The sequence below is a fragment of the Ornithorhynchus anatinus genome, chromosome 1 (genome assembly GCF_004115215.2).
Source record: "Ornithorhynchus anatinus isolate Pmale09 chromosome 1, mOrnAna1.pri.v4, whole genome shotgun sequence".
In the NCBI taxonomy this organism is placed as follows: Eukaryota; Metazoa; Chordata; class Mammalia; order Monotremata; family Ornithorhynchidae; genus Ornithorhynchus; species Ornithorhynchus anatinus.
The window spans coordinates 62,862,423-62,934,242 of NC_041728.1; the positions used below are offsets into that span (position 1 = coordinate 62,862,423).

Consider the following 71,820-nt stretch of genomic DNA (forward strand, 5'->3'; position numbering starts at 1 on the left):
TTATCTTGAACCTACCCCAGCTCTTCGAACAGTGCTTGACACATAGCAAGTCTTTAACAAATAGCACAGTTATTATTACCCCACCTACCCTACCCGTTGCCCTGAAGCCACCTCCAAAGGAAAGCCCCTTTCTTTCTGACCTCCTTCCAACCTCGCAGTGAGCTCTTCAGCCACTTACTCAGGGAAAGTTCCCATCTCCAACAAGAAGTCCAGACTGCTGACTTCATTTTTTTCTTCCCTCTCTAAGGTCGAGAGTGGAGTCAAGTCAAGGAGGGCCACAGTTGCGGGTGAGAAGCCCGATGGTGGAGGAGCTCAGCAAACAACCTCAAACAATGTTGACAGATTAGAACAGGGGCCTCCTATCCAAGGTTTGACAATGTGTGGACCTTCGCTCCCCCCTAGCCTGGAGAATCTGCTTGATCCTGGAACCAGATTCTTTCCATCCATCTCCATAACCTTTTCATCCCAGAATCCCCCTCCTCCTTGGGTCGCTGCCAAGGGTTTGGGAGTTTCCTCTTCTCTCTGGCTATATTGAATATTTTTAAATGGTATTTGTTAAACACTTAATATATGCCAGACATTGTAATAGCGCTGGGGTAGATGTGAGCTAATCAGACAGTGACCCATGAGGGGCTCACAGTCTTAATCCCCATTTTACAGATGTGGTAACTGAGACAAAGAGAAGTGACCTGCCCAAGGTCACACAACAGACAAGTGGCAGAGCCGAGATTACAACCTATGACCTTCTGACACCCAGGCCCGTACTCTATCTACTATGCCATGCTTCCCATTTTACAGATGGGCAAACTGAGGGCCAGAGACGTTAAGTGACCTCCCCAAACTGTCCTGAAATCTGCTCCCAGCTCACCAGCTGCCATACACCTCACCCCAGCCGGCTCTCAGCCCCAAGAACTGGGTCTGAGAATGCAGCTTAGATGACTCCCAACTGCAGCATCCCCAGCTCCCCCGTCTCCTTCCACCCCCAAACTCTAACTCAACCCAACCTCTCTCCCGCAACACAGTCCACCCAACCCACAGCCAACATGTCCACAAGAGCTTGTGTCTGTGGTTCTGTGGATGGCCTGGGATCATCATCATCATCATCAGTGGTATTTATTGAGGATTTACCGTGTGTAGGACACTGTAGTAGGCACTTGCGAGAGTATAATACAACAGAATTGGTCGTCAAGTTCCAAGCCCACAGTGAGTTCAAAATCTAGAGGGGAGATATTATTGTAAATAAAGAATTAATCATGTTTAATTTATAAATACGTGCATAGTGCTGTGAAGCAAATACCAAATCCCCAGAGGTCACAGATCCAAGTGCACAGATGATTCAGAAGGAAGAGAGAGCTGGGAAAAATCCCCTCCTTTCATTCATTCACTCAATCATAATTGTTGCACACTTATCGTGTGCAGAGCACTGTACTAAGTGCTTGGGAGAGTACAAAATAATAAGCAGAGACATTCCCTGCCCACAACGAGCTTATAGTCTAAAGGGAGAGACAGACATTAATATGAATAAATAAATAAATTACAAATACATACATAAATGCTTTGGGGCTGGGATAGGAGATGTATAAAGGGAACAGTCAGGGTGATGCAGAGGGGAATGGGAGAAGAGGAAAGGAGGGCCTAGTCAGGGAAAGCCTCTTCGAGAGATGTGACTTCAATAAGGCTTTGAAGGAGGGGAGAGTAATTGTCTCTAAGATATGAGGTGAGAGAGTGTTCCAGGCCAGAGGCAGGACATGAGTGAGAGGTCGGCGGCGAGAGAGAAGAGACAGAGATACAGTGAGAAGTTTATTCATTCATTCATTCTATCAATCGTATTTACTGAGTGCTTACTTCGTCCAGAGCACTGTACTAAGCACTTGGAATGTACAATTCGGCAACAAATAGAGAAAATCCCTGCTCAACAACAGGCTCACAGTCTAAAAGGGGGATAAAACAAGTAGTCAGGCATCAATACCATCAAGATAAATTGAATCATTAGATATATACACATCATTAATAAGAGTAATAATTAATGTATATAAATATACACAAGTGCTGTTGGGAGAGGAAGGGGGTTGAACAGAGGGAGGGAGTAGGGGTGATGGGGAGGGAGGAGGGGCAGAGGGAATGGGAGGGCTCAGTCTGGGAAGGCCTCCTGGTGGAGGGGAGCTCTCATTGGGCTTTGAAGAGGGGAAAAGAGTTAGTTTGGCAGAGGTGAGGAGGAAGGGCATTACAGGTCAGTGGTAGGACATGGGCCAGGGGTCAATGGCAGGTCAGGTGAGAATGAGGCCTTGTGAGGAGGTGAGCGGCAGAGGAGCGGAGTGTGTGGGCTGGGCTGTAGAAGGAGAGAAGGGAGGTGAGGTAGGAGGGGGCAAGGGGATGGAGAGCTTTGAAGCCAAGAGTGAGGAGTTTCTGTTTCATATGAAGGTTGATAGGTGACCACTGGAGGTTTTTGAGGAGGGTAGTGACATCCCCACAGCGTTTCTGCAGGAAGATAAACCAGGCAGCAGAGTGAAGCATAGACTGAAGTGGGGAGAGACAGGAGGAAGGGAGATCAGAGAGGAGTCTCACACAATAATCCAGTCAGGATATTATGAGAGCTTGTACCAACAAGGTAAAAGTTTGGATGGAGAGGAAAGGGCAGATCTTGGTGATGTTGCGAAGGTGAGAACGGCAGGTTTTGGAGATGGATTGGATGTGTGGGGTGAATGAGAGAGCAGAGTCAAGGATGACACCAAGGTTTGTGGGCTTGTGAGACTGGAAGGATGGTAATGCCGTCCACAGTGACAGGGATCAGTAAGGGGACAGTGTTTGGGAGGAAAGATGAGGAGCTCAGACTTGGACATGTTGAGTTTTAGGTGGCAGGCGGACATCATTAGAGGAGCTAAGTGTGTGGGCTGGTTTGTAGTAGGAGAGAAGTGAGGTGAGATAGGAAGGGGCAAGGTGATTGAATGTTTTAAAGCCAAAGAGGAGTTTTTGTTTGATGTAGAAGTGGTTGGGCAACCACTGGAGTTTCTTGAGGAGTGGGAAACGTGATCTGAACAATTTTTTAGGAAAATGATCCAGGCAGCAGGGTGACGTATGGGCTGGAGTGGGGAGAGACAGGAGGCTGGGAGGTCAGTAAGGAAGCTGCTGATACAGTAATCAAGACAGGATAGGATAAGTGATTGGATTAACATTAGCAATTTGGAAGGAGAAGAAAGGGCAGATTTTAGTGATGTTGAGAAGAACAAACAGACAGGATTTAGTGATGGATTGAATATGTGGGTTGAATGAGAGAGAGGAGTCAAGGAAAACGTGAAGGTTACGGGTTTGTGAGACAGGAAGGATGGTGTAGTCTACAGTGATGGGAAAGTGATGGGGAAGAAAGCTTTTGGGTGGGAAGATGAGAAGTTCTGTTTTTGACATGTTAAGTTTAAGATGACAGGAGGACAACCAGGTAGAGATGTCTTGAAGGTAGGAGGAAATGCGAGACTGCAGAGGGGGAGATCAGGGCTGGAGATTTGAGTATCATCTGCATAGAAGCCATGGAAGAGAATGAGTTCTCCAAGGGAGTGGGTGTAGAGGGAGAATAGAAAGGGACCCAAAACTGAACCTTGAGGGACACTCATAGTTAGGGGGTGGGAGTCAGCAGAGGAGCCCACGAAAGAGACTGAGAAGGAGTGGCCAGAGAGATAGGGGGAGAACCAGGAGAGGACAGTGTCAGTGAAGCCGAGGTTGGATAATGTTTCCAGGAGAAGGGAATGGTCGACAGTGTGGAAGGCAGCTGAGAGGTTGAGGAGGATTAGGATGGAATAGAGGCCATTAGATTTGACAAGAAGGAGATCATTGGTGAACTTAGAGAGGGTGGTTTTTGTGGAGTGAAGAGGATGGAAGCAGCTTTGGAAGGGGTCAAAGAGAGAATTGGAGGAGAGGAACTTGAGACAACAACAACGAGCTTACAGTGAGAAGGGGAGACAGACATTAATATAAAGAATTTATAATGTTTAATTTGTCTATATGTATGTAAGTTCTGTGAAGCAAATATTAAATCCCCACAGATCTAAGTGCACAGATGATATCGAAGGAAGAGAGAACTGGGGAAAGTAGGGCTAAATCAGGGAAGGTCTCCTGGAGGAGATGGGACCTTATTAAGGTTTTGAAAGTGGTGAGAGTGGTGATCTGGCATATGTGGAGAGGGAGGGAGCTCTAGGCTAGGGGAAGGGTGAGGGAAAGGGGTCTGCCACCCACAAGATAGACAAGATCAGGACAAATAGTCAAGATTGGGACAAGCACCATGGCCTATTGGGAAGAGCACTGATCTGGGAGTCAGAGGACCTGGGTTCTGATCCTAGATCTGCCATTTGCCAACTGTGCGATTCAGGAGAGTCACTTAACATAACTTCTCTGGGACTCAGCTTCCTCAGCTGTAAAATGGGGATTAAATACCAGTTCTCCCTCTTACTTAGAGTGTGATCCCCATGTGGGACAGGGATTGTGTCAGACCTGATTAACTTGTACCTATCTCAGTGCTTAGAACAGTGCTTTTTTATTTTATGGTATTTTGTTAAGTGTTTACTATGTGCCAGGCAGTGTACTAAACACTGGGGTACTAAGCACAAGCTAATCAGGTTGGACACAGTCCCTGTCCCACATAGGGCTCACATTCTTAATCCCCATTTTATAGATGAGATAACTGAGACACAGAGAAGTGAAGTGACTTGCCCAAGGTCACTCAGCAGACAAGCGGTGGAGCGGAGATTAGAATCCAGGTCCTTCTGACTCTTAGACCCTTGCTCTATCCACTTGGCCACGCTGCTTCTACTCGACGCATAGCGCTTAATGAATACCAAATTAAGAATAATAGTGACGGTAATGGGCAGAAAGAAGGAACCGGTCTTTGGGAGGTGGAGGAGGATCTGGAATCCTGCGTGGTGAAAACCGGAGTCGAAAACTGGAGCCAAAGAGCCGGTCGGTCCCAGTCAGCTGAGTTGGAAAAAGCTCAGGCCTAACAGATTCCCAACTCCTCCCCCTACCCTTCCCTCCTCTCTCACCCAGAGGCCGAAGGGAAGCAGAGGAGAGGCCCACTGTGGGGTCAGTCTGCCTGTCTCTGATAAAAAATCCGCTGAGCTGGGCCGGCAGTGGATCTCTCTCGCTGCCCCTTTTAGCCGGAAACGGTGCCGATGCTGGTGAGGTTTCATCCCTGTGTGTGGGAGAAGCTGACAGGATCGGCTCTCCCACGCTGCACACCTCGACCAGCCCCCTGCCCTGGCGGGGGGTGGGAGGGCAGTGTGTACCAAGCGACTGTGCTGCGACCTCTGGGGACGGCTGACACTTTGGCAACCGAGAGTCCACTTTGGCTGCTTATGTGGGACTTTAGGAGCTGGGATTCAGAGGGTGGAAAGAGCACAGGCCTGGGAGTCAGGGGACCTGAGTTCTAATCCCGGCTCTGCCACTAACCTGCTGGATAACCTTGGACAAGTCACTTAACTGCTCTGTGCCTCAGTTTTCCTCACTGGAACAATGGGGATCTTAAATACCTGTTCTCCCTTCCCTTTAGACTACACACCACAGGAATAACAGGGACCATGTCTGTTCTTGTTCCCAGGAAGCCTGCGTCCTCGTGAACTCACCCAGGACCATCCTAGCAGTGGCACCCCTCTGCCCACCCCAAGCCCCAGTGCAGACCCCTGCCTCCTCCACTACTCTAGGGGCTGTGTGGGCCCAGGCAGGGTTTTCTGGGCTGGGTAAGTTCCATGGGGCCCAGCTTGGCCAAGGAGATTTCTGTGCCCTGGACATCAATCAATCAGTCAATCAATAAAGTCTGCAACGGGCAAATGGCCGGCAGTGTAGTGAATGACCTGTCCGCCTGGCAGCGGGTTTTGCCGGGACTTGCCTCGGGGGCCTGGACTTGTCTTTGCCAGGCCTCTTGGTTCTGAGGAATCCAAGGAGGAATGAGGGGGAGTGGAGGCTGAGGGAGAGGGAATAGAGTGGGGGAGGGGAAGGAGTGGGGAAAGGGGAGGAGCAGGAAAAGCAGGAAGGAAGCGTGGCTATGTCTAAGAAAGTTGGGAGAAGGACAAGAAAAGAGGAAGAGTAAAGGTCGGGAGGTTGGCACTGGACAGAGCCAGAATGAAAGCAAGAGTTTCAGTGAGCCCTTCCCTTATCCATGTCCCCATGTCCCCCTTATTTTTTTCTTTATTATGCTATTTGGAAAGGACTGTTTGTCAAGCACCATTCTAAGCCCTGGGATAGATGCAAGAGAATTAGGTTGGACACAGTCCCGGTCCCACATAGGGCTCACAGTCTAAAAAGGAGGGAGAACAAGAGAACTGAGGCACTGGGAAGTGAAGGGATTTGACTAAGTTCACACTGCAAGCAATTGGCAAAACCGGAATAAGAACCCAGGTCCTCTGACTCCCAGGCCCATGCTCTTTCTCCTAGGCCAAGGTGCTATTCTAGAAGGGCCAGGATTTCTCTGAGTTAGCGAATTGAGGTGTGGGGACCTTTTAGGCACTTTCATTTTCAAGCCACCCTCACAGCACTTCTCTCTCTATATATCCATCTAATAATAGTAATGTTAATAATTGTGGTATTGTTATGCACTTGGTATGTACCAGGCACCGTACTAGGTGCTGGGGTGGATACAAGCAAATAAGGTTGGACATAGTTCCTGCCCCACATGGGGCTGACAGTCTTAATCTCCCTTTTACAGATGAGGGAACTGAGGCACAAAGAAGTTAAGTAAATTGCCCAAGGCCCCACAGCAGACAAGTGGCAGAGCTGGGATGAGAACTGAAGTGTGTGTTTTATCCACTAGTCTACATTGCTTCTCTGTGATTCATTTTAATGTCTTCCTCCCCGTCTTTTCTGTAGACATGGATCATGCCTACCTACTCCATGCTCTTAGTAGGATGTTCTGCATGCATCAAGAGCTCAAGAAACAATACTAATAATAATGATGGTATTTGTTAAGCGCTTACTATGTGCCAAGCACTGTTCTAAGTGCTGGGGTAGATACAAGGTAATCAGATTGTCCCACGTGGGATTCACAGTCAATCCCCATTTTACAGATGGGGTAACTGAGGCACAGAGAAGTTAAGTGACTTGCCCAAAGTCACAGAGCTGGTAAGTGGTGGAGCCAGAAATCGAACCCATGACCCCTGATTTCCAACCTTAATGGGGATTAAGACCATGAGCCCCAATGGGGATAGGGACCGCATCAGACTTTAATATCTTGTGTCTTCCCCAGGGCTTAGAACAGAGCTTGGCATACAATAAGCGCTTAACGAATTCATTCATTCATTCAGTCGTATTTATTGAGTGCTTACAATACAGCAATAATAATAATGTTGGTATTTGTTAAGCACTTACTATGTGCAGAGCACTGTTCTAAGCTCTGAGGTAGATACAGGGTAATCAGGTTATCCCACATGAGGCTCACAGTTAATCCCCATTTTACAGATGAGGTAACTGAGGCACAGAGAAGTTAAGTGACTTGCCCACAGTCACACAGCTGACAAGTGGCAGAGCCGGGATTAGAACCCTCGACCTCTGACTCCCATACCCGGGTTCTTTCCACTGAGCCACGAGCAATAAAGAGAGGCACTCTCTGCTCACAACGAGCTCACAGGCTAGAGGGGGGAGACAGATATTGATACAAATAAACATTATAAATAAATAAAATTACAGTCATATATATAAGTGCTGTGGGGCGGGAAGCGGGGGAAGAGCAAAGGGAGCGAGTCAGGGTGACGCAGAAGGGAGTGGGAGATGAGAAAAAGGGGCTTAGTCTGGGAAGGCCTCTTGGAGGAGATGTGCCTTCAGAAAGTCTTTGAAGGTGGGGGAGAGGGATTGTCTGTGGGATTTAAGGAGAGAGGGCACTCCAGACCACAGGCAGGATGTGGAGCAGGGGTTGTTGAGCTGGAGGCCCAGTGAGAAGGTTATTCATTCATTCAATTGTATTTATTTAGCGCTTACTGTGTGCAGACCACTCTACTAAGCGCTCGGAATGTACAACTGGGCAACAGATAGAGACAATCCCTGCCCAACAACGTAAGGTGAGCACCACAGGAGCCAAAGGTGCGGGCTGGGTTGTAGAAAGAGAGAAGTTGCCACGATTATGATGATGATGACGATCCCCGGGCTGAGGCCCGGTGCCAGTTTGGCTCCTGTGGGTCGGAGGGGGTGCGGGTGGGAGGAGAGGGAAGTTAGGCTAGAGATAGCAGCCAGATCCCCTGCCCCCACAGCCCAACCCCCGCCCCCCTACAGCCCGCCCCCCGGGAGGGACCATCCAGGAAACGCTCCTCCCAGAGAGGCCTGAGCCTCCCCTCTATAAATGGGGTTTCCTGTCCCCCCCCCCCACCGGCCCTCCGCATCGGCCGCCTCCTGGAGCTGCGGCTGGGGGTCCTTCCGCAGGAGCCCCCTCCCCTCCTCCACCCCCACCATGGCCCGACGCCTGTCCTCTGGACTCCTCCTCAGGGTAAGCAGACGCCCCCTCAGATGTGCCCCCAAATGTCCTTGAGCCCGGGCAAATCCAGTCCTCCTTTCCAGGCTTCCACGAGCCCCTGTGAGCTGGTCTGGTTACTCATTCATTCTGTCGTATTTATTGAGCGCTTATTGGGTGCAGAACACGGTACTAAGCGCTTGGGAATGTAAAATGCAGCTGGGCAGAGAGATTATCCCTCAATCTAAAGGGAGAGGGGATTGGGGATTGTTTATTTGTATTGATATCAGTCCACTCCTGCTCCTCTAGACTGTGAACCCGTTGTAGGCAGGGATTGTCACTTTTTATTGCTATATTGTACTTTCCCCAGCGCTTGGTACAGTGCCTTGCACTCAGTAAGTGCTCAATAAACACGACTGACCGAATGAATAAATGAATGTGGGCAAGGGGACGTGTCGACCAGTTCTGCACACAGTAAGAACTTGAGAACAATAATAATGATAGTGCTTGCTAAGCGCTTACTATGTGCCAAGCTCTGTTCTAAGCACGGGAGTAGATACAAGGTAATAGGATTGTCCCATGTGAGGCTCACAGTCTTAATCCCCATTTTGTAGATGAGGCACAGAGAAGTTAAGTGGCTTCCCAAGGTCACACAGCAGACAAGCGGCAGAGTGGGGATTAGAACCCACATCCTCTGACTCCCAAGCCCAGGATCTTGCCACTAAGGCATGCTGCTTCTCTAGTAAATGCTATCGATCTATTTATTGATATCCAGACCCCCTCCTGTCTCCCCAGCGCGCGCAAACACACACACACACACACACACACACACACACACATCTCCTGTCTGCCCCCCTCGACCAAAACCCACCAGCACCTGGGACAGCGAGATCCCTTGGAAGCCGAGATGGCTCCTTCAGCTACAAAAAGCAAGTTTTGAAAAACTCTTCCGGCTTTTTTTATCTTTCCCTTCTGGGGTTCCTTGACTCCCTTCCTCGACGGCGGCCCCCGTGGAGTGAGAAGGGGAAGAGATGACAAAGAGAGAGGGTGACCGGGATCTAACAGGCGACACAGCAGAACAATAACAATATCACTGATAAAATAATAATATCTAACAGGCGACACAACGGAACAACAGCAACAATACTACTACTAAAATAATAATAATTTGTGGTATTATAGGACTGCAAGCTAGCCCTTTAGACTCGTTGTGGGCAAGGAATGTGTCTACAGACTTTGTTAATTTGTACTCTCCCAAGTGCTTAGTACAGTTCTCTACATACATTAAGCGCTCAATAAACACCAATATTGACTGATTGATTTGTTAAGCGCTTAATCGTGAGCCAAGCACTATAAGAGACGGTGTCTGTCTCACACGGAGCTCACAGTCTAATAGGGAGAGAGAGCAGATGCTCCCCATTTTTATTGATGAAAAAACTGAGGCACAGAGCAGTTAAGTGCTCCAGGAGAAGCAGCGTGGCTCAGTGGAAAGAACCCGGGCTGGGGAGTCAGAGGTCGTGGGTTCTAATCCCGCCTCTGCCGCCTGTCAACTGTGTGACTGTGAGCGAGTCACTTCACTTCTCTGGGCCTCAGTTCCCTCATCTGGAAAATGGGGATGAAGACTGTGAGCCCCACGTGGGACAACCTGATGACCTTGTACCTACCCCAGTGCTTGGAACAGTGCTTGGCACATAGTAAGCGCTTAACAAATACCAACATTATTATTAAGTGTCCTGCCCAAAGTCACACAGACGAAGTAAGGGGGCAGAGATGAAACAAGCTCAGGGACGAGGCTGATTTGGGGATGGATGAGAAGAGTTCCAGTATAAAAAGAGATGGAAAGACTCAGGATTTTGCAGTGGGAGCAGATAAAGGCTGATCTGGGACAAACTTGGAATTTTGCAAAAATTGTTATTCCCTAAATCTCACCCTAACAGGGCAAAGGAACCCACGGGAACTGGAGAAGGGCAGGTCCAAACCTAATACAAAGAAACCCTTCTTAGAGAAGCAGCGTGGCTCAGTGGAAAGAGCACGGACTTGGGAGTCAGAGGTCATGAGTTCGAATTTCACCTCTGCCACTTGTCAGCTGTGTGACTGTGGGCAAGTCACTTAACTTCTCTGTGCCTCAGTTCCCTCATCTGTAAAAGGGGGATTAACTGTGAGCCTCTCGTGGGACAACCTGATTACCCTGTATCTACCCCAGTGCTTAGAACAGTGCTCTGCACATAGTAAGCGCTTAACAAATACCAATATTATTATTATTCTTCCCCAACAGCACCCGAATCTCTTCTCATCGGGAGCAGTGCCAGCAGGACCCAGAGACGTGGGTCCTTGGACAAGCAGTCTGTGTTGGGTCCCTGGAGGGAGAGTCAGGGATGGAGAGGGGAGAGTTAGGGGTGTGGGATGGTCCGTGCTGGGCCAGTGGAGGGGGAGCCAAGGGTAGAGAGGGAAAAGTTAGGGGTGTTGGATGGTCTGTTCTGGGTCACTGGAGGGGGAGCCAAGGGTAGAGAGGGAAAAGTTAGGGGTGCTGGATGGTCCATCCTTAATTATGAGGCCAGGTGTCCAGGAGGGTGACCAGCACATGGCTCCTTCCAAGTGTCCTGGTGCCTCTGGTGGAGAGAGTCCTGGACTGGGTAGACTGTGTCACTGCCCCAAGGGGAATCAGTCACTCAGGGCCTGAGATGCTGTTGACCACTCCAGCCCGTGGACCTCTGGAAAAAAGATGAGGGTCCCTCCAAGCTCTTTCCAGTCTCCCCCATGTTCTCCTCTGGAATCACCTGACTATTTTTCTTACTGTGAGTGACCTCCCTGAGGTGAAAGTGCTCTGGGGAACTGAAAGCACTTAACGGGTCTGAGGAAATGTTGTAATAAACGGACACACCGGGGAAGGTGGAGGCAACACTTTTTGGCTGGTGCCCGACCAGTGGCATGCCAGTGGCATGGCTAGAGCACAGGCCTGGGACTCGGAAGGTCATGCGTTCTAATGCCGGCTCTGCCACTTGTCTGCTGTGTGACCTGGAGCAAGTCTCTTCACTTATCTGTGCCTCAGTTACTTCATCTGTAAAATGGGAATTAAGGCTGTGAGCTCTATGTGGGACAGGGACTGTGTACAACCCAATTACCTTGTATAATAATAATACTAATGATGATGGTGTTTGTTGAGTGCTTACTATGTGCCAAGCACTGTTCTAAGTGCTGGGGTAGACACAAGGTAACCAGGTTGTCCCACGTGGGGCTCCCAGTCTTAATCCCCATTTTACAGATGAGGGGACTGAGGCCTAGAGAAGTGAAGTCTCTTGCCCAAAGTCACACAGCTGATAAATGGCAGAGCCCGGATTAGAACCCACGACCTCTGACTCGCAAGCCCGTGCTCTTTCCACTCGCCATGCTGCTTATCTTATCTCTTATATCTACCCCAGCGCTTAGAACAGTGGTTGGCCCGTAGCAAAGTGCTTAACAAGTATAATTATTATTATCTCAGAGGGCCTTCTGTTCATCGTGTTCCCATCCCATCTCCGGCCCTCGCAGGCGATCAGGAGCAGTTTGGACAAGAAGGACGGGCAACCCAAGTCACTCGCGTCGCCCACCTCCCCCACCTCCCCCACCATGAGCGTCGGGGGCTCCAACATGGACTCTGGCCCCCTGGATGACCCGAGGAGCCCCCAGGAGAAAGATGAGGAGAACCTACCTGTCCTGGGGATGCTGAGGGGGACCCTGAGGAGGACGCTCACCAGGATCAGCAAGCGAGATTTGGCCCAGGGGGAAGGGCGCAAAGTCAGAAAGACCAAGTCTCCCTCACGGCAGGTGCTCAAGAAGAACAGAGAGGACCCCGGCCATCCTCCAAGTGTTTTGGACAGTTCCCAGGGGACCCAGTGCTCAGTAGAGGAGAGCTCAGGTAAGCGAGGAATCATCTTGTCTATCCCCCTACCTCCACATGTGCCCTCCCCCAATCCGCCCCTGTGAGCAGAGCACAGCATGGTCACTGAATGCAGAGCACTGTACTGCATGGCTACTGTGTGCAGGACACTGTACTGAACACTCAGTGCAGAACACTCTATTACCTATTGGTTGCAGAGAACTCTAATGATAATGATGGTGTTTGTTAAGTGCTTCCTATGTGCCAAGCACTGTCCTAAATGCTGCGGTAGATTCAAGGTAATCAGGTTGTCCCACGCGGGGCTCACAGTCTTAATCCCCATTGTACAGGTGAGGTAACTGAGGCAACCAGAAGTGAAGTGACTGGACCAAAGTCACACAGCTGACAAGTGGCAGAGCCGGGAATAGAACCCCCAACCTCTGACCTCCAAGCCTGTGCTCTTTCCACTAAGCCAGGCTCACTGTATTATATTAGAGAAGCAACGTGGCTCAGTGGAAAGAGCCCGGGCTTGGGAGTCAGAGGTCATGGCTTCTAATCCCGACTCTGCCATTTATCAGCTGTGTGACCTTGGGCAAGTCACTTAACTTCTCTCTGCCTCGGTTACCTCATCTGTAAAATGGGGATTAAGACTGTGGGCCCACGTGGGACAACCTGATTACCTTGTACCCCCCCCAGCGCTTAGAACAGTGCTTGGCACATAGTAAGCACTTAACAAATGCCATTATTATAAAATTATTATTATTACAATTATATGACTTTTCTGTGCAGAGTACAGAGAATAGTGCTGAGGGCCTATTCTATAAAGAGAATTTTTTATGGTATTTGTTAAGCACTTACTACGTGACAGGCACCATTTGAAGTGCTGGGGCAGATACAAGCTAATCAGGCTGGACACAGTCCCTGTCCCACATGGGGCTCACAGTCTTAATCCCCATTTTACAGATGAGGGAACTGAGGCAAAGAGAAGTTAAGTGACTTGTCCAAGGTCACTCAACAGACAAGTGGCAGAGCTCGAATTAGAATCCATATCCTCTGACTCCCAGACCTCTTTACTATCTATTGTTTGCAGAGCTCTGGACTGAGTGCCTACTCTCTGCAGAGCTCTATACTGTTAATTGTGCTCAGAGCACTGAAATAATAATAATAGTAATAAGGGTATTTTTAAGTGCTTACTATTTGTCAGGCACTAAGTGCTGGGTTAGATCCAAGCTGATCAGATTGGACATAGTCCATGTCCCATATGGGGCTCACATTAACCCCTATTTTACAGATAAGGGAATGGAGGCAAAAGGAAGTGAAGTTGGTATTTGTTAAGCGCTTACTATGTGCCGAGCACTGTTCTAAGCACTGGGGTAGACACAGGGGAATCAGGTTGTCCCACATGGGGCTCACAGTCTTAATCCCCATTTTACAGATGAGGGAACTGAGGCACAGAGAAGTTAAGTGACTTGCCCAAAGTCACACAGCTGACAAGTGGCAGAGCTGGGATTCGAACTCATGAGCCCTGACTCCAAAGCCCGTGCTCTTTCCACTGAGCCATGCTGCTTCTCTGTACTGGGTCCCTATTGTGTGCAGAACACTGTACTAAACACAAGGAACCACAGGTAACAAAAACGTATGAGTTTCCTCTGGTTCAGGGTTACCGAAAAGAGGTCAAGTAATAGATCCGGTAGGGTAAGTGATAGTGAATCAGTCGGCAGATGGCCAAAGAAGAGATGACACACCCGAAAGGTGGGGAGATGGATCAGGTCCTCCAGAAATAGCTCAAATCTCCTTTGCATTCTGTTTCCACCAGAGGAAAAGTCCATCTCCGAGCTGATCGAAGCCAGAAGGCTCCTGGAGGCCTTCGAGGATCTGGAGAGGCTGGAGAAGCAGCTCGGGGAAGACAAACAAGCCGGACGGTTCGCTAGCCGGCCCACGGAATTCGCCCGCCGGGCCATGGACCTCTGCCTGCACTACGACCTGCTCTGGGAGGAGATGAAGGAGGTGGTGCGGAGCACGCTGGGCCCGGCCCCGGCCACCCAGGAACAGCTCCGGGACGTGGCCGAGCTCATCGGGCGGGAGGAGCGGGCCCACCCGCCGGGGGCCGAGGCCGAGGCCGACTTCCTGAGCGCTCCCCGCAACTGGAGGGGGCGGTGGCGGGAGGAGGTCGGTGAGAGCGTGAAGGAGCGAGTGCGAGGCGTGCCAGTGCCCCCCAAGGAGGAGAGTCTGACCTGGCTGGCCGAGCACCTCCGGGACCTGGGCAAGGGGATCCGGGGGGATCTGACCCACATCCGACGGTCAGTGCAGGGGTGCTACTCCACGGACTTCGCCGTGTGGGACGTCTACCTGGTTGCCTTTCACGAGGCCGTCTCCGCTCACCTGCAGGGACTCCTGGGTGAGGTGTTGGAACAGAAGCTGGAGCGGGTTGGGTCCCAGGACTGTGAGAAGGTGTACGTGGTGATGGACTGGGCGGCCAACGTGTACTGCAGGTAATCTGCCCATCAGCCGGAAGAGTTCGCAACGGTAGCTGGGCTAAGCGCTCACTGGGTGCTGAGCACTGTACAAAACGCTGGGATAGGTACGAGATCATCAGGTCCGGACACAGTCCCTGTCCCACGTGGTGCTTGTAGTTAAAACAGGAGGAAGTGTAGGTATTGAATCCCCATTCTATCAACGAGGAAACCAAGGCTCAGAGAAGTTAAGTTGAGAGGCAGCATGGCCTAATGGATAGAGCGCAGGCATGGGAGTCAGAAGGACCTGAGTTCTAATCCCGGCTCCACCACTTGTCTGCTGCGTGACCTTGGGTAAGTCACGTCACTTCTCTGTGCCTCAGTTACCTCATCTGTAAAACAAGGATTAAGACCGTGAGCCTCATGTGGGACGTGGACTATGCCCCACCTTGTTTCCTTGTATCTACCCCCAGCACTTAGTAATTGCTTAGCAGCCTGCCCAAAGTCATACAGCAAACAGGTGGCAGAGTGGGGATTAGAACCCAGGTCCTCTGACTCTCAGGTTTGTACTCTTCCCATGAGACCATGCGATTTTCATACCTCCAGTGATGCCGGGGAACCTGACTTGGCCAACTTTCAGATGGGCTCTTCTCCTGCCTTGTGTAGTTTATCCGTCCTGACACAGAGTGGCCCAGGGGTGGGCTGGAATTGTGCCGCAGCCTACTAGACTGTAGTGGGCACCCCCTCTCTTCCTCTCCATCCTCTAGACTGTAAACGTGTTATGGGCAGGGAACGTGTCCCTGATTCTGTTTTACTGTACTCGCCCAAGTGCTTGGTACAATGCTCTGCACGTGCTCAATAAATACCACTGACTGACTTATTGATTGATCGACCCTCAAAGCATTCACGTCGCTGGTGTCGTATTAGCTTCACAACCCGAGAAAGGTCACGGTTGTATTTACTGAACGCTTACTGTGACCAGAGCACTGAATGGTGTGCTTGGGAGAAGGCAATATAATAGAGCTGGTATGTAACATATACATATGTTATAGTTATTTATTTATACTTAGTCACATTTATTTTATTCAATTGTATTTACTGAGTGGTTACTGGGTGCGTAGTGCTGTACTAAGAGCTAATCAGTATTAATTAATTAATATTAATGTCTGTCTCTCCCTCTTGATTGTAAGCTCATTGGGCAGGGAACGTACCTACCAATTCTGTGGTATCGTACTCTCCCAACGCTTAATACAGTGGTCCTCACACAGCAAGCGCTCAATAAATACCATCGACTGATTGATTGATTAATAACAGATACAGGATGGGAGATCAAGCGCTTAGTACAGTGTGTTGCACCCAATGGACCTTCAATTAAATCTGTAACTACTAGGTCAGACGTGCCACCACCTCCGTTTGCCAGAAATGGAAACTGAGTCCCAGAGAGGTTGAGTGGCATGCCCAGGTTTATGACTCACCAGGCCAGCGGCAGAAGTAGTGAAGCACGGACTGAACGTTTTTGTAGAAAAATGACGCGGGCAGCAGAGCGACACAATCCCTGACCCACATGGGCTCAGAGTCTAATTAGGAGGAAGGGAGTTTTGTCTCTGATCCCCATCATCTCTCTCTGTCTCTCGCTCTGTCACTGGCCTTCCCTCTGGGGCTTTCTGCTTCTCTGTGTTGCCTGTCTTTTCATCCTGGGCCCCCGGGCCCCATCTCCCGTCCTGCCCCGAATTCTGTCATCCGGAGATGGGTGCTGCCTACAGAGCCTGACGTGCCATCAGGTCCCAGGACAAGGGTCACACTCCGCTCCTGGCCCTGCACTGAGGAGATCTCTGGCCACAGCCGAATCTGCCTGTTGGGCAAAGCCACTCTGCCTGTGACGGGGCCAAATTGCAATTGATATTGGTACTAACCACCTCCCACTAGACTTGGGATCTTGACGTGAACCTGTTGGAGGGATAAAAGTGTCATTATAATAATTATGGTATTTGTTAAGTGCTTAACTATGTGCCGGGCACTGTACTAAGCACTGGGGTGGGTACAGCAGATCGGGTTGGACACAGTCCCTGCCCCACGTGAGGCTCACAGTCTCAATCTCCATTTTACAGATGAGGTAGCTGAGGCCCAGAGAAGTTAAGCGACTTGCCCAAAGTCACGCAGCTGACAAGTGGCGGAGTTGGGATTAGAACCCATGACCTCTGACTCCCATTATCACAAAAGACAGTGCAGTTTAATGGCTGAGCTGTGCACTGGCTGTCAACAGGCCCAAGTACTCAATCTGGCCCTTGGCCAGATGTGCTATGTGACCCTGGTTTATTAATCCCCCTCATTGAGAACTGTATTGTGCTTCTGCTATAGGCTGAGCACAGTATGCTTAGAGAACTAACAGAAGTGAAGGGGAAGCGGAGAGGACTTGTGAGAAGAGAATCACTTCGGAGAACCTGGGTTTTACTTCTGGCTCTACCACTAAGTGTGGAAGTCACTTAACTTATCTGTGCTTCAGTTTATGCATCTGTAAATTAAATACTGGTTTTCCCCCTCATTTTGATTGTGAGCTCCAAGTGAAAAAGGGACTGTATTATAATAATAATGATATTTATTAAGCAATTACTATGTGCCAGGCACCGTTCCAAGCGCTGGGATGGATACAAGCAAATCAGGTTGGACACAGTCCCTGTCCCACGTGGGGCTCACAGTCTCCATTTCCATTTTACAAATGAGGTAACGGAGGCACCGAGAGGTGAAGTGATCTGCCCAAGGTCACATAGCAGACAAGTGGCGGAGGTGGGATTAGAACCCCTGACCTTCTGACCACCAGGCCTACTACGCTCTATCCACTACGCCATGCTGCTTCTAGCAGCATGTAGCAGATGGTGTCTAACCTGATTATCCTGCATCTACCCCAGTGCTTAGTATTATTATTAAAAGATACAATCTTTCCCCTTGAGGAGTTTTCATCGATGGGGGAGATAAGTTGACATAAATGGATTAATAAATCATGAGACCATTAGAGTGTTAAGAGTACCATTTATCAATGGATAGATAGATACATGGACCTAAGAAATTAACAGACACTGCTGAGGTGAGGGAAGGGACTGGCTTGATTGGGACAGTGGGGTGATTAATCAGGGAAGGCTTCCTGGAAGAGATATAAGATATTTGGGGGGCAGCATGGCATAGTGGAGAGATCACGGGCCTGGGAGTCAGAAGATCATGGGTTCTAATCCTGCCTCCACCACTTGTCTGCTATGTGACCTTGGGCAAGTCACTTCATTTCTCTGTGCCTCAGTTACCTCATATGTAAAATGGGGATGAAGAGTGTGAGCTCCACGTGGGACAGGGACTTTGTCCAACCTGATCTGCTCGTCTTCATCCCAGCACTTAGTACAGTGCCCAGCACATAGTAAGCACTTAACATAGACCGTAATTATTATTATTGATTATTATTATTAGGCAGCCTCTAAAGGAAGAGAGGGACATGGATTGGTGATGCTGGGAAGAGAAGATATTTCAGGCTTGTGATAGGATCCCACCTCCTGGGGCTAATAATAATAATGATGTTGGTATTTGTTAAGTGCTTACTATGTGCAGAGCACTGTTCTAAGTGCTGGGGTAGATACAGAGTAATCAGGTTGTCCCACATGAGGCTCACAGTCTTCACCCCCATTTTACAGATGAGGTCACTGAGACACAGAGAAGTGAAGTGACTTGCCCACAGTCACACAGCTGACAAGAGGCAGAGCTTGGATTCGAACCCATGACCTCGGACTCCCAAGCCCGGGTTCTTTCTACTGAGCCACGCTGCTCTAGTCATTCATTCATTCCCGTATGTTTATTTAGTGCTTACTAAATACAGAGCCTTGTAGTAAGTGCCGCTCAAAGATACAAGGATGGTGTTTCAGACAGTCTCTGAGCCATAGGGGGTTTAGTCTACTAATGAGGGGGAATGAGAAGTGGAGGAGACACGGTGACAAACTAGAAAACACCACCAATGACAATAAAAACTGTAAGAAATTAGAGGTCGCCAGAGGCACCTAACGGGTTCATTGGAATCTTTATCCAGCGAGGACTTTCTGGGCCACCAGGAGTTGAAGATGGACATGAGAAACTTGCCTCCTCTCCTGGAGCCCCAAATCTGGAAGAAGTTGGAATGTGCCTACACCTACTTCCTAAAGGTGAGATGGTGGTGGGCCCGGAGGAGGGTCTGGAGGCAGGCCTAGTCATCTCCAAAGACGGAGACGACTCAAGAAGCAGTGTGGTCTATTGGATAGAGCACAGACCCGAGAGTCAAGAGGACCTGGGTTCTAATACCGGCTCCATCCCTTGTCTGCTGTGTGGCTTTGGGCGAATCATTTCACCTCTCTGTTCCTCAATTACTTCATCTGTAAAATGAGGAGTGGGATTGTGAGCCCCATGTGGGATAGGGACTGTGTCCAACCTGAGTAGCTTGTATCTACCCCAGGGCTTAGTATTGTACCTGGCACAGAGTAGGCGTTTCACAAATACCAGTTGAAAAAAAATGGTGAAATTCCATGGGAGTGGAAAAGAGGAGTGAGCCCCTCTACCTTACCAGGGTCCCTAAAGCCCAGAAGGTTCTCAGCACTTAAGCTCTGCTCCCCTCGATCCTGCTCTACCGGGTGGAGCCCATGAGGAGAATGGGTGACAGCAGGAGACCCAAAGAGATGCAGAGGAAATGATTTAAGGATGTAGTACAGCACAGGCTCTGGACGTTGAGGTGTCACGGCCGGAAGCTGGGATTCGGCTGGGAGACTATGAGCCAGGACCACTGATTCATGAAGGGGAGGCTCTCTGGGAGTGGAAGCTCTGAGGGGATTGTGAGATAAAGCGGCAAAAGTGAAAACAGGGCCAGAAAACACAAGAGCTCAACAGGAGGCAGAGTGTGGGTAGGGGTGTGAGTGTGTGTGTGCGTATTTAATACAGGGCTATGAATCACAGGACAGCCCGCCCTGTGCTCCAGGATCTGGGAGACCTCCAAAAATAATAAAAATCATAATGATGGTATTTGTTAAGTGCTTACGATGTGTCAAGCTCTGTTCTTAGAGAGCTGGCTTAGATACAAGTTAATCAGGTTAGATACAGTCCCTGTCCCACATGGGCTCACGATCTTAATGCCTCCTTTACAGTTGAAGTAAGGGCTTAGTACAGTGCTCTGCACACAGTAAGCGCTCAGTAAATACAACTGAATGAACCTGCTCCTCACTTTAGCTCCCTGAGGCTGCTGGAAGGTCGGCAGACCAGGCCAGGGCAAAGATTCAGAGATGTTCATGGGCTCTGGAGAGGCCATCCCATTGTGAGGGGGATGGACAGAGAGGGGAGGGAGTTTTCCATTCAGTTGTCTCAGTGGCCCATGTGTCCTATCTTTCCTTTTCAGGGCTAACTGAGTGGCATTTGTCTTCTTTTCTGAGTAGGAAAAGATTCAAGCTTGTTTTGAAAACATTCAGCGACTGGAGATGGAGAAGTGGACGACTCAGGAGCAGCCCAGCACCTTGCAGGGCGTGTACTACTCACCCCTTTCCGTTGACATCCACATGGTAGGGAAATGGACATCATGGGCCCGCCCTGTGGCACTGAGCCATCCCAGAAAAAAACTGAATGGGACAGAAAATACCACCCTTTTCCTCCTTTCCTCCCTCCATCCCAAGGCAGCCTTTGTGACTTGTAAGATATTGCTTGTGTTGCTTCAGGCACACAGTATAGCACGTTGGAAGCTCTCCTGTGTCTTTCAGATCCTCGAAACTAAAGTTTTTTTCTTGGGGGGATGACCCCTGACCCACTCCCTGGTTCAAAGCCATCATGCTCTCCACACAGGTCCCTCTTACACAGGCGCCCCTCCAGACTCAAACCGAGGGATGCCGGGAGTTTCTTCGCTCAATCATGTTTATTGAGTGCTTATTATGTGCGGAGCACTAAACCAAGTGCTTGGGAGAGTACAATTCGTTCAATCTGCTTGGGAGTCAGAGGACATGGGTTCTAATCCCGGCTCTGCCACTTGGCTGCTCTGTGTCCTCGGGCAAGTCATTTAACTTCTCTGTGCCTCAGTTCCCTCATCTGCAAAATGGGAATTAAGACAGTGAGCGCCACATGGGACAACCTGATTACCCTGGATCTATCCTAGTGCTTAGAACAGTGCTTAGCACATAGTAAGTGCTTAACAAACACCTTAATTAATTAATTTGTTGAGTGCTTACTATGTACAAAACATTGTACTCACCTGGAGCCTCAAAGTCTACTTCAGGTGCGACGCGTAGTAAAACTCATCTGGGGCAGTTCTTGTCAGAGCTTATAATTTACAGATCCTTAAAATTCCGAGCAAATGTCAAATCGTGCCAATGAGATTTGAATTGTACACTGATCCGTTGATGGTGTTAACGTACGGCCCCTCTGGGCAGAAGACTCTACTCAGTGCTTTGGAAAATACAATAGAAGACCCGATCCTTGCCCACAGGGAGCTTACGATCAGCACTTGAGATTTTTTCCCAAAGCACTTTCACATCAGTTACCTCATTGCATCCTCACAGCATCCCTCAGGGAGAGGCGGAGATCAGTGACCGTATTTTATAAATCAGCATGGCTCAGTGGAAAGAGCCCGGGCTTGGGAGTCGGAGGTCATGGGTTCAAATCGCGGCTCTGCCACTTGTCAGCTGTGTGACCGTGGGCGAATCACTTGACTTCTCTGTGCCTCAGTTACCTCATTTGTAAAATGGGGATTAAGACTGTGAGCCTCTTGTGAGACAATCTGATTACCCTGTATCTCCCCCAGCGCTTAGAACAGTGCTCTGCACATAGTAAGCGCTTAACAAATACCATCATTATTATTATCATTTGGGAGAGTACAGTACAACAACAGACATTCCCTGCCCACAATGAGCTCACAGTCTAGAGGGGGAGACAGACATTAATATACATAAATAAACAGATATATACATGTATGTGCTGAGCACAGTGCAACAGAATTAGCAGATACGTTCCCTGCCTATAACGAGCTTACAGTCTAGAAGGGGAGATGGACATTAATATGAATAAATTTCAATTACTGCCAATCTGAGGCCTCCCTTTCCGTGGGTACACCCTAAAGTGGCTACCTCACTTGGCTACCATCGGAAGCAGGCCCTGGCCCCACTGCCCCACCCTTCACTTCCAAGTTAGCCGGGAAAGGGTCGAGTGAAGCAGAGAACAGGGGGAAGTGGGGAGACACTCATTCTATTGTGGGATTTGAGTGATCTGCTTCCCTCCGGAATAGGCATCTGATACCTCTGTCTCCCTGGGCCTCTGACATTCCTTTTGTGCCTCTCTCTCTCTTTCATTCATTCATCCATTCATTCATTTAATTGTGTTTCTTGAGCACTTACTGTGTGCAGAGCACTGTACTAAGCGCTAGGGAGAGTACAATATTACAATAGACACATTCCCTGCCTGTCCCTGTCTCTGTATTGATGTCTCTATTTTTCTGTCTATATGTCCACTAAACTATAAACTCTCTGTGGACAGGGATCATCTTTACCTACTCTTTTGTACTGTACTCTCCCAAGTGCTTAAGCACAGTGCACTGCACAGAGTAGGTGCAAAATAAATACCAATGATTGATTGATTGATTGTCCATGCCTCTCTCTGTCTCTACCTCTCTCCACTTTGTGCCCGTGTCTCTCTCTCTCTGTCTCAGTCTCTCTGATCTTGTGTCTCAGTCACTCTCTGTGTCTCTGACTCATTCATTCAATCAATCATATTTATTGAGTGCTTACTGTGTGCAGAGCACTGTACTAAGCGCCTGGGACAGTACAATACAATAATAGACACTCCCCATGTGAGGCTAAGCAGTGGCAGTGGCAGGAAAAGAGAAAGCAAGAAATAATAGCCGTCAAGCACAGCCCCTGCTCTTCGCTCCCAGTATTCCCTGTGGGGGCTGGAGCTAGAGACAGCTCCACTCTGGGACCCTGAGGGAAGGACGGAGGAAGGGAGTAGGAGACGGGAGTCGGAACCCCGAGGCTGCTGGTGACCCCCACTGCTGCTTGGACTCACTTCCTCCCGTTGCTGCTTTTGTTTGGCCCTGAGCTTCCCTACTCTCCTGAGTTCTTCCTGCCCTTAGCCATCGTGGTCAAGAGGAAGGATCCGCGCCTGACCCACAGTCTCCTGGGAGGGAAGCGGGGAATATGGGGTGCCAGGCAGGATGTCCCAGCTGAGGAGAAGCAAACGGGCCTCCAGCCTCCTCCAAGACTGACTTCCGGTCTCCTTTCCAGATGCTCAGTCAGCACGCTAACACCGCCCGCGCCATCTCCGGGAGCTTGGAAACCACCACGCTGCAGATCTGTGTCCAGGGACTGAAAGACTTCATACCCAGGTAGGGGATGCTGCCTGAGGGAGGAGCAGCCTGCAGAGTTCTGTATCAGGCCCGCCACGTTCTGCCGAGATAGGAGAACCACCAGGCCACAACCTTTGCAGGGGCTTAGCAAACTTAAACAGCAGGCAGCTTCTTTTCTTCAAAGGAAGCAGTCTGGCCTATTGGAAGGAGCACAGGCCTGGCAGTCAAGAGGGCCTGGGGTACTAATCCCGACTCCACCACTTAATAAAGATAATAATAATAATAATGGCATTTGTTAAGCACTTACTATGTGCAAAGCACTGTTCTAAGCGTTGGGGAGGATACAAGGTGATCAGGTTGTCCCACGTAGGGCTCACAGTCTTAAAACCCATTTTACAGATGAGGTGACTGAGGCACAGAGAAGTGAAGTGACTTGCCCAAAGTCACACAGTTGACAAGCAGCGGAGGTGGGATTTGAACCCATGATCTCTGACTCCCCAGCCCGTGCTCTTCCCTCTGAGCCACGCTGCTTCACTTGTTTGCTGTCACAAGTGAAGTGGGCAAGTCACTTCACTTCTCTGGGCCTTAATTACCTCCTCTTTAAAATGGGGATTAGACTGTGAGCCTCTTGTGTGACAGGGACTGTGTCCAACCACCTTATTTTATATCTAATCCCTGTTCTTAGTACAGTGTCTGGCACTTAACAAATACCAAAAAAAAAAAAAAAAGGAACCAAACACTGTCCAAGCAAACAAGGGAACAAAGAGATTCCCTTCATCATCTCTTTGGAAAGCAATTGACCCAGTGATTCAATTTTAAGGCTTGGAATGAGTCCCATTGGCAGGGCTGGGGTGGCCCACTGTCTGACAGGTGCTGCTTTTTAAAGGGGGCGGAATCCTGCAGAGAGGGAAGACGGTCCCCCAAACAACGAACATCTTCCCCATTGATTTGTAATAAGTCTTTGGACCAATCCTACAATCTCTGAGGATTGGTCCAAATGAATGGGAAGATTTCCCATGTTGTCAGGTCACTATTCAACCATCCTGAAGTTGGACTGCTGGTGATTGGTGACATCATTATTACTATTACTACTCTTGTTAAGTGCTTACTATGTGCCAACCACTGTTCTAAGCACTGAGGCAGATACAAACTAATCAGGTTGGACACCGTCTCTATCTCCATGGGGCTCACTGTCTCAATCTCCATTTCACAGATGATGTAACTGAGGCCCAGGGTGGCAGGTCACACAGCAGACATATGGTGGGAGGGGGATTAGAACCCAGGTCCTTCTGACTCCCAGGCCCATGCTCTATCCACTAAGTCACGCTGCTTCTCTGTGTTTTAAGACAGTGACATCCTGCATTATATCACTAGGAGGCAGGACTAGTCCATCAGTCAGTCAGTCAGTTACATTTATTGAACACTTACTGTGTGCAGAGCACTGTACTAAACACTTGGGAGAATACACTATAACAATATGACAGACATATTCCATGAAGAGATAAACCCCACTCTTAATACTTAATTTGTAAAGCCCAGCAATTAAATCTCTCCCATATGCAGTTGCCCCCTCTGACAAACTCCTTAAAACTCATGGCTGTCAGAGGTTATGACTTCAAATCGCAGCTCTGCCACTTGTCAGCTGTGTGACTTTGGGCAAGTCACTTAACTTCTCTGTGCCTCAGTTACCTCATCTGTAAAATGGGGATTAACTGTGAGCCCTACGTGGGACAACCTGATGACCCTGTATCTACCCGAGCACTTAGAACAGTGCTCTGCACATAGTAAGCACTTAACAAATACCAACATTATTGTTATTATTAAAATTTCTCAGCCTAATCTTATTTTAGTTTACGCCTAATAGCCTTTTTAAGAATAAGAAGAAAACTCCAGACTCAATTATCATTCCAAACTTTCCCCTTCCAATCTTAGTACTATCTTTACCCCAAACCTCTCTTTACACAAAATTTCAATATTCCAATTTATCCAAAATTGTACAAAAAAGGAACATATTCCTTCCTTACATTTTTTTCTCCACACATTTAGTTAGTTCCACAGGGAACATATTAAGACAAGTTTCCTGGTCTAAACCATCATGTTTATACTGACCAGGAAGCCAGCTGCAGACCACTACATGGAAAGCCAAGTAATTGCCCCAGTAATGTATGGGTAAGCTAATAATAGTAATGTATGTGTATACATATATATATTTATATGTGTGTGTGTATAATGGTATTTGTTGAGCGCTTACTGTGTGCCCGGCACTGTACTAAGCACTGAGGTAGATACGAACAAATCAGGATGGACACATTCCCTGTCCCACATGGGACTCATGTAATAATAAAAGTTGCAGTATTTGTTAATTTCTCTGTGCCAAGCACTGTTCTGAGCACTGAGGTGGCTACAATATAAGCAATCAATTAATCACACTTATTGAGCACTTACAGTGTACAGAGCACTGTAGTAAGTGCTTGGGAGAGTACAATACAACAGAGTTGAGAGACATTTTTCCCTGTGAACAGGGAACTTTTGGTCTAGAGGGAGACAGGCAATAAAATAAATTACAGGTGTGTATTTAAGTGCTGTGGGGCTGAGGCGGGGGTGAATAAAGGGATCAAGAACTTGGGAGTCAGAGGACTTGATCTCTAATCCCAATTCTGCCACCCCAATTCTGCCACTCGTCTGCTGTGTGACCTTGGGCAGGTCACTTCACTTCTCTGTGCCCCAGTTACTTCATCTGTAAAATGGGGATTAAGACTGCGAGGCCCATGTGGGTAATCGGTCATGTCCACCCTGATTATCCTGTATCTACCCCAGGACTTAGTACAGTGCTTGGCACATAGTAAGCGATTAACAAATACTATTAAAAAGTTCATAAGCAACGCAGAAAGAAGATGGAATAGAGGGAATGAGGGCTTAGTTGGGCTTAGTTAGAGAAGGGTACGTAGGGCTCACAGTCCAAATAGGATGGAGCCCTACTTCTCTAGGTGTGCAGGAGGGGAGAACTAATGTGCATTCTTTCGGGGCTCTATCCCTGGAGCAAACATTAACTCTGGAATCTGGGTGGCAGGTTTGGAGAAGACTTCCTGAATTCCAGTGTCATGAATGATGACTCCCTGGGGGTGCCCTACTTGATCACCTATATGAACACGATGCACGAGTTAAAGTAAGGATTCACTTTCCTTGTGGGGCTTGGGGGCATGATGGGGGGCAGGATGTCTCTGCAGATGAGGGCCAAAATTGCCTTTCCCCTAACAAACCTTAATCAATCAATAGATAGTATTTCCTGAACACTTGGGGAGGAAACCAGGAGGAAGAAGAACATGGGAACTGGGGAGAATTAGGGCTGAGTTTAAACCCCGCCACTGGCATTCATTCATTCATTCATTCAATAGTATTTATTGAGCGCTTACTATGTGCAGAGCACTGTACTAAGCGCTTGGAATGTACAGTTCGGTAGGGCCAGATTAACCCAGAGGCTCATGGGACCCTGGGAACTCAGAAGTCTCCCCACATCCCAGTACTTCATTCAATCGTAATTATTGAGCACTTACTGTGTGCAAAGCACTTTACTAAGCGCTTGGGAGAGTATAATATAACAACAAACAGACACATTCCTGCCCAAAACGAGCTCACAGTCTAGAGGGGGAGACAGGCATTAATATAAATTAAGAAATAGATAAATAAATTACAGATATATACAGATATATACATATGTACTGTGGGGATGGGAGGGATGATGAATGAAGGAGAAGTAAGAGTGATGGGCAGAAGGGAATGGGAAAAAAGAAGAGAGGAGGTCTTAGTCAGGAAAGCCGTCTTGGAGGAGATGTGCCTTCAGTAAGGCTTTGAAGTAGGGGAGAGCAACCATCTGACTAATTGCATTAAGAACGTGTGTTAACAGACTAAACTTAACTAAACAGACTTAAAGGGACTAAACAGACACATTCCCTGCCCACATCGAGCCTACAGTCTAGACGGAGGAGACAGACATTAATACAAATAAATAAAATTACAGGTAGTTACGCAAGTGCTGTGGGGCTGAAGGGAGAGCCGTGAATGCAGGGGGCAAGTTAAGTACTTTAAGACAGTCCCAAGAAAGCTCTGCCATGGGCAATTCCACTACCACACAGGCTTCTGCCATCAGTATCTTCCTCCTCTTCTTTCCACCCACCACCACGGCATCCCCGGGGATACCTCCCAGCTTCCCGCCTCTGCCTTGGAGATCCAAACCACTGCTGCCAAGGCCACAGCCACGAGGCTGTGCTGGGGTCGGCACAGGAGCGTTAGGGAATCTATGGCCACGGTCACAGCCATGGGGACTCGAGCTGCCCCCTGTGCCTCTGCCACTGCCAGCCAGGACCTCCCATCACTCTGCGGCTTGCAGCATCCCAAAGATTTTCCCCCACCCCCAGTTACTGGTGCCACCCTAAAGTCGCTGGAGTCACACAAGGAGGTGTACGTGTGAGCTTGTGTGTGCGGGCATGGATGTGCATATGTGAGTGATTTCCTTAAATTTTCCTGAAGGGTTTTGAAGCTGGCTGGGGGACTGTGGTTTGGGAGATTTGAAGGGCGAAGGAGTTCCAGACTGAGTGGAGAGGTAGACTGCAGGATGATGACTCATTCATGCTGTGCCCTGTGTGATGGCATCATGGAATAGTATGTGTGATGTCGTCCATATTAGGGTCACATCAGAGATCCACAGAGCCCTCAAATCCTGGGGCAAATCATTCCTGGATCCCTGGTGGGAAGGGACAGGGTTGTTGGGGGCGGTTGGGAGGGGCTGAAGTCCCTGAAAGAGCACAACAGGGCTCAGCCGGGGACTCTTTGGGCCACAAAAGGAAGTTTGCCGGATCCCCTCCAGGGGACCCGGAAGTTGAAATTGGCTCAAACCAGTGGCTAGCATGATTACTCTATTATCTGTTAAGTGCTTACTATGCACCAAAGCACTGTGCTCAGTGATGTGGCAGACATAAGATCAGGAGAAATGAAGTCCCTAACCACAAGGAACTCCCAGTCTAAGGAAGGAGGGAGAACAGGTGCTTCATCACCATTAAAAGGAGAGGAAACTGAAGCCCACAGACGTTAAGCCCAAGTTCACAAAGCAGGCAAGTGACAGAGAAGGGATTAGAACTCAGGACTCCTGACTTCCAGTCCTGTGTTCTTTCCAGTAAGTCACATGGTTCTTGGACAAGGCAGATAAGGATGAATGGTGAGAATGTTTTTGACAGGGAAGGCTTGGCTTAGCAGCTGGGAAGACTTGGAAGTGAAAAACAAGAGTTAGCTAAATTCTCCTAGCGTAACATGGTGCGAACCTGGACATATCCCAAGGTCAAGTCACTGGGGAGAAGGGAAGGGAGACAGCCATCATGAAGCTGTCTAGGAAGTTGCACAGACAGGGCTTTCCTCCTCCTAAACCTGGTATCAGTGAAAAATGTGATTTCCAGCCCACAGAACCTTGCATATTAGAGAAATCTGCTTATTCACTCAATTGTATTTATTGAGCGCTTACTATGTACAGAGCACTGCACTAAGACCTTGGGAGTACACTGTGACAGTGTACTCATTCCCTACACACATCGAGTTTATAGTCTAGGGGGAGGAGACAGACATTAATATAGATAAATAAAACTACAGATAGTTACACAAGTGCTTTGGGGCTGGGTGGGGGAGGTGAATACAGGGAACAAGTCAGGATGACACAGAAGGGAGTGGGAGAAAAGGGAAAGGTGGGTTCAGGGAAGACCTCTTGGAGGAGATGTGCCTTCGATAAGGCTTTGAATAGGGGCAGAGGAATTGTCTGTTGGATTTGAGGAGAGAGGGAATTCCAGGCCAGAGGCAGAACGTGAGTGAAGTGACATCGCTGAGTAGGGCAGCTTAAAGAGCTGAGGGGCACTGGGTACAAGTAGGTTTTGTGAGTGCGCCTCGGCTGGAGCAGCTCCTGACATAGCTGATGGTCTATGCCAGACCTCAGGAGACCACAGTTGTGCCCCTCTTCCTGCCCTCCCCCATACTTCAAAGTCCAGCTGGAGTCAAGCAGCAGGAGCAAGGAGAGCCCACCTGAGCCTGACCAAGGCAGGCTCTAGGTTGGCTCTGAAGACTCTGGTTCCACAGCCAAGAGCCTCCAGACCTTCATCTCTCCATCTCCTTATCCTGACCAACTCCTGAAGGGGAAGAAAGATCCCAGTGCCCCTGGGATGGTGCAGGCAAAGGCTGTACCTTAGCCTGGCTTAGCCAGTGTCACTGGGATTTATTAATATAATAAATGGCATTTGTTAAACACTTATTATGTGTCAAGCACTGTTCTAAGCACTGGAGTAGATAAAAACTAATCAGGTTGGACACAGTCCCCGTCCCACATGGGAATCACAGTCTTAATCCCCATTTTACAGATGAGGTAACTGATGCCCAGAGAAATCACATGATTGTCTTTGTCAAATGGAAGCATAATGGCTTAGTGACAAGAGCACGGGCTTGGGAGTCAGAGGACAAGGGTTCTAGTCCCAGCTCTACAACTTGTCTGCTGTGTGACCTTGGGCAAGCCGCTTAACTTCTCTGTGCCTCAGTGACCTCATCTGCAAATGGGGATTAAGACTGTGAGTCCTATATGGGACAACCTGATTGCCTTGTATCTACCCCTGTGCTTAGAACAGTGCTTGGCACATATTAAGCACTTCACAAATACCATAATAATAATAATTTGTCCAAGGTCACACAGCAGACAAATGCCAGAAACTGGATCATTATTATTATTATTAATAATTATAATAATATTTGTTAAGCACTTACTACTTGCCAAGCACAGTTCTAAATGCTGGAGTAGATATAAGGCCATCAGATTGTCCAGGTGAGGCTCACAGTCTATTTTACGATGAGGTAACTGAGGCACAGAGAAGTTAAGTGTCTTGCCCAAGGTCACGCAGCAGACAAGTGGCGGGATTAGGACTCAGAAGCTTCTCCTCTCTCCCCACCCCCTCACTACCGGCCCTCTCTGTGAACTCGCCTGGTGCTAAATCTTACATGGTGAAAGGCCGGATTAGCAGAACCATTTATCGATCAGCCATCTACTAGACAAGTTGAGAATGAACCTCCTGGCCCAGGAGTGACTGTTGGGAGGCTTGCTCAATCCCAGGATCCTAAAGGCCTAGGCCTAAACTGGATAGAGCCAGAGAGAACATCCAGCCCATTCTCCTGCCTCTTGTTAGTACGAGTTAGTGGGGCATCCTGTAGGACAATATTGCATCTTTTCCGGTTCCCTGTCACTGAGGTGAGAATTGCTCAGTGAGGGTGAAGGTATATCCTACCAACTACGGTACATACACTTGAGTGGTTTTTGCAGTAGTGGTGATGGTTTGCACTGAGCCATTCTCACTCTCTCACCCACTCCTCCTATGCCCTACTGGTGCACACACTGATCGGTGGCTGGTTCGGAGACCAGATGCAGAGAAGTTCAGAATGAAACGCGCAAGCCAGGAATGGCTGTCAGGAAGAGGCTCAAACAAACCCAGAGTCCCAGATTCCCAGGGTTTTCGGGGTGGATGGGGTCATCTAGACAGGTCATCCCCCAGGAGAGATGGTTTCCTCACAATCACTGTTGGAGATCACCAAGACTCTCACATCTTATGAGCTTGTCTTTGCCTAAATCAGACTCCAGCTTCCACACGAATCCTCTGATCAGGAGTTTCCTGAAGAAGGTCTCGAGGTGCTGCCTTTTGATACTATTGCGGAGCCAACTGCTGACGGGAAACTTCCTCCTCTCCTCTTCTTCCCGACACACATGACCCCAACTCTTGTAATCAGGGGCAGTCCAGCCGCTGGAAAGTTTTGGGAAATTGGTCCGATGAGGCAAGTCTTGCAGGGCTCGGGGGAGTCCACCTGCAGGAGGGAGGGGCACGGATGGGGGAAGGGAGGACCGGAGACTTGCCTTTCAAGTCTGCGGAGGGAAAGTTGCATGAGAATTGGGACAATGGGGCTGAGGCTAGAGGGATGGGCTTGAATTACAGCAGGAGACAGCTAGGTCAAATTTGAGCTAGAACTTTCTGACTCCGGGGACTGGGAGACCCTAAAATGCAAGACTGCTGGTTTTTTGTACAGCAGAGCTGAACATAGTGAAATCTTTGAGTAGTTGCTGTACAAAGAACCAAATATTCCACTGAAATGCACATAAATGTAGCTTGATCTTTGTCCTTTAGTTAGAATGTTAGAAGTGGTGTGGCCTAGAGGATCCAGCACTTAGTGCTGGAGTAGAGAAGCAGTGTGGTGTAGTGGAAAGAGTTTGGGCTTGGGAGACAGAGGATGAGGGTTCTAATCCCGGTTCTGCCACTTGTCTGCTATATGAACCTTGGTCAAACCACTTAACTTGTCTGTGCCTCAGTTACCTCATCTGTAAAATGAGGTTTAAGACTGTGAGTCTCACGTGGAACAACCTGGTAACCTTGTATTTACCCCAATGCTTAGAAAAGTGCTTGGCATATAGCATGTCCTTAATAAATATCATAAGTATTATTATTACAGTGCCTGGAGCATAGTAAGCACTTAACACATACCATCATCATTATTATTATTATTAGAACACGGGCCTGGGAGTCAGAGGACCTGAGTTCTAATCCTGGTTCCACCACTGGTCTGCTGCATGACCTTGGGCAAGTCAATTAACTTCTCTGTGCCTCAGTTACCTCGTCTGTAAAATGGTGATGAAGACTGTGCCCCACATAGGACGTGGACGTCCAAACCTGATTAGCCTGTATCTACCCCAGCACTTAGTACAGTGCCTGGCACATAGCAAGCACTTAATAAATACTGTTTAAAAAAATAGAAGATAAACCCTGTCAATAGTGAGATGGTGTTCATGAATGTGCATATTTCTTCAAGACCCTCTTATACACTTTGCCCATGTTAGTACAATATTGCACCTTTTCCGGTTCATTATCATTGAGGTGAGAATTGCTCAGACATCAGTGAGGGTGAAGGTATATCCTATCAGCAACAGGACATATACTTGACTGATTTTTGCATTAGTGGTGATGGTTTGCGCTGAACCATCCACCCTTATTCACACGATCCCGCTGTGCCCAGCAGCGCACACTGCATTGTGGCTGGTAAGGAGAGTTGATAGATAGCCTTTGTCACAGAACAGAATATCTCTGGGACCGCAACAGCAGTGGATACCACTGGCCCCCAAGCCCTCATTGAGTGGTATGTAGATTGGCTTAGGGTTGGGAAGGTCTTTTCCAATTAATTGCTAAAGTTAAAGGAAAAGCCAAAAACAATGACAAAAATCCACCAAGAACAACCACAGCAACAACAAAAATATCCAGTTGTCCTTTGCACAAGTAGACCGACCAGAGCTGGAAGACAGCAGAAGTGTTGGAATCAGGCGGATGGGCAGTGGTGGTCTTTTCGGCTTCTCCAGGCTTCTATCTCCAGGCTGATTTAAGGGCCTGATGCTAGCAGTTGTCTGACTGTGCAAACAACACCCTGTTGGCTCCCAAATCAATGACAGCCAATCAGAAACAAGGTCCTCCAGCTCCCATCTCCATGAACTAGACTTCATCAGGCTAATAATAATAATTTTGTTAAGCGCTTACTATGTGCCAAGCACTGTTCTAAGCCCTGGGGTAGATGCAAGGTAATCAGGTGGTCCCATGTGGGGCTCACAGTCTTAATCCCCATTTTACAGATGAGATCACTGAAGCACAGAGAAGTTAAGTGACTTGCCCAAAGTCACACAGCTGACAAGTGGCAGAGCAAGGATTAGAACCCGCTTCCTCTGACTCCCAAACCCGGGCTGCTTCCCCACAGACTCTGTTAGGACTGGGGTAGCAACAGGGAATGTTTCTGTTATATTGTTCTATTGTACTCTCCCAAACACTTAGTACAATGCTCTGCACACAGTAAGTGTTGAATAAATAAAATTGACTGACTCACTCACTCCACTCACTCCACTCCTGGAGGTCCATAAGATGTAAGTGACACCATCCTTTCTGAGCGATGTATTCTTGTGGTCATGTACTGTCCCAGACAGGCAGAGTTCATTTTGTAGGCAGGGAAGGAGGAAAGTGGAAAAAATGCAGACTCACACTCTGAACCAAACCAGCCAGAGAGCCAGGAGCAGGAGTGCTCAGATTCTCCAGGGCACCATTTTCGGTCGGCCCAGTGGAAGGATATGTAGAAAGAGAGGTGGCCTACCACTCTCCTGTTGCATGGATCCAGCATGAGTGGATTGCTGAGTGAGATTTTCATTTCCAATGTACAAAATATAGGCAACAACAAAGGGTTTGGTGAGGTGTCATTTGCAGGCGGGGAAGCTTAGGAAAGGGGAAAAAGAGGAATTCCAGATATATGGAGATCCACACATTTGCTCCACATGAACCAGGAGGCATGGGTCAGGGGAACCTCAATTCCCTAGAATCCCTTTTCCCACCACCATTTCTGGGGTCAACCCCCTCCCCACCAACCCCGTTCCCTCCCTCGGTTCTCCAGCCCCTTAAAGATGAAGGCCTAGAGCTGTGAACAGAGAGCGGTCAGAAGCCCATTTGAACTTTGAGCTCATCCGATGACAGAAGAGAAATCTCTCTCCATGGCTCTTTGAGCCTGTTAACAGTGGGCCCGTGAGGACAGGGGTTCAGGGAGGGGTGTCCACTTTCTACAGGGGCAACCCTGAGGGTTAGAGGCCGGATGCTGGAACCAGGCAGGGATGGAGCTTTGACCCATATTTGTGGCGTCTTCCACTAACAAGGTCTGAGAAGGTCTGGGCTATGGAGCATAGGTCGCAGCCCCATCCCCTACCCCACACCATCCCTGCTACAAGGTTGCGATAAGTGGTGTGGCTTCTGGATCTATTTGGAATGTTGGGGCTGGGCATTTCTTTTTTTTTTAATGATATTTATTAAGTGCTTACTATGTGCCAGGCACTGTACTAACTGCTGGGGTATTTACAGCTAATCAGGTTGTATACAGTCCAGGTTCCACTTGGGGCTCACAGTCTTAATCCCCATTTTACAGATGAGGGAATGAGAAATGAAGTGATCTGCCCAAGGCCACCCAGCTGACAAGTGGTGAAGCAGGGATTGGAAACCAGGTCCTTCTGACTCCCAGGCCCGTGCTTTATCCACTAGGCCACGTTCCTTCTCTTCTTTTGGGTCAGGCCTGGGTGACCCCTAGATGAGACCAGCCCAGGTGTGACTGACCAAATGAAAGGGTAGAATGGGGGGGCTGAGCTGGGCACAAATGCCCCTCTTGCCTCCGTGCCCAGAAGCCCAGGACAGTTGATGATTGATTGATTGCCTGTGCATGCTGAGGCCTGGCCCTGTCCCTGGAGGCCAGATCCCAGGACAGATGATGATTGATTGAATGATTGATTGATTGCCTGTGTATGCTGAGGCCCGGTCCTGTCCCTGGAGGCCAAATCCCTTTAAAGGGTCTCCCTTGAGCCCAGGCCCAACAGAGATGCTGTGATCCTGGGACTCAGCTTGGTAGGGACTGCAAGCAGGGCTGACTGGGTTACATCTGGTGGCCACTTCTATTTTCTCATTGCATTATCGAGGGTGACCTCAGGGTGTCAGAGCATTACCAGGAATCCACGAATTCATAAGCACATCAGCCCAGGACTCTGTCTCTAACAGAGACTGGATGCTTGGAGGACCAATATATTATTATTGTTGTGGTATTTGTTAAGCACTTACTATGTGCCAGCCACTGTACTAAGCACTAGGGTGGATACAAACAAATTGGATTGGACACAGTCCCGGTCCCATGTGGGGCTCACAGTCTCAATCCCCATTTTACATTTGAGGTAACTGAGGTGCAGAAAAGTGAAGTAACCTCTAGTTGTCCTCCTAGACACCCTCCTTCACGGTTAGGGATGGACCTTCCAACCCTCTTAATTTTGCCCCCTCCATTCCTGACTTCCTGCATGATTCCAGCATGGACCATATATTATAATTTTATCATCATCATCATTATTGTTGTTGTTACATTTGTTCAGCACTTATCTGTCAAGCATTATTCTAAGCACTGTGGTAGATGCAAGTTTACTCATTCAATCGTATTTTTGAGCACTTAGTCTGTGCAGAGCACTGTACTAAGTGCTTGGAAAGTACAATTCGGCAACAGAGACAATCCCTACCCCACAATGGGCTCACAGTTACCTCATTTTTAAAATGGGGATTAAAACTGTGAGTCCCATGCGGGACAGGGTACTATGTCTGACCTGATTAACTTTATCTACCCCAGTGCTTAGAACAGTTCCTGGCACATCGTACTTAACAAATAACATTTTAAAAAATGGTCAGACACAGTCCCTGTGCCAGGCACTGTACTAAGTGTTGGAGTGGATACAAGGAAATAAGGTTGGACAAAGGCCCTGTCCCACATGGGGCTCATGGTCTTAATCCCCATTTTACAGATGAGGGAACTGAGGCCCAGATAAGTAAAGTGACTTGCCCAAGGCCACAGAGCAGACAGGTGGCAGAGCCAGGATTACAGCCCATGACTTTCCGACTCCTGAGCTCTATCCACTTATGCCATGCTGCTTCTCCTGATGTAGTGAAGGGCATTTGGGGATCAACAGTTTCACGTTCTGCTGCATCCTATTCTGTTCTGTCAATTCCAACCTCGTCCCTTCTCAACCTGTGTCTCTCAAGGCTGAAGAGTCCTGGCCCTCTCTCTCCCAGTGGATCTGTTGCTTCACAGTGAACACATCACCCTCTCCCAGGGCTTCCTGCTCATCAATCCCATGGGAACAACAAGGTTGGTTGTTTCAGGTCATGGAGAGAAGCAGTATGGTCTAGTAGATAGAGCACAGCCCTGTGAGTCAGTAGAGAAGCAACGTGGCTTAGTAGAAAGAGTCTGGACTTGGGAGTCAGAGGTCGTGGGTTCCAATCCCCGCTCCGCCACTCGTCATCTGTGTGACTTTGGGCAAATCACTTAACTTCTCGGTGCCTCAGATACCTCATCTGTAAAATGGGGATTAAGTCTGTGAGCCCCACGTGGGACAACCTGATGACCCTGTATCTATTCCAGCACTTAGAACAGTGCTCAGAAAATAGTAAGCGCTTAACAAATACCAACATTATTATTATTATTAACCTGGGTTCTAATCCCCACTCCACCACTTGTCTGCCGTGTGATCTTGGGTAGGTCACTTAACTTCTCTGTGCCTCATTCTCTCATCTGTAGGTACAGATGAGTACAGTGGTTTTAGTCAAGGGCTTTGCCCACACTTAAGCGCTCAGTAAATACGGTTGAATAAAATGGGGATTAAGACTGTGAGCCCCAAGTGGGACAAGGACTGGGTCCAACCTGATTTGCTTATACCCACCACAGTGCCTGGCACAAAGTAAGTGCTTAACAAATACTACGATTATTATTATTCTCCACTCCAGGGGGTATGGAGTGATGCTGGTAGTACCTGAAGTTCTGGTTTTGGGTTTAACAGCATGTGCAGTAGGAGATGGATAGCACTTACAGAGCATCCTCAAAGTTCCATACAACAAGGCCCAGAAATCTTCCCCCACTCTCACATCCATAGAACCAGGGCCATGGGGCCTACTTATTCCTGCAGAATTTGGAGGGATCATCTTTGACTACCACCTCTATTCCATCGGGCTCTAGACTGGTGGCTGCAGTAGAGTGATTCCGCAGACAAGGCCCTGGCCCCGGGCCCCGTCAGAACTGAAGGCGGACACCCGCTCTTCCTGCAGATGAGATCCCAGATTCCTCCTGGCTTCGCTATTCCTCCTTCACCTTTCCTCACCTGCCCCCAGATGCCACACGAATCTCATCAACATGATACCATGGCCCTTTCCTTCTGAAGAGCTTCACAACCCTTCGATTTGACTCTCCTTTTTTCCTCACCCCATTCTGTGAGGAAGGGAGAGGCAGCGATTAATCTGCCCATTTTACAGAGGAAGATCTGCCCAATAATTCACAGCACAAAATGAGAACCGGGGTTAGAACCGTGGGCTCCTGACCCCCAGCCTGGTGATGTATCCACAAAATCTCCCAGCAGCAGCTGAACACCTCACAAGCATCGCTAACGAGAGCCCTTCTCCCCTCCACCCCCCATTTCTCTCATTGAATAAGTGTCCTTGTGACTCTTTAGTGCCCATTTTAGAAGCCTGGAGACTTCCTGATAAGAAACAAAGTTCGCCCCTGCTGAGTGAAAGTCTCTCACATTCACCTTCAAATTGGACTTGTGCAATTCAGGAAGCAGAAAAAGAGACTGAAGTCCTAGGCATGTTGCCAGGCGTTGGTGATTGTGGCAGAAATTTCCAGTGGTGTTCTCTTCCTTTCCTGAACAAATTCCCTCTCATTCCTGTCTTGCAAGGAAGAATTAAGAGGATTAAGCCAGACGTGCAGAGGCTTCTGTACTAGGAGCTGAGCTACAGCTCCTCCTCCTCCTCCTTCTCATGTTTGTTCTTTTGAGATGTTTGCTGGGGAATCATTTCTGACAATGGGAAAGAGAATAGTGGGAGGAAAGGGGGAATTTCCGGTGGGTCTCTGTTCTGGCATAACACTCCTCACACGTGTACCAGAATCCCTAACCTTGCCCCGGGCCCTCACTTAACTTCTCTAGGCCTCAGTTCCCTCATCTGTAAAATGGGGATTAAGAGTGTGAGCCCCGTGTGGGACAGGGACCGTGTCCAACCTGATTAGCTTGTATCTACTCCAGAGCTTAGAGCAATGCTTGGCATATAGTAAGCACTTAACAAGTACTTTAATGACTCCTACTCTATCCTAATCCTCCTCAACCTCTCCTCTGCCTTTGACACTGTTGACCATCCCCTCCTCCTCAGCACATTATCCAACCTCGGCTTCACAGACTCCATCCTCTCCTGGTTCTCCTCTTATCTTTCTGGCCGTTCATTCTCGGTCTCCTTCGAGGGCTCCCTCACCCCCTCCCATCCCCTAACTGTAGGGGTTTCTCAAAGGTCAGTTCTTGGTGCCCTTCTGTTCTCCATCTATACTCACTCCCTTGGGGAACTGATTCGCTCCCACGGTTTCACCTATCATCTCTACACAGATGACACCCAAATCTACATCTCCTCCCTTGTTCTCTCTCCCTCCCTCCAGGCTCCTCCTGTCTTCAGGACATCTCCACCTGGACTAAAATCTAAAACCTAAACTCAACATGTCCAAGACTGAGCTCCTTATCTTCCCTCCCAAACCCTCCTCTCCCTGACTTTCCTATCAGTGTGGACCGCACTACCATAGAGAAGCAGCGTGGCTCAGGGGAAAGACCACGGGCTTTGGAGTCAGAGGTCATGGGTTCAAATCCTGGCTCTGCCACTTGTCAGCTGTGTGACTTTGGGCAAGTCACTTAACTTCTCGGTGCCTCAGTTACCTCATCTGTAAAATGGGGATTAAGACTGTGAGCCCCACGTGGGACAACCTGATGCCCTTGTGTCTACCCCAGCGCTTAGAACAGTGTTCGGCACATAGTAAGCGCTTAACAAATACCAACATTATTATTATTATTATCCTTCCCATCTCACAGACCCACAACCTCGATGTCACCCTTGACTCTGCTCTCTCATTCACCCCACACATCCAATCCATCCCCAAAACCTGCCGGTCTCACCTTCACAACGTCACCAAGATCCGCCCTTTCCTCTCCATCCAAACTTTTACCTTGCTGGTACAAGCTCTCATAATATCCCGACTGGATTATTGTGTCATGCTCCTCTCTGATCTCCCTTCTTCCTGTCTCTCCCCACTTCAGTCTATGCTTCACTCTGCTGCCTGGTTTATCTTCCTGCAGAAACGCTCTGGGCATGTCACTCCCGTCCTCAAAAATCTCCAGTGGTTGCCTACTAACCTTCATTGGAAGCAAAAACTCCTCTCTCTTGGCTTCAAAGCTCTCCATCACCTTGCCCCCTCCTACATCGCCTCCCTTCTCTCCTCCTACAGCCCAGCCTGTACACTCCACTCCTCTGCCGCTCACCTCCTCACTGTCCCCCGTTCACGCCTATCCTGCCGTCAACCTCTGGCCTACGCCCTACCACTGTCCTGGAATGCCCTTCCTCCTCACATCTGCCAAACTAGCTCTCTTCCCCCCTTCAAAGCCCTACTGAGAGCTCCCCTCCTCCAGGAGGCCTTCCCAGACTGAGCCCTCCCTTTTCCTCTGCCCCTCCTCCCCTCCCCATTGCTCCAACTCCTTCTGCTCTACCCCCTTCCCTTCCCCATAGCACTTGTATATATTTGTACATATTTATTGTTCTATTTATTTTATTAATGATGCGCATTTATCTATGGTTCTTTTTAATCTATTTTGTTGGTATAGATGCCTGTCTACTTGTTTTGTTTTGTTGTTTGTCTCCCCCTTCTAGACTGTGAGCCTGTTGTTGGGTAGGGATTGTCTCTATCTGTTGCCAAATTGTTCTTTCCAAGCACTTAGTACAGTGCTCTGCACACAGTAAGTGCTCAATAAATACGATTGAATAAATGAATGAATGAATTATTACTATTACTACCTGTAACTCTTGTCTCTGGTCTTTGCCCTCTAACCCTATCCCTTGGCCCTCACTCCTGAAACTGATCCCCCAAACCCTCACCCCCGGCCCTTGCTCCTGAGCCTTGTCCCGAGCCCTCCCTCCCAGTTCTCACCCCTGACCCTGGCTCCTAGCCCTCATCTCTGGCCCTCATCTCCTACTATTGCCCCCTGACACTCACCACCTGACTCTTGCCCCCGACCCTCTGACCTTCATCCCTGGCTGTCACCCCCTGAACCTCACCCCCCAGCCCTCATCCCTGGCCCTCTCCTTCTGAGCCTCACCCCTGATTCTTGCCCCCGACACTCACTCTTGGTCCTCATCCCCAACCCATGGCCACCTGATGTTCCTCTAGTGCCAACCTCCTCAATGTACCTCGAGTTTCCGTTAACCTCTCACCTATGACCTGCTTCTGGCCTGGAACATCCTCCCTCTTCATAGCCAACTAACGATTTTTCTCCCCATCTTCAAAGGCTTATTGAAGGCCCATCTCCTCCAAGAGGCCTTCCCTGCCTAAGCCCTCATTTCTTCTTCTTCCACTCCCTTCTGCGTCACCCTTCCACTTGTATGTGCACCCTTTATTCACCCCTCCCTCATCCCCACAGCACTTACTTGCTTATCCCTAATTTATTTATTTTCATAAATGTCTGCCTCCCCCTCTAAACTGTAAGTTCACTTTGGGCAGAGAACATGTCTACCAACTCTGTTGTATTGTACTCTCCTAAACATTGAGTAAAGTGCTCTGCCCACAGTAAGCTCTCAATAAATACAATTGATTGCTTGATTGCTTGATTGTTTGATTGATTGATAGCTGCTCTCTCCCCAGGACCAGTTTGCCCACCAGGTTCCAGGTCAGTTTTGAGGAGGTGGCCCAGGCCCAGGCGGAGGTTATGGGACATTTCAGGAAGCACTTGATGACTCACCTGGAGCTGGAGATTCAGGTAAGAAGGGGAGCCCCACGGCCCCTTGGCTGCCGGCCTGAAGCGCGGTTGCCACAGCAATCAATCAATCAATCAATCAATCATATTTATGGAGTGCTTACTGAGTGCAGAGCAGTGCTCTAAGCACTTGGGAGAATACAATATAACACTATCATGGAACCATTTCCTGTTCACAACAAGCTTACAGTCTAGAGGGCAGAGTTGGTGGACATGTTCTCTACCCACAACAAGGTTACAGTCTAGAGGGCAGAGTCGGTGGACACATTCTCTGCCCACAACGAGCTTACAGTCTAGAGGATAGCAGAGCTGTGTGCCAGGCCAGAGGTGGCATCAGAGTGTGGGGACCAGACATAATAATAATAGTAATAATGTTGGTATTTGTTAAGCACTTACTATGTGCAGAGCACTGTTCTAAGCGCTGGGGTAGATACAGGGTAATCAGATTGTCCCATGTGAGGCTCACAGTCTTAATCCCCATTTTACAGATGAGGTAAATGAGGCCCAGAGAAGTGAAGTGACTTGCCCACAGTCACATAGCTGACAAGTGACAGAGCCGGGGTTCGAACCCATGACCTCTGACTCCCAGGCCCATGCTCTTTCCACTGAGATGTGTCAGGTCTCTCACAGAACCTGGAAGATTCTGCCTCCACCTGCGTAGCCAGGTATGCCATGGCCAGGACCGGGCCAGGTCTCGCCCTGAAGTTGCCCCGCCCTACCTCCACCTTCTCCACTTCCTTCCCGAATCCTGCCCTGCCTTACCTCCACTTCCACCATATCCCCAGCCCCCACCACACTGGCAGAGATACAGAGGTGACCTCTTATGCGTCTCCTGGAAGGGGTATGTTGGTCTTGCCCCCGCCACCATGGAGACCTGTGATACCTACAGTCATTCAGTCTGTCAATCCTATTTATTTTATAGAGCACCGTACTTAACACTTGGGAGAGTACAATATAACAGTCAATAGACACATATCCTGCCCACAGTGAAGCAGCATGAAAAGAGCAAGGCCAAGGCCCTGGGAGTGAGTAGACTTGTGTTCTAATCCTGCCTCCACCACTTGTCTTCTGGGTGTCCTCGGGCAAGTCACTGAACACTGTGCCTCAGTTTCCTCATCTATAAAATGAGAATGAAATATCTGTCTTCCCTCCCCCATAGAGTGTGAACCCCATGTGGGACAGGAACTGTGTCTGATCTAATTGTCTTGACTCTACCTCAGTGCTTAATAAGGTGCTTAGCTCAGAGCAAGTGCTTAGTAGATACCACAATTATTATTCATGATTATTATTAATGATTATTCATTCATTCATTCAATCATATTTATTGTATGGTTACTGTGTGCAGAGCACTGTACTAAGCACTTGGGAGGTACAATTCCGCAACAAATAGAGACAATCCCTGCCCACAATGGGCTCACAGTCTAGAAGGGGGAAGAGAAACATCAAAACAAGTAAACAGGCATCAGTAGCATCATTAGAGAAGCAGCAAGGCCTAGTGGATAGAGCATGGGCCCGGGAGTCAGAAAGACCTGGTTTCTAATCCCAGCTCTGCCACTCACCTGCTGTGTGACCTTGGGCAAGTCACTTCACTTCTCTGTGCCTCAGTTTCCTCATCTGTAAATTGGGGATTAAGAGTGTGAGCCCCACTGAGCAGGAGCAGAAGAAGCAAACCCCTTGTAAGTGATCGTGGGCAGAGGGCAGGTCTCTAAAAGGGACTGTGTCCAACCCGATTAACTTGTATCTACCCCAGCTCTTGCCTGGCACATAGTAAGCACTAAACAAATACCATAATTATTATTCATGATTATTACCTGGCCTGACCCGTGGTAATTGCTGTGAGTTGGCAGACAGGTAATTGCTGTGAGTTGGCAGACATGGGGTAGGCAGGACTCTAGTGAAAACATCATGGCATAGTGGAAAGAGTACAGGCCTGGGAATCAGAGGACCTGGGTTCTAATCCCAGCTATGCCACTCGTCTGCTGAATGACCTTGGGCAAGTCACTTAATTTCTCCATGCCTCAGGTACCTCGTCTGTAAAATGTGAACAAAAACTGTAAGTACCATTTGGGACAGAGATTGTGTCTGACCTGATTAGCTTGTATCTAATCAAGTGCTTAGTACAGTACCTGGCACATAGTAAACTCTTAACAAATACCATTACAAAAAAAAATGCTCTCCAGGGTGGGGGACAAAGGGGAATGGCTTTAATAATAATAATTATTACTATTATTATGGTATTTATTACATGCTTAACTACATGCCAGGCACTGTACTAAGTGCCGGGGTGGATACAAGTAAATAGGGTTGGGTCCAGTCCCTGTTAGAGACCTGCACACTGGCCAGGATCACTTACAAGGGGTCTGCTCCCTCTGTTTCTGCTCAGTAATTTCCTCCGGGGCCCCAGGACCTCCTGCTGTGATTGGACCAGGAAGTTGTACTTGCAGGAAGTTTACCTCTTCATCAATGCCAGGGAAACCCCTGGCAGAACGGAGCGTACCCCAGCCCCAGCCCCCAAGATTCCCTTGGGAAAATTTCCCGGTTCAAGGTGTCTCCATGAGCACCATCTTCCCCTGCTCTGTAATAATAATTAAGAGTAAGAATGATGGTATCTGTTAAGCGCTTACTATATGCCAAGCTCTGTTCTAAGCACTGAGGTAGATATAAATTAATCAGGTTGGACACCGTCCCTGTCCCACATGGGGCTGTTATTCTTAATCCCCATTTTCCAGATGAAGGAACTGAGGCCCAGAGACTTTAAATGATTTGCCCAAGGTCACCCAGCAGACATGTGGCAGAGCTGGGATTAGAACCCAGGTCCTTCTGACTCCCAGGCCCATGCGCCATCCACTAAGCCCTAGCCTGTGAGCTCCTTGTGGGCAGGGAATATCACCGTTTATTGTTGTATTGTACTTTCCTAAGTGCTTAGTACAGTTCCCTGTACTAAGTGTTTAATAAATACGATTGAATAAATAATTGAATAAGCTGGAAGGTCACATTTCTCAGATGGGTTTTGTGCCCCTCCCTTGGCCACGTGTCCCCCAAGATGAAGCAGACTTCCCAGGCACCTGGGCTGATGCGGTATAAAGCAAGAGAGAGAGAGGGAATGTATTAATAAATAATGTATGGATAAAGTGTGGCCGGCTGGAAAGAGAATGGGCTCCAGGAGTCAGGGGATCTGGGTTCTAATCCCAGCTCTGCTCTGCGACTGCTGTGTGACTTTGGGCCAATCCGATCCCGCCAGAGAACACGATTCTTCCCTTCTAGCCAAGCGAGGCAATTAGCATCGGCATTGTGGTGTTGAGCTAGGCAAATGACATCGGCATTAGATACCAACAGTTATATTCAATATCTGCTCTGCCGTTTGGCACATAGTAAACACTTAAGTAATGTCATTATTTTCATTATTTTTCAAGTGCTTAGTACAGACTATTGCTCTCAGGAGGTGCTCAGTAAATCTCATGACTATTACTGCTGCTGCTGGAATGGAGAAAGGATTGCAGCCATGCAAGATGTTTGCCATCACGGTAGCAATGGGGTAAAGAGATAAAAGGGTCCATTGGAAACCAAGTCACTAAACTGGTTAGTTGGTAGGTTGGTCAATAAATTGCTGAGGAGTACCCAGGCGCTATCCTAAAGAAACCCCAAACTTCCACCAAGCCCTTAGAACAGCGCTCTGCACATAGTAGCAGCATGGCTCAGTGGAAAGAGCACAGGCTTGGGAGTCAGAGGCCGTGGGTTCTAATCCCAGCTCTGCCACTCATCAGCTGTGTGACTTTGGGCAAGTCACTTCACTTCTCTGCGCCTCAGTTCTAATCCCGGCTCTGCCACTTATCAGCTGTGTGACTTTGGGCAAGTCACTTCACTTCTCTGGGCCTCAGTTACCTCATCTGGAAAATGGGAATGAAGACTGGGAGCCCCACGTGGGACAACCTAATTACCTTGTATCTACCCAGTGCTTAGAACAGAGCTCGGCACATAGTAAGCACTCAACAAATACCAAAATTATTCTTAGTATTATTATTATAGTAAGCACTCAATAAATACCATTTATCTATTGATTGATTCCATCCCGCCTGCAGGACCAAAGTGAACCCACCAACACTGCCCAAGAAGGTAATAATGATAATAATAATAATAATAACAGTATTTGTTAAGCACTTACTATGTGTCAGGCACTATTCTAAGTGCAGGGGAAGATCCAAGATAATCGAGCTGTACATAGTCCCTGTCCCACACAGGGCTCACAGCCTTAATCCCCATTTTATAGGTGACGTAACTGAGGCCCAGAGAAGTGAAGTGTCCTTCCCAAAAGTCACACAGCAGACAAGTGGAGGAGTCAGGATTAGAACCCACATCCTTCTGACTCCCAGGTCTGTGCCCTTTCCATTAGGCCACACTGCTTCTAGTAGTAGCGATAGTAGTATTCATTTAGTGCTGAGTGTGCAAAGCACTGTACTAAGAGCTGGGAAAGAATATATGGGTGGAATTAGTCATGGCCCCTGGCCTCCATGGACCTCAAAATATAAAATAATAATAATAATGTTGGTATTTGTTAAGCACTTACTATGTGCCAAGCACTGTTCTAAGCACTGGGGGAGATACAAGGTCATCAGGTTGTCCCACGTGGAGCAAGAGGACAGTCCTAAAAGATAGTGGCATTCTGTGTCACTTCCTACTGACTTTTTTGCTTTTAATTTGTGTATTCAAAATGTATCCCCATCCCTTATGCTGTTTTAATGTTTTATTGTTTCAGCGTGGCTTAGTGGAAAGAGCATGGGCTTGGGAGTCAGAGGTCAGGGGTTCTAATCCCGGCTCTGCCATGTGTCTGCTATATGACCCTGAGCAAGTCACTGCACTTCTCTGTGCCTCACTTAGCTCATCTGTAAAATGGGGATTAAGACTGAGCCCCACATAGGACAACCTGATTAGAACAGTGTTTGGCACATAGTAAGCACTTAACAAATACTATCATTATTATTGTTATTATTTTTATTTCACTGCCGTTTCCAGCCTACCCCCACCTCATCTATATTTATAGATTGTGAACCCCTCAAGAGACAGGGATTGTATCCAATTCTCCCCTGTGTTCTCTCTTCCAGTGCTTAGCACAGTGCTGTGCACTCAGGGCTTAATAATCCCTATTACCACCGCTACTAGGTAGGGGACAGGCCAGCTAAAAATTGGACCACCCTCTGTAAAACCAGACAACCCCTGGGAAGTGGTGGGCTGGAAACTGAGTGGGAAAGGAGCTGGGCCAGACTTCTTAGAGGCAGGCAGACACTTGCCTGAGTCCTACAGAGTACGTTCGACCAATGGCGTTGAGGGAGGCAGTGTGGCCTAGTGGTTAAAGCACGGGGTTGGGAACCAGAGGATGTGGGTTCTAATCCTGGCTCTGCTGCTTGCCTGTGGTGTGACCTTCAGCAAGTCACTTCACTTCTCTGTACCTCAGTCTCCTCAGCTGTAATTTGGGGATTCAATGCCTGTTGTCCCTGTCCCACTTGGACAGGGGACTCTGTCCCACCTGATTAACTGGTTTCAACTCCAGTTAGTAAAACAGTGCTTGACACAGTGTAAGCGCTCAATAAATACCATTACGGCACTTCCTTAAAAGGGGACTCACTGGACTTTCCCAATCCTTCCTCCCCCTTGTGATATCACATAGGACATTCCCAACCTCCAGATGCTCCACTTGAACCTTGGATCTTCCATCCATTGACCCAGCATGATAATAATGATAATGGTGGTATTTGCTATGTGCTTGCTATATGCCAAGCCCTGTACTAAGCGCTGGGATAGATGCAGGATAATCAGGTCCCATATGAGGATCACAGAATAAATAGGAGGGAGAAGAGGTATTTTATCCCAATTTTACAGTTGTGGAAACCGAGGCACGGAAAAGTTAATGACTGGCCCAAGGTCACACAGAAGACAAATAGCAGAGCTGGGATTAGAATACAGATCCTCTGACCCTCAGGCCCGTGTTTTTTTCCACTAGACCACCCTGTTTCTCATGATGGGAATTTACCCGGCCTGCAGTGGGTTGCCGAGGGATGGAGGTGGGGGAGGGTACCCTCACCATGGGGAAGAGTTGAGTTTAAGTTCATTCTTATTCCCTTCCTCCCAGCATTGTTCACTGTGACATAATCTGGATGGATCTCAGTTCCCTGTCTTGGCAAGGTCTTAAAACCCCCAGATAACCCCCAAGCCTCCTTTTAACTCAGCACGTTCCACCCACCACTCTCACCAAAGTGACTGTTTTGAGTTTGACCTCCGTCTAGTCACTCCCTGGAGAGGGAAGTTAATGAACAGGGAAAGGGGAAGGAGGAAGAGGAGGAGGAGAAGCCCAGGTAAAACAGTCCCAGGAGAACTGCCAGGGTGGAGAGGCTTGGCACCAGTCTGTCCCAAATCTCAGACTTTGGGCTTCACGCTCTGCCTTCTCTCTTCTTTGGTTCCGATGGACTCAGGGAGTACAGGACTTTTGTTTAGGGGAAATGAAATCTAAGAGAGGAAGCAGATAAGCCAAGCTTGTTATGACATGTGCCAACCCCGTGTGTCAGAGGAAGACCCCAGCACAGTGTGGGAAATATCTCCATCTCCACAGGTCCGGCCACTCACTGGGGCCCTGAAATCAATCAAGCGACAGGATTAAAGGAAAACCAGGCAGCAGGCTGTAGGAAAATCAGGTGGCGGGACAAATGAGACGTTTCTGAGTCTCTGTCTGTACATGTTCATTCCTTTCTGTGTCACCGTCATAGGGCTTGGGGGAAACATTAACTCTAGTGAGAAGGAGGGTGAGAGGAGACAGTAAGATGCCAGAGGAGGAGAGGCCTCGTGCCCTCTTATGCTCCATCTTTACCGTGTGGGGTGAGCAGGTTGTGCCTTTGTTTGGAACGGCTATGATTTTCTGTTTGAGTATTTTTGTGCGCATCAGACTGCCTCTTCCCTCTGTCCCTCCCCATGGCACTCGAGGCTGGGTATATGTGTGTGTGTGTGTGTAGGTACTTGTATATGTGGGGTACATATGTGTATGTGCTCGTGTATATATGGGTGAATGTGTACATGTGGGTGAATGGTGAGCGTGTGTGTACATGCATATGCTCCGGTGCCCCATCTTCCCCATCAGACTTCTGCAGCTGCCACCTCCCCCTGTCACTGCATCAAGCAGGCAGCCCAATCAGGCCTGTGAGACAAGAAGCAGTGTGGCTCAGTGGAAAGGGCATGGGCTTAGGTGTCAGAGGTTGTGGGTTCTAATCCCGGCTTTGCCACTTGTCAGCTGTGTGACTCTGGGCAACTCACTTAACCTCTCTGTGCCTCAGTTGCCTCATCTGTGAAATGGGGATTAAGACGGTGAGCCCCACGTGGGACAACCTAATTACCTTGTATCTCTTCCAGTGCTTAGAACAGTGCTTGGCACATAGTAAGGGCTTAACAAATGCCATCATTATTATTATTATTGGCTTCAGTCAAGGGGTTTGGGTGATGAAAGACTCTACAGCTCCTTCCTTCCCACTCCTTCCCGCCCCCCACCTCCCCATCTCACACACTTACGTTCAACCCCAGTCGGGGTCCCTGCTATTGAGGTCTGACCTGGTTTAGCCCCCTGCCTGCCTGACTCCTCTGCCGTGCTGTCCCGCAGCCCCTGTTCAAGAACGTGATCACCAAGGCCTGGATCTCCTCAGACACGCTGGAGCCCATCATGGAGAAGGTCGTGAAGTTTGACAAACACTTGAAGCACCTGAGCCAGCCTCTTAAGAAGGTGGGTTTCTGTTGCAGTAGGTGCCGTCCCCCAGGCAGTGTGGCCTACTGGAAAGATGGAGGGCCTGAGGATCAGAGGTCCTGGGTTGTTTTTTGGTTTTTTTTGTAATGGTGCTCGTTAAGTGCTTACTATGTGTCAAGCACTGTTGTAAGCACTGGGGTAGATACAAGGTAATCGAGTTGTCCCACTTGGGCCTCACAGTCTTAATCCACATTTTACAGATGAGGTAACTGAGGCACAGAGAAGTTAAGTGACTTGCCCAAATCCACATAGCAGACAAGTGGCGGAGGTGGGATTAGAACCCACATCCTCTGACCCCCAAGACTGGGCTCTTTTCATTTAGCCACGCTGCTTCTACTCAGCACTGACACGTGCCTGTTGTGTGACCTCAGACGAGTCACTAACCTTCTTTTTGCCTCAGTTTCCTCATCGTTTTTGTTTTAAGGTGTTTGTTTAGTGCCTGCTTGTTTGTTTTATGGCATTTTACAGTGCCTGGCACATAGTAAGCGCTTAATAAATACCTTGTTATTATTATAATTAAGTGTTTACTATGTGTCAAGTGCTGTTCTAAGCGCCAGTATCTACTTAACTTAAGCCACTTAACTTCTCTGTGCCTCAGTTACCTCATCTGTAAAATGTGTTAAATGTGTCAGGTTGGACACAGTACCTCTCCCACTCAGGGCTCACAAGTCTACGTAGGAGAGAGTAAGATGTAATCCCCATTACTAATATGTCAGACGACTCTACTAAGCACTGGGGTAGTTATAAGATAGTCAGTCCATGTCCCACATGGGTCTCAGAGTCTTAATCCCCATTTTACTGATGAGGTAACTGAGGCACAGAGAATTAAGTAATTTGCCCAAGGTCACACAGCAGACAAGTGGCAGAGCTGCAATTAGAACCCAGGTCCTTATGACTCCCAGGGCCAGACTCTTTCCACTAAGCCACGATGCTTCTCTCCTGTAAAATGAGGATCAAACTCCTGTTCTCCATCCTACTTAAGCTGTGAGCCCCATGGGGGACAGGGACTGTGTCTGACCTGATTATGTTATATCTACCCCAGTGGTTAGTACAGAGTTTAGCACGTAGTAAGCACTTAACAAATATCCCTATTTCCATAATTATTATCATGATTATAATCATAATTAATAATAAGGACAATATTAATTGTGACATTTGTTAAGCGCTTACTATGTGCCAGGCACTGTACTAAGTGCTGGGGTGGACACAAGTAAATGTTGGACATGGCTCTCCCCACAGAGCACATGGGTCCAGTTTGCTTCCCAGGGTTTGCCTCCTTACCTTGTCGTGAAAAGAAAGCATGTCATGAAAAAGAAGCAGCATGGCCTAAAGGATAGAACCCAGGCCTGGAAGTCAGAGGACCTGAGTTCTCGTCCTGGCTCCACCACTTGTCTGCTGTGCAACTCTGTGCAACTGACTTGATTCCTCTGTGCCTCAGTTACCTCACCTGTAAAATGGGGATTAAGACTGTGAGCCCCATGTGGGTCAGGGACCGTGTCCAACCCCAGTATCTACCCCAGCGTTTAGAACAGTCCCTGGCACATAATAATTGCTTAACAATACTATATTTTAAAAAAAGAGGTCTCAACCCACTGTTGTAAAATCTCCCTAAAATAAAGCCTCTCTCAGGAAGCTCCCCCAGCCCCTTCAGTGGTTGGGAAAGGGGTCTCATGAAAGACAAATTATAGGCGGTGGGGTTCCCACAGACTCCTCCTCATCGTCTCACTGCCGGAGCAAAAGTAGCTCATGTGTCAGAGGCATAAGCACCTAGGCTCCTCAGGCCCAAGCTGGGTCCAGTACATCTCCGGAACCCATCATCATTCTCACCCACGGAGTGCCCACGGATATGGAAAAGGTGAGCACCGAGCCTTTAATCCCAGAGTAGCCTCTGAAGGAACCAGCGGGATAATTATGGAGCAGGCATCCGGCCGCTCCTCTAGCCGGAGGACAGGACGGCACCACCATCCTTCCTGTCTCACAAGCCCGGAACCTTGGCGTTATTCTTGACTCCTCTCTCTCATTCAATCCACGTAGTCAATCCATCACTAAATCCTGTCAGTTCTACCTTCACAACATCTCTAAAATCCACCCCTTCCTCTCCAGCCAAACTTCTACCACTTTAAAAAAAGCACTTATCCCATCCCAGCTTGAATACTGTATCAACCTCCTTGCTGACCTCTCTGCCTGCTGTCTCTCCCCACTCCAGTCCCTACTCCACTCTGCCGTTCGGATCGTTTTCCTTCGAAAACACTCAGACCGTCTTTCCTCACTCTTCAAGAAACTCCAGTGGTTGCCCCTCCATCTCTGCATCAAAGAAAAACTCCTCACCATGGTCTTTAAATCAGTCAATCACCTTGAACCCTTCTACCTCACCTCACTACTCTCCTACTACAACCCAGCCCACACACTTCTCTCCTCTAATGATAACCTTCTCGCTGCACCTCGATCTCATCTATCTCGTCGCCAACCTCTCGCCCACATCCTGCCTCTGACCTGGAATGCCCTCCCTCCTCAGTAAGGCAGACAATTCCTCTCCTCTACTTCAAAGCCTGACTGAAGGCACATCTCCTCCAAGAAGCCTTCCCTGACTAATCCCTTCTCTCCTCTTCTCCCACTCCCTTCTTCATCTCCCTGACTTGTTCCCTTCATTCATCGCCCCCTCCCAGCCCGACACTTATGTAATTGATTTATTGACTGATTGATTGATTCATGTATAGTAATGTCTGTCTCCCCCTCTGGACTGTAAACTCATTGTGGGCAGGGAATTTGCTGGTTTTTTCTTATACTGTACTCTCCCAAGTTCTTAGTACAGTGCTTGGTAAATAGTAAGCGCTCAATAAATATCATTGAATAAATAAATGAATGAAAGGACAGGGTAGAAGTGGGAAGGAGGGAGGGAGGGAGGGAGAGAGACACATCCAGGCACTGTCTTTTCTGCAGTAGCTGGACCTCGTGGGGGAACCTAGTGACATTTGGATTCCTCTCTGCAACCCCCTCCACAACTCTCCCCAAAACTTTATACATCCAATCCTTGATTATCCAAGGTGGGATGACTCAATCAATCAATCAGTCAATCAGTAGTATTTACTGAGGGCTTACTGTGTACAGAGCAATCAATAAATCATATTTATTGAGCATTTACAATATGCAGAGGCCGTTAACTCATTCTGGGCAGGGAATGTGTCACTTTATTGTTATATTGTACTCTCCCAAGCACTTAATATAGTGCTTTGCACACAGTAAGTGCTCAATAAATACGATTGAATAAAGGCAGAGCACTGTACTAAGCGCTTCAGAGAGAACACTACAACAGTATTAGCAGACATGTTCCCTGCCCATAATGAGCATACGGTCTTCAGCGGGAGAAGGGCAACGATAAGAATAAATGGAGCCCTGTACTAAGCACTTGAGAAAGTACAATAAAGTAAGTAAATACAATCCCTGTCCTGAAGGACCTTACAGTCTGGTGAGGGAATCAGACACCAAAATAAAATACAGGTAAGGGAAGAAACCAAGTATAAGTGCTGGTTGACCTGAGGCAAGTCACTTAACTTCTCTGGGCCTCAGTAATCTCATCTGTAAAATGGGGATTAAGACTGTGAGGCCGCATGTGGGGCATGGACCTTGTCCAATCTGATTAGTTTATATCTACCCCTGAGCTTAGTACTGTGCCTAGCAAATGGTAAACACTTAATATATACCTTAAAAAGAAGCGTGAGCTAGGTTGTAGTGAGAGAAGAGCAAGGATACATAGCAGGGAGAGCTTTGGGTGCTTTAAAATCAATGGTGAGGAGGAATTTCTGCTTGATAAGGAGATGGATGGGTAACCATTAGAAGTATTTGACGACTGGGGATATGTGCAAATAAATATTTTTTAGAAAAATGATCCGGGCAGCAGAGTGAAGTATGGACTGGAGCGAGGAGAGGCTGGAGGCAGGGAGCTGATCCAGTAGTTGAGATGGAATATTACAAATGCTTGAACCAGTGTGGAGCTGTTTGAGTGGAGGAAAAGGAGTGAATTGTGGAGATGTTGAGGAGATAAACTCGACGTGATTAGTGACTGAATATGGGAGCCGAAGGAGAGTGATGAGTCATGGGTAATTCCTAGATTAAGGTCTCTTTATACAACATTGCCTCGACTCTTTTGAACACTAAAAGAAGAGGTTATGAGAAGAAGGGCTGTAAAGAGAAACTTCACAGATGGAGCCGCTGGTGGGCTAGTAGAACTGACCTGTCTTCCCTTCAGGAGAGCCTGAAAGATGTCCACAGGTGTGTGGTGAGAAAGTACATTGAGCAGATACTAAATCCAAAGAAGAGGATGAGCGGGAGTGACCGGTTGGACACTGCAGTCAAAATGAGTCAGGAATCCCAAGCCATCCGTGCCACCTTCGAAGGCCTGGTGAGTCCAAGATGGTCAAACCCATGAGAACACCTGGGAAGCTTGGAGGTAGCATCAGAGAAGTAAGATGTTCCTTCCCAAAATATGAAGATGGGGGTCCAAGAGGGCAACGAGCTCACTATTCAGTTAGTCAATCAAAAGTACTGAGCTCTTACTGTGTGCAGAGTACTGTACTAAGCGCTTGGGCGAGTACAATATAAACAATTTGACAGACACATTTCCTGCCCACAGTGAGCTTACAGTCTACAGTCTAGATCTTCCAAGCATCCTGGTGCTCCTGCCAGAGATGGGGCTGATCGGAAGGGCTGGGAATGGGTTGTCACTCAGGGACCTAAAATGTTTCTTGGGCCTGGGCCGGATCCTGGAGTTCTGCAGGGAACCTGTTTGCTAATTCTGTTGTATTGTACTCCCCTAAGTGCTTAATAAAATGCTCTTCACATAGTAAGCGCTCAATAAATATCACTGATTGATTCACACTGCAGGGGTTGAATTAGTACTCCCCCCTAGTTGATGAATATGGTGTTGCACTGGGGTCTTGGAGAGAAGGAAGCTAGGTTGGTAAAGAGGAGGAGAGCGGGAGAGAGGGGACTACCCTCAAAACCATTTGGCCAGTTGACTAAAGAGAGGTGAGAGTCAGGCAGAGAAAGAGGACTAGAAATAGGTACCCAGATAGGGACAGATAAAGTTAGGCAGAAAATCAGAGGGGCAAGAGACAGACAGACAGACAGGCCAATGGGAGAGACAGGCAGAGACACCTAAAGGGGGAGAGATGGAAGGACAGAAAAGGGAGACTTGGCAGAGGCAGGAGGGAGACAGAGCAACAGGAAGGCCTGGAGAGGGTTTGCTGACAGCCAGCATCGATATGACATTTAATGGCTGGGGCTTGCCAGGTCACGGGTGGGTTGGGTAATTACAAGCCTTCCTGCAGTTTCTCTGTAGTTTGGGTACACGGCGAAGACAAACATGGGCATGGCATGGTGTCTGGGGAAAAGTAGCTCTGCACGACCATAGCAAACCAGCTCAGAGTTGGGCATTTGTGAGTCTTCAGGGACCCCTGAAGCAAGGCCTGAGGCTCGGGGCAGGAAGCGGGCTGGCCTCTGCTCCAGCTAGTGCCCACAGCACCAGGTCCAGGAGAGGGTAATGCCCTAGAGAGGAAAGCAGGACTGCCCGTCCTTGATCTTGGACAAGGGGTGGGGACCAAAAGGGGTGGAGCTGCGAGAGGGTGGGGCATATATGGAACCCCCAAGAGTGGAGCTCTGAGAGGGTGGAGCTTGGGTGTGACTCTAAGTGGGCAGGGGACCAGTTTATTCCACTTGACCAAATGTAAACCCCAGTTGCCTAGCATCCCAACATACTGCACCAGGCAAAATCTGTTCCATCTGTTTCCTAAGGCTGGCCCAGCCTCCTCACCGCCTAAAAGTTATTGTGAGCACTTTCAGGGTTCCAGGAATTGGGGCCCTCATCTCCCCCTCACCCAAATGGCAGGATTCTGATGGGCCCTCTTGCCTCCAGGGCTCCGACGCCAGCTGGATTGACTCGGCCATCCCATGCCTCTCAGACATCCTTGGGGAGAAACAGAAAGACAACATTAAGAAACACATCGAAAAGCTGGTTGGAAATTATCCGGATGTCAGGTGGGCAACTGCAGAGCCTTTGGAAGGGGACTTGGATTTAGAAACAGCATGACCTAGTGGATAGAACAAGGGCCTGGGACTCAGAAGGACCTGGGTTCTATTCCTGACTCTGTCATTTGTCTGTTGCGTGACTTTGAGTAAGTCACATAACTTCTCTGTGCCTCAGTTAAGTCATCTGTAAAATGGGGATTAAGACAGTGAGCTCCATGTGGGACATGGAGTGTGTCCCCGCTGATTAGCTTGTATCTACCCCAGCGCTTAGTACAGTGCCTGGCACATAGTAAACACTTAACAAACACCATAAAAAAATTAAGGGAACAGACTCTAATCACATGTGCATAGGGGTATGTGTGTGTTGTGGGGGGAGTGGGAGTGAGGGAGGGGGCGTGTACTTTCAGGTGTTTGCATGTGTGGTGGGTGGGTGTGCATGTGAAGTTTGGCAGCCAAAAGGCTGTGGGTAAGCACTCATTCATTCGGTAGTATTTATTGAGCTCTTACTCTGCGCAGAGCACTGTACTAAGCGCTTGGAATGTACAATTCGGCAACCGATAGAGACTCGTGTAGAGGAGTAGGAGTAGCCACGGCATTTATTGAGCACCTACTCAGTATTGTACCCTGCACTAGATGCTTGGGAAGTTAAGTATGCTTAAGTGGTCTGTTCCTTGCCCTCAAGGAGCTTACAACTTGAACGGGAAGGGGTGTAAACATGAAAAATGGATGTGACTGGTCAGTTTCATCGTAGAGCAATAGACAGGAGTTTGGCATGTGGTTAGAACTTCCTGAGGATGCAATTGGTTTGTAAACAAAGAAACAAATTGCCTTTCTGAGACAATTTCACTGTGGGGAGCTAGGCCGGTTGATCTTTCCCAAGATCCTATTGACCTGGGAGCTGAAGGAGAGCAGAATTTTGCTCCAGTTTCTCTGGATGCCAGGAGCTGAGAAGGATCCCCTGCAGAGATAGAGAACCAGAGCAGGGAAACTGGGGTCCCTTTCTGGACTGGCCTTCTCCTGCCACATCTTGGTCTCCAAACCACGACCTCCCACCTTCCATCAACCTCCACTCAACTACCCAACTCCCCTCCACCCCCCTACTCCCTGACCCTTCCCAAAGCCACTTGTCCTCGCGGCCTGAGCAGCAGCCCGGGAGTCAGGCGATCTGAATCCCAGCCCCTGCTCCGCCACTGGGCCATTGTGTGACTGGGAGTGAGTCACTAGTTTTGCTGAGATTCAGATTTTCCCTCTGTAAAGAGAGCCATCCCCACCCTTCCCCATGGAGGAGGGAACCAGGGCCAGAGTGGGGAGAGGCCACTGGACTCTTAGGGAACCGGGGGCTTACAAAGCCCCCCAGACCACTAGCAGTGAGAACGGAAGGGCTGGCTGCAGGGGATGCAGGGAATTCTTTCCCAGGTGGCAGGAGGCAATGAGAGATGGCTGAAAATGAAACCCGATGTGTGGCGCTCAATACATCCTCTATAACTAAGAACAGCTTATTATGAAAGGGCAGTTTATAAGATTGAAGCTAAATCCAGCAGTCTTCAGGAAACTCCTAAATCTTCCCTGGCTTGGGTGGCTCTGTCATCTGAGGTCATGGGAAAGGCTTGTCCAGGCCCCACCCCTGAACCCGGAAACCATCCCATTGCCACGGCTCTGACTTCCAACCCCACCGGGTCCCTGCCAGATGAAGTGGAGCTGAGACTGCATCCTCCAGGACCATATCCTCCCGGCCACCTGGATCCCCAGCAGGGGTGTGTGGTCCGGCAAGCCCGCCCCCGACTGCCCCTCAGCCAGAGCAGGACCGGGACACCCAGGAGCAGGAAAAACAAAGGGCCACCCTGGGCGAAGATGGGGGTTCAGGCCAGATGCAAGTGGGGAGGGATGGGAACTATGGGCTCCTTTTTGCTGAGAGGACTTTTGCGCTTTGACTCCACGGGTCATTTTTAGAGGTGGTCCTGAGCCCTGATGGGACATGAGTGTTATCGGGAAAGGTAAGGAGGTGGAAGAGGAAAGAGGAGAGCATTGAATGGAATTCAAAGGGGATCCAGATGGCCAGCTCCTTTCGGCAGCCTGGAGACCATCAGACAATGGGACAACTCCTCCTAGATCCCCCCAGTCCTCCGGCCCCCTCGAGAAGGAGACAAAGTCACCTTGGCTCATTCCCTCTGGGGAGGACCTCCTCTGAGTCAGTGTCTCTGGGGTCCTCTGGCCCATTATGTGTGTTTCTGTCAGGGGTGGAGAGGAGGCTAGGTATAAGGAACTGGTCTGGCTTTCTGTTTGCATATGTGAAACCTGGAATTGTGGTATTTAAGTGCTTACTCTGTGTGAAGAACTGTACTAATCTCTGCGGTACATACAATGTAAGCAGATCGGACACAGTCCTTGTCCCATGGGGGCCTCAAATTCTAAGAAACAGGGTGAACAGGTATTTTATCCCCATTTTTATAGATGAGGGAACTGAGGTACAGAGAGGTTGAATGGTTTGTCCAAGGTCTTACATCAGGGAAGCGGCAGAGCCAGAATTAGAACCCAGGTCCTCTGACTCCCAGACTCACACTCTTTCTACAAGGTCATGCTGCATCTCAGCAGCATTTGTGTGTGTGTTTGTGTGTGTGAGCTTTTCTTGTCTTCCCCGCATTGGATTGACAGCAGGGATGGTGTCTTCTCCTCCTCCCTCTGTCCCCCCTGCTTAGTACCCAGCCCAAGGCTCTGCTTCTAAGGGGCGTCTGGCAGGGCCTGGGTTGGGCCTTTCGGACTGTATCTGGTGGGGGGGTGGTCTCCTGCCTACTGTCCCTTTCCCCGTGTAATGGCATCCTGAAACCCAGGGCAGCTGTTCCATTTTAGTTCATCTCAGCACACTGGGCCTAGGCTGGCAGGGATGGCTTTCTGGGAGCAGGGGTTGAGCCCTGGGCAATTGGGAGGAGGAGGAGGAGGAGTGGGAGCGGAAGGTGCATGGGGGGTGGCGGGGGGAGGAGAAAGGGGAAATGGATTCTTTCTAAAGCAGGAAACCTTCCTGGAGGAGAATCTGTGGAAATCCCCCCCATCGTCCCTTCTCCCACCTCCTGGGTGGCGGGAGGGGGAATCCAATCACAGTTCCCCCTGACGCTGGCCCTCAACTCCTCATCCCTAGCCCCTCTAGACTGTAAGCTCACTGTCAGCAGGGAATGTTCATTCATTCATTACAATGTATTTATTGAGTGCTTACTATGAACAGAGCACTGTACTAAATGCTTGGAATGTACAATTCGGCAACAGATAGAGACAATCCCTGCCCAACAATGGATTCACAGCCTAAACTGGGGAGACAGACAACAAAACAGAACAAATAGTCTGGTGTCAATATCATCAAGATAAATACAATCATAGATATATACAAATCATGAACAAAATAGAGTAATAAATAGTATATACAAATATGCACGTGTGTCTGGTTATTATTATATTGTACTCTCCCAAGTGCTTAGTACAGTGCTCTGCATACAGTAAGGGCTTAATAAATACAATTGAATGAATGAACAAATGAGTGAAAGAATGAATAGTCTCAGGAGCCAGCCCGGCCCAGCATGACAGGGTACCACATGGAGGTGTCTACCGGGTGCGGTCTCAGGGTGGATCCTGGGATATCACTTCGCTTCCCAAGCTCTGATTCGCCCCACAGCCTCCTTCCCAGCTCCTGCTGGGCAAACTGGAAAGCTGGGGAGTCGGGAGGAAGCTAACCAGGTTAATCCCTGTGTCTGATGTGTCGTCTCCACAGGAGGGAGCATCTGGTCGCCATCCTCTCTCTCAGGAAGCTGGGGCTGAGACGAAAGCAGGAGATCCTGCAGCACGCTGAGAGGCTGCTGAGGGCCTCCCAGGCTGCCACAAGAGAGGCCGAGCCCCAGGACCGGACACTGTTTGCAGAGATCAAGATCCCCTCCTTCATGGGCTCCTTCAGAAACAGCATGCACAGGCCTCCAAGGTGCCAAGGTGCCCAGCCGCGGGCCCAGGAGTGTCTGTGCCTGCCGGTATCCTTCCGGTCCTGGACTAAGGCTGAATCGTCAGAGGACACGAGCCCGGGGGCCGCAGAAGGGCTTGGGAGGGAAGTCCCGGGGTGCTAAGTCCCCCAAGATTGTGAGATTAGAGGCCCTCCTCACCCCCCATCCTTGAGGCACCTTCCCCTCCACTGTCCCTGCCATCAGTCCCTTTTCCTTCAGCTTCAGGGTTTCTCTGGAGCCAGTAAGGGCCTGCACCATCCCTGTGAATTCCCTGCCCCACCCTGGGCATAGTCAGTGGGTGTGTGGGGATTGGGAGAGAGGCAGGTAATCCTGAGTCCTGTGTCCCCCCCAGGCACAGAACTCAGAGCAGCCCCTCCTCCTCCACATCAAAGGCTCTTGAGAATCCAACCAGTGATTCTAAGCTCTTTGGGTGATGGGAACTGGAGGAAGCAGGGCCCTGTCCTAGACACTTTGGGATCCTGGCTGAGATGCACTGTCCCTGCTATCCACTGGTCTAAACTCCCCCAACCCCTAGGGATTGCAGTGAGTACAGGGAACTGTAGGCAATGGAAAGGGATAATAGCAGGGAGCTGTCAATCAATCAATAAATCATAATTATTAAACATTTACCATGTGCAGAGCACTGAAATAAGTGCTTGGGAGAGGACAGTGTATCATGTTCCCTACCCACAAGCTTAAAATGGCTCTCATCCTTCTCCTTCCTGGTCCTTTAACTCCCTTCCTCCCTCCACTCATTCATTCATTCAGTCATATTTATTGAGTGCTTATTGTATGCACAGCACTGTACTAAGCACTTGGAAAGTACAATTTGGCAACAGATAGAGACAATCACTACCCAAAAACAGGTTCACAGTCTAGAAGGGGGAGACAGACAACAAGACAAAACAAGTAAATGGGCATTGATAGCATCACTCCCTGCCAGGTATCACCAACTCCTGGATTGAGGCCAGGCTGGGAGAGGCACTGGGGTAGACAGGTGACGAAAAGGTCAATAAAGAAGCAGGTTCCTCCTTCTCCCTGTTTTTCGCTGAATCTGCCCCTATTTGATTGAGAATTCCATTCTGCTGGTCAGCAGAAAGTTCCATTTCCCTCCACCTGGTTCTCTGAGAACTCCATCCCATCTGTGAGCCTTCTTGGAGCCAATAATCTTTTCACAAGAGATTCTGCCTACTAATAAATTAGTGTATCCTGTGGCCTGTAACCCATGGGGGAAGAGAACTGAACACCAGCACCAGCTGAACCATGGAACCAATATCTGGTTTTCCAGAGCCTGATGATCCTGGGTGGAGATTATCCAGGAATCCCCTTCTCCACCCCTGTCTTCCCTCCTGCTCCCCACTTCCTTCCTTTAGGACAGTTAGCTGTTTCTAGCAGTTAGGGTGAGGGCCAAAACCCCAAACACACATATCCCTTTGAATAGGACCTGACTCTTGTGGCTAATTTTGTCGCCACGGGGAGTTTTTAGCGGGTGAGTGGATAGATCACAGGTCAGGAGGTCAGAGGACCTGGGTTCTAATCTCAGCTCTGCTACTTGACTGCTGTGTGACCCTGGACAAGTCACTTAACTTCTCTGTGCCTCAGTTCCCTCATCTGTAAAATGGGGATTAAAGCTGAGAGCCCTATGTGGGATTTGGACTGTGTCCAACCTGAATACTTTGTATCTGCTCCAGTGCTTAGTACAGTCCTGGCAAAGACTGTACAAATATAATGAAAAAAATAGGGAAAGCTAAAGGAACTGAATTAATTAAGACAGGGGTTAGTCTAGGGAATCACAAGTTCCCCATTTGGAGTCTGGAAACTGATGGGGATTGGATCCAGGTACCCCAGTTGTTTTGTGTTTTTTTTGTTTTTTGGGTTTGGGGGTTTTTTTGGATTTTTTTTTTTTTTTGGATTACCTGAAATAGTTTGGTTTTGGATACCTGCTGGTCCAGGTAATGTAGCAAGCATTCAGGTCATCGGTATCCTCCTGCGCTACGAAGTGGAGTCACAGCGAAGGATTCTCCAAGCGTCTGAAAGACCTAACTGAAGAGCTGAGACGTTCTCCTCGCACTCAACACCCACTTCACAATTGTCTCTCCAAGGTGACCTTGCCATGTTCAGAAGCAGACCCTAATTGGGCTGACTCATTATTCCTCTGCCCTCTCATCTTCCAGCTTGAGAAGCCCTGGGACTCTGTGGGACTCAGAGAGGGTCTGAGAGGGTTTTCATTCAAATGTATTTATTGAGCTCTGACTCTGTGCAGAGCACTGTACTAATTTTGATCCAGTCCTGCTAGGGACAAGCTGTGTGACCTCAGAGAAGTCACTCAATCTGTCTAATGGCCCCACTTTCCCATCTGCTAGGGACCAGTCTTGTTATTCTGAGGGAGGGCCATTGAACGTGGCTGCACTTTATTAAGAAATGATTAATCAGCGGTATTATTGAGCACTTACTGTGCACAGAACATTGTACTAAGCGCTCGGGAGAGTAAAATGCAATAGAGTTGGTAGACACATTCCCTGCCCAAGGTAATTCACAGCCCAGAAGGGGAGATGGACATGAATATAAGTAAATAATTTACTGATACCTACTCAGAACACACTGCATGGGACAACTGCTTGCTGCATATATGCTGTGAGCTTGAAACCAGAGAATCCTCTAACCTAGTGCTCCAGGGGTCAGGATCAAATTGCTCTGGCCCAGTTTTATTTATTTTAATGTCTGAGAAGAGGCTGTGAGAATAGGGCTATACTGTAAGCTCCTTGTGGGTAGCCCTATGTCTACTCACATGTCACATGATATGTCATGTCATATGTCTACTAACTTGAGAAGCAGCGTGGCCTAGAGAAAGTGCATGGGTCTGGGGCTCAGAGGAGCTGGGTTCTAATCCTGCCTCTGCCATGCTTTGTGACCATGGACAAGTCACTTTACTTCTCTGTGCCTCAGTTTCTTCCTCTGTAAAATGGGGATTCAATGTCTGCTTTCTTTCCTACTTAGACTGTGAACCCCATGTGGGATAGGGACTATGTCTGACCGGACTCTCTTGTATCTACCCCAAAGCTTAATACTGTGCATGGCAAATAGTAAGTGCTGAACAAATACCACAATTATTAATTATTATTAACTCTTTTGTGTTGTATTCTCCCAAATTCTTAGTACAGTCCTCTGCCCACAGTAAGCATTCAACAAATATGACATTAATAGCTATCTTATATCCTTTCCTGCAAGACAGCTCTGAGACACACTCCAGTTCCAGGAAGCTGAACTTCTCAGGAGCTGCTTACTCACTCTCCCAAAGGTGGTAGCTCTCTCTGCCAAGTGATGAGTACAGAGCCCTAGGAAACTGTGCTTGCATGTTGGACACCCACCATCTGTGCATGATTCGGTCTGTTCTGTTTTCATTCATACATTCAATAGCATTTATTGAGTGCTTACTATGTGCAGAGCACTGCATTAAGCGCTTGGAATGTACAATTCGGCAACAGAGACAAACCCTGCCTGGCTGCACTCTGATTACTCTCAAACAGAAGCCAAGTGCATAATGCAAACTCATGAGCACTTACTATGTGCCAGGGACTGTATTAAGCACCGGGGTAGATACGAGTTAATCAGATTGAGCATAGTCCATGTCCCACAGGGGACTCACAGTCTTAATTCCTATTTTACAGATGAGGGAAATGAGGTACAGAGAAGTGAAGTGACTTGCCCAAGGTCCCATAGCAGACAAGTCGTGCAGCAGGGATTAGAATCCAGGTCCTTCTGATTCATAGACCTGTTCTCTATCTACTAGGCCATGCTGCTTCTCGTGATTAATTGAGGGAAGGGGAATATTTCATCTTCTCTAGGGCTCTTTAAGATTCAAAGAATGGCTCTGGAGAACCTCAAGGTTCACAGCTGAAACCTGGGCCCTGACCCATCCAGTTGAACCCAGTAGTGAGGGCTGAAAGGTCAGCCCAGAGTGTTAATTTGGGAAAGCTGGGTGCGTGGCAAATTATGTGCAGGATAAAGGGTGGGTGGGTCAGTGCATCTTTGGGTGAAGTGTGTGTAAGAAAGTGGGGGTGAAGAGAAGCAGTTTTGCCTAGTGGATTGAGCAAAGGCCTGAGAATCAGAAGGACCTGGGTTCTAATCTTGCCCCTGCCACTTGTCTGCTGTGACCTTGGGAAGGTCACTTCACTTCTCTGTGCCTCAGTTATGTAAAAAATGGGGATTAAGACTGTAAACCCCATGTGGAATATGGACTGTGTCCCACCTGATTAGCTCGCATCTACCCCAGCACTTAGTACAGAGCCTGGCACATAGTAAGCACTTAACATATGCCACTTTAAAAAAAAAAGTGCCTGCACAGGATGGAATATGCCTTTCCTCCCTATTCCCACTCACTCCTTGGGGAGGTTGGCTGAAATCCTCTTTCTGACTTCTGACCCCCAGTTTCCTCTGCTCCAGACACTGGGCACAGACTACAAAGCCATACCTGTAGGTCCTGGATGCAGAACTTCCTGGAGGTGAGTCATAGCTGCTGGAAAGCCAGACAACTGATTTGCATAGGACGTCATTTGTCACAATCAGGGAAATACCTATTGGACTTGGCACCAGAGGGGGAAAACAAACCACTCAGGCAGAGGGGCTCATCTTAGGGGTGAGGTGTGGGGGAGGCACGAGTGAACTTGCCACTCAGAGCCGTGTCTCTGCAGAGGAGCTCAGCTGGTGGGGGGGGGGGGTAGGTGGTGAAGGGTGGAGAAGACTCTGCCTGCTCTCCAAGAGAAGAGGTAGGGCTTTCTGCTGGGTCAAGGGTCCTGACAGAAATGAGGGGCTGGGATCTCAGCCCCTATTCCATGCCAGGTGGTGAGGAGAGTGGGAATATGAGCTCAGATAGGTGGAGGTGATATTTTCTCTCTCGCTCCCACTATTCCATCCTTGATCCCCTATGGCACTTACATGCTATCATGCCCATCCAGGCCCCTGGCTTGATCAGGGTCACCCTGCTTGCTCCATTGACTCCCACTTAGGGGCTTGAGGAATGTCACCACCCAGTGTGTGTCTGAATGACCCCCGAGGGGCTGCAGGATGATGAGGAGAGACTTCCTGGAACCCCTAAGGAGGGATCCTGATGTCTCTTGGCCTCTGGTCAGACTGCCTTCTAAATATCCCTGCCCTATAGGGTTCCTAGAAGTTTCTGGGTAGAAGTCACTGGGTCTAAGAGGACATCAAGGATGGGTGGAGGTGGGTCCTAATCTTTTGATGCTCCGTCACTCCTTCCCGCCATCTTCCCAGTTGACAGAAGCAGGGGCAGGGGAATCAATCAACAAATTATATTTATGGAACACTTACGGAGTTCAATACAGTACCAGCACCATACTAAGCACTTGGGAGAGTACAATATACCAGAATTGGTAGGCATGCTTCCTGCCCACAAGGAGCTTACAGTCTAGTGTGGGAGATAGTAAAATAAATTAAGGATATGCATGTAAGTGCTGTGGTCCTGAAGGTGGGGGGAGTAAAGGGGACACAGAAGGGAGAGGGGCTAGAGGAAATGAGGGCTTAGTCAGGAAAGGCCTTGGAGGAGATGTGATTTTAATAAGGCTTTGAAGGTGGGGAGGGTGATGGTTCTTTGAATATGAAGTGGGGAGGGAGTTTCAGGCCAAAGGCATACTTAGGCAAGAGGTCAGAAGTGAGATACATGAAACTGAGGTAGAGTGAGTAGGTGGCATTGGGGGAGCGAAGTGAGCATGCAGGGTTGTAGAAGGAAATCAGAGAGGTAAAGTAAGAGGAGCCAGGGTGATTGAGTGCTTTAAAGCCAATGGTAAGGAGTTTCTGTTTGATGGTGGAAGTAGCGTGCAATAAATCTTAATACTTAAAATCAACTAGTAGAAAAAGCACAGGCTGGAAGTCAGAGGATCTGGGTTCTAACCCCGGATCTGCCGCTTGCTTGCTGTCACTTAACTTCTCTGTGCTTCAGTTTCCTCAACTGTAAAATGGGGATTTAATACCTGTTCCCCCTCCTACATAGACTGTGAGCCCCATGTGAGACAGGGAACACTGTCTGACCTAATTAACTTGTATCTCCCCCAGCTTTCAGAACAGTGTGTGACACGTAGTAAGTGCTTAACAAATACCATTATTATTATTATTATCCAGAGGTGGAAGGGCAATGACTAGAGGTTCTTAAGAAATGGGGAAACATGGACTGAGTTGTTTTTAGAAAAAGTTATCCAGTCAGCCAAGTGAAATATGGACTGGAGTGGAAAGAGGCAGGAAGGTCAGCAAGAAGGCTGATACAGAAGTACATGAAGATATTTAGCTGAGGATTTCAGATAAATAAAATTCCCTCTGGCCTCCAGGAAAGAGAAGAGAAAGGGAGAGAGAGAGACAGAGAGAGAATGTGGCCAGCTACTTTCTATCCACCCCCCACAGGGATCAGGCAGCTCCTCTGCTTCTCTGTGGTGGGTGATAATGGGGACTGGCTGCTGAGGGAAGGGGGAGGAGGCAGAAGGGTCACCAGAGTGGTGGTCACAAGGCCCTAGTCAAGAGAAAAGCCACAAACTTCCATATTCCAGAGCTTATTCAAGGTTCAGAGTGTGCATTGAGGTAGCTTCCCCTGCACATGCTCTAAATCCTGCCTGGGGCTGCATTTCCCAGAAGGCTAGGACTAAGCTCTCCACTCTACTGCCTGTAACAATGAAGTCCATCCCACTCTCCAGCCTGACACTGTTTCCCTCCTCTTCCTCCTTCTCATAATAATAATAATGACAATAATGACATTTGTTAAGTGCTTAACTGTGTGCCAGGCACTGTACTTAATAAGTCCTGTGGTAGATACAAGACAATCGGGTTAGACACAGTCACTGTCTCACATGGGGCTCACAGTCTTAATCCCCTCTTCTCACATGAGAGAACTGAGGCACAGAGAAGTGAAGTGACTTGCCCAAGGTCCCGAGGCAGTCAAGTGGCAGAGCCAGAATTAGAAACGAGGCCATCTGACTCCCAGGCCCGTGCTCTTTACATTAGGCCACACTGCTTCTCTTCCTGACCCCAGTCCTCTTCCTGTGACCAACTCCTCACCTCAGAAGAATCCAGTGCCTCTACAACTGGGCCTTCCCAGAGTTCCCTGCTAGAGTCACAGCTCATTCATTCAGTAGTATTTATTGAGCGCTTACTGTGTGCAGAACACTGTACTAAGTGCTTGGGACTGTACAGTACAACAGGGATGTCACCAGACAAGCCAATGTCCAGAAGAGCAATTTATTTGGGGCCCAAATTTGCAAGGGAAAAGCTCAGCATGAAGAGCTGCCCTAGCATGAGCGAGGGAGAGACCTATGTTTTAGGGGCTGCTTGTCACTGTCGTGCCTCAGAGCCTGCTGGGTGACATCATCGCTGGCAGGGTACTGGATCCAGCCATCCTCCTGATTGACAGTTTGTGTTTCCTGAGAAGCAGCGTGGCTCAATGGAAAGAGCACAGGCTTGGAAGTCCGAGGTCATGGGTTATAATCCTGGCTCCACCACTTGTCTGCTGTGTGACCTTGGGCAAGCCTCTTCACTTCTCTGTGCCTCAGTTACCTCATCTGTAAAAGGGGGATTAAGACTGTGAGCCCCACGTGGGACAGTGTGATTAACTTGTGTCTACCTCAGCGCCTAGAACAGTGCTTGCCACAGAGTAAGTGATTAACAAATACCATCATCATCATCATCATTATTATTATTATTATCATTACTCTCCCTCCAACCTTACCCTAACCTTGCCACTGCCCTAGCTGGTCCCCCGAGTCCAGGCAGGCTCCACCAGGTCACGGCTGCCATTCAAACACTCTGCTTCTCCTCATGCTGAACCCCTGCCTGCCTGATCTCCATTTGTGGACCTCCCAGCCTCCTGCCTCTCCCCACTCCTGTTCATACTTCCCTCTGTGCCTGGATCATTTTTCTACAAAAACATTCCATGCATGTTCCCCCACTCCTCAGGAACCTCCAGTGGTTGCCCATCCACCTGTGCATCAAACAAAAACTCCTCACCATTGGCTTTCCACCACGCAGTCACCTTATCCCCTTGTACCTCATCTCGCTACTCTCCTGCTATAACCCAGCCTGCACATTTTCCTCCTCTAATGCCAACCCACTCACTCTTCCTTGATTACATCTATGTAGCCGCCAACCTCTCGTCTCTGGGCCTGGAATGCTCTTCTTCATATCCAACAGTTGAACACTCTCCCCATCTTTGAAGCCATATTAAAGACACATCTCCTCCAGGCGGCCTTGTCCGATTAAGCACTCATTTCTTCCTCTCCCACTCCCTTCCGCATCACCCTTGCACTGAATTTGTACCTTTTATTCACTCCTCCATCAGCTCCACAGCACTTATGTGCATATCCATAATTTATTCTTTTTAATGTCTGTGTCCCCCTCTCGACCGTAAACTCATTGTGGGAAGGGAACATGTCAACCAACTCTGTTATATTGTACTCTTCTGAGTGCTTCATAGAGTGCTCGGCGCTCAGGGAGCGCTCAATAAATATGATTGATTGATTAACATGACAGGCAGGGTGAGAGTGCTAGTAGCAACACAAAAACCATTTTTGCTATAGTCAAGTCTTAGATCTAAGTTCTCAGCTCTGAAGTCTCAGTACCAAGGTTCATCTGGTGCCCTTGACAGGAGACTGTCATCATCATCATTTGCTGACAGGGTGCTGGATCGGAGGTAGACTGCACCTCCCCAAAGGGCCCCGGGATCTGGCTTTATTACCCACCAGCCTCCACCGAAGCAGGCAAACCCCTTGGGAGTGAGTTTGCCCTAAAGAAAAGAGAACAGGTATAGGCATCAGAAGACTTGGAGTCTAATCCCAGCTCTGCAATTTACTGGCTGGGTGACCTTGGGCAAATCACTTAACTTCTCTGTGTCTCAATTTTGTCATCTGTAAAATGGGAATTCCTATTTAGACTGAGTCTCAAGTGGGACAGGGACCTTGTCTGACCTGATTATGTTGGATTTGCTCCATTGCTTAGTCTGGTGCTTGGTACATAGCTCTTGACAAATGCCATTATTATGATTATTACTATTGCTCAGGACACATACAAACACACACACACAGCTGAAGCAAAAGGGAAATTTGTCTTGCTCTCATGAGTTAGATCTCTAGCAGGTCTATTCCAAGCAGCTAAAGAAGACTGCAGCATCGCCTAGTGGAAAAAGCACAGGCCTGGGAGTCAGAAGACCTGCGTTCCAATTCCAGCTCTGCCAATTGCTTGCTGAGTGACCTTGGGCAAGTCACTTCACTTCTCTGTGCCTCAGTTCCTTGAACTATAAAATGGCAGTTAAATACCTGTTCTCCCTCCTACTTAGACTGTGAGCCCCAGGCAGCACAAGGACTGTGTCCAACCTAATTAACTTGTGCGTAACCCACCACTTAGAACAGTGTTTGACACAGTAAACACTTGGCGAATACCATTGAAAAAAGCGCAAACCAAAAAAAGTGAGAATCCAAAAGTCATATACGAGGACTCCTATTTACAGAGGCCTATCATCTGGTCCCAGGAGCCTTAATGGAACATGAGGTGCCAGGCTTGGAGACAACGATCCAGCACTCTGATTATTGACTTTCTGAAGGCCCGGTCTATCTGCAGTCAGCCAGCGGGCACTTCCTGAGTGACCTCGGGGAGTGGGCACCCAACTAGGTCCATGGAAGTTCAAAGGGAAGGCATCTCTGCCCTGGCTTATTTTGGGCAGGGAACGTGTCTGCAAATTCTGTTGTATTGTACTCTGACAAGTGTTTAGTACATTGCTCTGCAGGTAGTAACACTCAATAAATACCATTGATTGATTAATTGATTGACTGAGGAGGCAAGGCAGACCAACCTAAGCCAGAGCAATAGAATTGCCCTGCGAAGGTACTGGTCAGCAGCGGGGAAGCCAATGTGGTGGGAATTTTCCTGAAATGCTGGGTAGGTGAAGGTGGGAGAAAGCATGGAGGGGTAAGGCAGGGGGAAGAAGTGAGTACAGGTTGCTGTGGGCCAGCAGGTGAGGGAAATAGCCTGCCTACAGAAGTGTGGCCTAGTGGAAAGAGCACAGACCTGGAAGTCAGAGGACCTGCTTTCTAATCCCGGCTCTGCCCCTTGCTTGTGTGTGCCCTTGGGCAATTCACTTAACTGCTCTGTTTCTCGGTTTCCTCAACTGTAAAATGAGGATTAAATCCTACTCTTTCCTATGTAGACTGTGAGCCCCACGTGGAACAGGGACTATGTCCAACTGGATAAACTTGTATCTACCCCAGTGCCTAGAACACTACTTGACACATAGTAAGCGCTTGACAAATACTATAAAACAAATGAACAAACAAACAAAGGCCTGGAGTCAGGCTGCCCTAGAGGACATTCTGGAATTGGCCAGCGGAGAAGTTCACAGGCTGCACTTTCTTTCCCAAGTGGCTGTGGAGCAAAACATCTGCCTCCACCCCTTTTGATGTCACAGATGATGCCACCAATCCCCAGAAACCCTAACCTTGCCCCTGACCCGTGCTTGACTCTCTCAGGAATTTACCCAGCCTACTGGGTGGAAGGTAGCTGATGCTGCCTGAGATTCCCCTAGACAGAAATGATTTCTTCCATACCCTTTCCTAGGCCTCGTAGAAGAGACTCCCTCAGGGCCAAGATGATCACCTCTTACCGAGCCCCAATTTCCCCACAGCTGGGAGATGAACATTGAGTATTTCCTTGCAAAGCCTCAACCACATGCATCCCTGCTTTGGGGGCCTCCTTGGAGCCTTTGGGGATCCAAAGGGTTAACCCAGCCACCCCCAGCCCCTATTCCCAAGGAGCCATATGTTCCCTGCCCATAATGAGCCAGGACAGAGACATCTTCCCGCTGAATCTCCATGGGTCTAGTTGATGCCAGCTGTCTGAGGTTACTCAAGAAATGTTCGCTGGCTGCAGCCAAGCTGGGCCTTCAGGAGGTCAATAATCAGAGTACTGGATTGTGGTCTCCAAGATGGGAACCTCTCACTCCAGAAAGGCCCACAGACCTCTGTAAATAGGTGTCCCCCATGCGGCTTTTGCATTTGCACATTTTTTTAGTTAGTGTTTTCCTCTGTGGCTGCTTGGACCGGAGCTGGTCCACCCCTTCCTTGCCAAGCACAGTAGCTGGGGCCTGGAGCTGCAGCCAAGTTGGGCCTTCAGGAGGTCAATAATCAGAGTACTGGATTGTGGTCTCCAAGATGGGAACCTCTCGCTCCAGAAAGGCCCACAGACCTCTGTAAATAGGTGTCCCCTATGCAGCTTTTGCATTTGCACATTTTTTTAGTTAGTGTTTTCCTCTGTGGCTGCTTGGACCGGAGCTGGTCCACCCCTTCCTTGCCAAGCACAGTAGCTGGGGCCTGGAGCATCCGGCCAAGTGTTTGCTGATGGGGCAGGGCTGCTTCAGCTTGGCTTGGTTGGGTTCTGATACCCATTGAATCTCTCCCGCCCTCCCCGGGGGGCCAGGGCAGGGAAGGGGGCTGAGCCATACAATGGCCCTGTGGGCTGGGCCTCCTGCAGGCTCCAGCTTGCCCCTTCCTGTCATTATCCTGGTGTGGGATGACTCAGTTAGTGCCCAGGCTTCTGGGTCTGATTCTCTTCCTTGCTCCCCTGCTTATTTCCGCCCTGCAGTGAGCCCGGTTCCCAGAGTCCGAACCCCTTGCCTGCTCCTTGGAAACAATGTTCCAAAACTCAAGCCCTATTCTGTTGCTAGAGTGGGTGGGGGAAAGAGTGGATGGGTGAGTCTTTCTCATGTGACTTTTCTCCCGCCACCACACCCCACCTGCTTTATTACCACCCCTATTAGTTGAGCAGAGACACCGGCAGTGATAGGGGGAAGAGGAGGGGAAGAGGAAGGATGGGAAAACGGTCACTTTCAGAAATTTTTACTTTCCCTCCCTGGCCCCAAAAGCTGGCTCCTTGGTATGATGGGTGGCAACCATGGTAGGTTGGTGGGGAGAGGGGAATGGCGCTGTGATTGATGAAGGAGCAGGACTAGAACTTGTTTCTCTGCTGCCACAAATGCCAGACTCTGGGCTTCTTAACCAACCTCTCCAGTGCACACTCCTGGTACCATCATCTGCTCCCTGGGACGTCTTCTGGACCCTAAGCATTGGATGAGGGAGACATATGGTAGGGAACCTCTCTGGAGCCAGAGTGCCTCCTGAGGGGTCTCCGCCACCAGTTCTGGTTGGTTTGTCTCCCTTCCACCCAGCCCCACGGGGCCTCTGACCCCACCCCACTTCAGGAGGGACTGAGAGCGGCCCAGAGAGGCCACAGGGATCGGCCAAACCCAGGGCCACTGCAGGTCAAACGGAGCTAGTTCTCCCCTCCCAAGTCAGTCTCCAGTCCCCTCTCCTCCCCAACCTGGCTTGTCAGCTGTGTTACTGTGGGCGAGCCACTTAACTTCTCTGTGCCTCAGTTCCCTCATCTGTAAAATGGGGATTAAAACTGTGAGCCCATGTGGGACAACCTGATGACCCTGTATCTCCCCCAGTGCTTAGAACAGTGCTCTGCACATAGTAAGCGCTTAGCAAATACCAACATTATTAATACTCCTTGAGTAAGAAGCCCTCTTTCATCCACCCCTTCAACTCGATTATCTTGTATCCACCCCAGTGCTTAGAACAGTGCCTGGCACATAGTAAATGCTTAACAAATACCAGAATTATTATTACCACCATTCAGTGAGACAATAGGGGACTGAGAGCCCCAGAGGAGGGGGACGTTGTATGGGGGAAGGAGGGCCAGGGGAACATTTTCCTCATTTGACCTCAAATGACCTCATTTCTCCAACGGTCCATTTGGGCTGCTAATCGGCTTCCCAAGCTGGGAATCCTGGTCTCAACGCAGAGGGTCACGTCACAGTTGGGACCACAGGTGGATCTTGGTCTAGTTCGGAACACAGTGAAGTCAACCTAACTCTTTCTAGGATAACTTCTCTGTGCCTCAGTTACCTCATCTGTAAAATGGGGATTAACTGTGAGCCTCACGTGGGACAAACGAGAAGCAGCGTGGCTCAGTGGAAAGAGCATGGGCTTTGGAGTCAGGGCTCATGAGTTCAAATCCCTGCTCTGCCACTTGTCGGCTGTGTGACTACTGGGCAAGTCACTTCACTTCTCTGCGCCTCAGTTCCCTCATCTGTAAAATGGGGATTAAGACTGTGAGCCCCACGTGGGACAACCTGATTCCCCTATTTCTACCCCAGCGCTTAGAACAGTGCTCGGCACATAGTAAGCGCTTAACAAATACCAACATTATCATTATTTCTCCGTGCTCGAGAGGAATGAGCTATCGGCCCCTGAATCCCTTTTCATGTCTGTTGTCTGCCAGAGAGAGGATCTTGGCACAGGCTGCAGCGTGAAGGAGGTAGGATGAGAGAACTTTCTGACCAAGGCAGGTATTAGACTGTAAACGATAAGCTTGTGGGCAGGGAATATGTCTACCCACTCTGTTGTATTGTGCTCTCCCAAACGCTTAGTGCCCTGCTCTACACACAGTAAGTGCTCAATAAATACCACTGATTATTAAACATCAAAGCAGAGAGAGACCTTAAGCCCCCACTTCTCTAGAGAC

At 48.8% G+C, this 71,820-nt stretch overlaps 1 protein-coding gene across 1 annotated transcript; it reads left to right on the plus strand.

Moving 5' to 3' along the window:
• Positions 1-11,932: 11,932 nt before the first annotated feature.
• On the plus strand, positions 11,933-58,876 carry EXOC3L4 (exocyst complex component 3 like 4). Its single transcript, XM_029069554.2, has 11 exons — positions 11,933-12,311; positions 14,089-14,764; positions 18,789-18,900; positions 20,155-20,277; positions 22,981-23,081; positions 26,113-26,208; positions 40,362-40,476; positions 48,110-48,229; positions 52,497-52,649; positions 54,162-54,283; positions 58,032-58,876. The coding sequence occupies exons 1-11, from the start codon at positions 12,023-12,025 to the stop codon at positions 58,372-58,374; spliced, it is 2,250 nt and encodes a 749-aa protein (XP_028925387.1). The 5' UTR covers positions 11,933-12,022; the 3' UTR covers positions 58,375-58,876.
• The last annotated feature ends 12,944 nt before the right edge of the window (positions 58,877-71,820 follow it).

Coding starts and splice junctions, on each gene's coding strand:
- EXOC3L4 (XM_029069554.2), top strand. CDS start 12,023: ATGAGCGTCGGGGGCTCCAACATGGACTCTGGCCCCCTGGATGACCCG. Junction 40,477..48,109: donor ACCTGGAGCTGGAGATTCAG/GTAAGAAGGGGA, acceptor GCTGTCCCGCAG/CCCCTGTTCAAGAACGTGAT. Junction 48,230..52,496: donor TGAGCCAGCCTCTTAAGAAG/GTGGGTTTCTGT, acceptor TCTTCCCTTCAG/GAGAGCCTGAAAGATGTCCA.